This window comes from Trichosurus vulpecula, chromosome 5 (genome assembly GCF_011100635.1).
Source record: "Trichosurus vulpecula isolate mTriVul1 chromosome 5, mTriVul1.pri, whole genome shotgun sequence".
NCBI classification, from domain to species: Eukaryota; Metazoa; Chordata; class Mammalia; order Diprotodontia; family Phalangeridae; genus Trichosurus; species Trichosurus vulpecula.
In genome coordinates, this window is record NC_050577.1 from 234438013 (window position 1) to 234498570 (window position 60558).

The following is a 60558-nucleotide window of genomic DNA, read 5'->3' on the forward strand; positions in this document are numbered from 1 at the left end:
AACCCACTTTGGACTCTCAGGAGGATGCTTACAATAATGACAAAATAAGGAGCTAGGGAAGGCTTAGAAGAAGCTCAGGATAAAAATTCTCAGAATAAAAGGAAAATGCTTATTGCAAATGTAACTTCCAGTCTTTGGGGAATGAGGCAAACCTAACCTTTCCGAAATGAAGAAAAGATATTCTAACAACTTTACTTGGATGCCAAAGTTACTTTAGATAATAATGAATAACTTGGCTCACATATCTAATATCCCCCATTCCCCCAGATCTGTACATTTCTGTTCTTTGCTTAGCTCAGAGGTAGATGCATTTCTAATTAATCCTCCTTTCCATCACCATAAAAGGTAAATTGGCCAAATACCCTCTTTCTTTGAATTGTCCCAGGAAACCTCTGAGCCTCCACTCAAGCCTACAAATGCCTTCCCATCCTATTGAAACCATTACCCCGAAGACTCCTCTCCAGATTGCTGACTGCCTCATTTGGCCCACAGGAGAGGCTGCTACCATGCTCCAATTTCACATCCAACCCAACTGTGCTTCTTTTCCTGCTCCTCACTAGTCGTCCTGCCCTCCCCATTTTCCCACTCCCCTTTATGTGTTGTCTTCTCCATTAGAATGTAAATTCCTTGATAACAGGGACTATTGAGTTGGCTTATTTGTATTTCCACCACTTAGCAAGTACCTGGAACACAGTGAGTACTTAGTGAGTGCTCCATCCATTCATCTATTCATCTAGCTCCCCTTCATTAAAGAGTCAGTTACAGTATGTCCTCAAACTTTAAGTCTTTTGAATTTGTTGCTAAATAGAATCATGTATAAATAATCATTGCTTTTTCAGCATACCTATGTCTCTTAAGCTTTCTACTTCTCTGTTCTTGACTATCTTACAGAAGTGATAATAATATTTCAGTGTTATCTCCTGGACTTAATCTCATTCAGAGGTACAAAACAATGATTTTACACATTGACAATGAATGATTCTTGCCCAAGCTAGATATGTGAGTGACATAATCCCACTGCCTACTGCAAAGAGAGCTAAGGAGAGAGAATGGTGGAGGAGAATAGTAGGAGAGTAGCCTGCTATAACAGCAATGTTACTAGCAGCTGCTGTGGCTGTGTAAGGCCAATAACACCAGCACACAGGAGAGCTACTAGCACAGGTCCTTTGATCTGCTTTTCTAAGGAAAGCAACTTTAAGGAGTTAACAGTCTCAGTTAAATTAAACATACATATGTCATTCGCTTAGTTCAGGGGAAAAAGCCAGCACCCTGAACTTCAGAGCAAATACAAGCAGAAATTACAAGCATATATTATATAAATAGAGCAAACATACACAGAATCAACAGACAGGCCTCTATCTGTCTGACCAGGGAATTACATAGTTACCAGAGAGAGAGGCACTAACATCTGCGTTTTCAAAGCCAAGGATGCTCCAACAACTACCCAGAGTCTCCTCTGGCCAAACCACCAACATCCTTCCAATGAGTGTGCCCCCAAAGACAAAACACCATCCTCAGAGCTCTTACACCCTATTCAGGGCCCTGAGGACTCAGAGTCTGCTTAGCAAAAAGGTGTGGAGCCTGGGGCCTCACATCTAGTTATTGAAAGGGTGTGGGTCTGCCTCTTATCAGGCTTCCCTTTGTTGGCCCTGTGGGAGGCCTGTTCAATGGGCAGGGAAAGATCTTTCACTTACAGATTAGCTTTACACCTGCTCCACCTGAAGAATTTAAAGCATTTGACCAGAATGAAGAATTCTAAAAATATTGGCATATTCCATTGCCAAGGTACTGCTAGTGATCTTTGAAATATCATGGATAACAGGTAATAGTTGCAGTAGGAATGAAAAAGGACAAATCTTGTCTTGATACTGATAATGGCTAAGAATGGATTCTTCAAATTACAGCCCTGTAAGTTTTACTTTAATTTCTGCCAAAATTCTATAGAGCATCATCAAAAGGTTGGTTGCTACGCATCTAAAAGAGGAAGCAAAGAACTCAATGAGCCAACATAGCTCCCACATGAACAGGCCATGTTAGACCAACCTCATTTCCTTTCTTGACTGCATAGGGTGGGATGCTATAGAAATAGCTTGCCTACATTTTAACAAATTGACAAAACCTCTCATTCTATTTCTGTTGACAAGATGGAGAAGTGTGTGCTAGATAATAGAAGGATTTGAATTGCTCACGATTGGAAGTTACCTTTGAGAGAGGGCTCCAGCGGCATGACCCAGGTAGAACATCTGTTCTTGGGTCTGGGCATTTTTAATAATGATTTGAATATTATAAATGGCTGTGATTATCAGATCTACAAAAGACAAAATCCTGGGAGATGAGAGGTAACATATTGTGTGACAGATTCGAGATTCAGCTGGCCTCTAATTTCTCTTCTAACATTTCAAAACAGGGCTTGGCCATCTCTAGATGGGCAGTTACAACTACGATATAAAAGCTTGATTTTGAGGATTGTTGTTGTTCAGTCATTTCAGTCATGTCCTACTCTTCCTGACCCCATTTGGTGGAGTGGTTTTAGTTCATTTTATAGATGAGGAAGCTGAGGCAAAGAGGGTTCAGTGACTTGCCCAGACTCACACAGCTAGGAAGTATCTGAGGCCAGATTTAAACTCAGGGAGATAAATTTTCGTGACTCCAGGACCAGCACTCTTTCTACCTTAATGTTGTTTACATTTGCTATTTACTAGCCCTACTTTTTAAAATAAAGTTATTTTTCAAACACTCATTATGAATTCAAATTCAAGAAAGGAGTTCTTACATTGCCTTCATCTTTTTTTCTAGTTCTATATCTAGTTATTTTAATGCTTTTGGGTAAGGTACTATGTTAAGCAGTATATTGGAAAGGACACCATGGTGTGAGGCACAGTTAATCCATTGGATTATAGAGCCAGGATCCAAAAAGATGCTAATAGGCTAGAATACTGAACCAAACTAATTAAGATGTCATTCAATGGGGATAAGGATAAAATCCTATATCTGCATTTAAAAAAAATAACTCTACCAGTATAAAGTAAGGGAGGCCTGACAAAATAAAAGTTCTGGGGGAAAAATAAATCTGATTGTTTTAGTGAATTATAAGCTCAATATGAATAAAGGAGATATAACCTTATTTACAGTTTAATATGCAATCATCTTTTTTTATAGTACTGTGTTATGGAAATGCTTGTATTATTCCACAAATTAAAAATAAAATAAAAAGCCTAAAAGATACAAAGTAAAATAAAATACATTTTTAGCCAGGTGGAGTAAAAAGACAGCTTATATTCTATTTTTAATTCCATGCTGACTAGATCAAATCTGGATTATTGTGTTCAATTATGATTGCCACATTTTATTACAGACATTAATAAACTGGATTCTATCCATAGGTAGGCAACTAGAATGATGAGGGCCTGTAAAATCATGCCACAGATCAGATGAAGAACTGGGAATATTAAATTGGAAGAAAGGAAGAGTTGGGGGGTGGTAACCTGTCAGCTGGCTTTAAGTATTTGAAGGACTGGCCTATAAAAGAGAGATTAGATGTGTTGTACTTATTCTAAAAAGAAAAAAAAAACCTAAGATCAGTGAGAAAAAGTTGCAGAGAGGCAGATTTAAGTTTCATATATGGGAAATCCCCCAATAATCAAAACTACTTAAAAGAGGAATGTACTGCTTCAGGAGGAAATAAGGTCCCACTCACTGGAAATCTTCAAGCAAAGTCTGAATGACCATTTTTTTTCTGGTACATTGTAGAGAAAACTGCATATTTAATCCACATATCTCATCCAGATATGCATATATGAGTTTGCCTACTTGGACTCTGAGGACCCTTTCAACTCTGAGATTTTGTGATTTTGTGAAGGTCTATCAGATAACTTGGACCATATGCAAATAGACTTCTGTTTAAAGGCCTTGGCATATATCTTTTTTGATTTTGTCTATATCTATGGATAAGTGAAAACCAGTTTGATTTTTGTTTCTAAATAAATATATATTAATTACACTAGTCTTCTTCAAGATACTGTGATATTCAGTGTCAATAAGGAAGAAAAACTGCATAGTGTGAATATCAGATAGATTTTCATTTTAAATTAATTGACAATAATTTACACTTATGATTTGTATGATTTGACTTTCTATGATGGGTCAAAAATACCCTACAAAGTTTGTCAAGTACCTGAGTACTCTCTTACAAATCAATTTTGCAAATATTTTGTGGGATCATAGAATCATAAAATGTCAGCAATAGAAGGGATCCCATACCTGAAAAGGAATCCCAACTACAATATACTCTATAAGAGGTCATCCAGATTTTACTTAGAGATTTACAATAATGGGGAACCTATTATATTCCAAGTAAGTCCATTCAACTTATAGGTCTAATGATTGGTAAGTACTCCCTTCCCCAGAAACAAGTATAAATTTGCCTTTTTGCAACTCACAACCATTTTCCCCTGGCTCTTCTCTTGGAGCTAAACAAAAGAAGTTAAGTCCCTTTGTCACATAACAGTCCTTAAAATACTTGAAGATGACCATCATGTTCTCCTTGAGACCTCTGTTTTCCATGTTAAGCACCCCAAGTTCTTTCAACCATCCACCAAGTAAAATGGTCTCAAAACACTTTGTCATCCTGGTTGACCTGCTTTGGATGTCATCTACCTCACCAGTATGCTTCTTAGACTCTTGTTCTCAAAATTGAACACTAATCCAGTCGTGGTCTGACCAGGATAAACTACCATGAAGCTATCACCTCCTTTTTCCTGGAGGTTACACATCTCAAGCAGTCTGATTGCATTGGGTGGGTTTTTTTTTGGGGGGGATGCTATATCACATAATTGATTTATATAGGACTTAAAGTCCACTTAAATCCCAAGGTCTTTTTCATAAAATTGCTGTGCATACACATCTCCCTCCTATTTTACCAGTGAAATCAAATTCTTGAACCCAAGTATAAGACTTAACCTTTATCCCAATTAACTGTTATCTTATTATATTCAGCCCAAAGTTATAGCCTGTCAGCATTTTTTGAATACTGGCTTTCTCTTCCAACATGATAGCTATGCCATTTGGCTTTTTGTCATCTGAAAAAACAATAAGCATGTCTATATAGGCATTTTCTAACTGACTAAAAAAAGGTAAAGAGCAAAGAGCCAAGCAGATATCCCTGGGACATTCCACTGGAGATCTCCTTCCAAAGTGGTATTGAACCATTAATAATTACTCTTTGAGTACAACTATTCAACCAGTTTCAAATCCAATCAATTTCTATCCTTTCGTCAACACATCTCCATCTTTTCCAACAGAATAGAAGGGAACTTTATGAAGTTTTTTGCTAAAATCTAGGTAAGCTATATCTATAATATTAATATTATATTAATATTAATATTATAATATTAATACAAAATACCTGTTTAGTAGCCTGAAAAATAAATAGCATTTTTACAGCATCTATTATGTGCCAGGCACTGTACTAGGAGTTTTACAAATATTATCTCATTTGATCATCACAACAATCCTTGCAAATGGATGCTATTATTATCCACATTTGACGGTTGAAGAAACTGAGGCAAACAGAGATTAACTGACTTGCCCATGGTTTCATAGTTAGCACATGTCTGAGGCCAGATTTGAACTTCAGTCTTCCTGACTCTGAGTGTAGGACTGTACTACCTGGTTGCCTCATACTTTCTTTTTCTGATAATTACTGACTCTTTAACAATTAATTCCAGAACTTTTCCAGGAAGTCATCAAATTTTGTAGTCTAGAGTTTGTAGAGTTTTCCCTTTAAAAATAGGGGTTTCCATTTTCCAATCCTGGAGTACCTTTCCTTTTTTTACATTATCTTTCAAATGTCCCTGACAAACCTAGTTATCACATCTGCCAGTTCTTTCAGTATCTGGGAATGTAATTCATCTGCTCCACATAATTTGAATTCACCAAAGGCAATTAGATGTTCTCTTGATATCTCTTTACTTACTTGGCTATCAGCTCCCAATCAGCCACTTTAATTCTGTCTTTTTTGGTTCACAGATTCATCCATGTGCCAGAAAAAGAAGTAAAAATTAACCAGCTCTAATTTCTGTTGTCTGTTATTATTGTTCCAGTCACCCCAAATAAGAGTCCTATTCCTTCTTTGATCTTCCCTTTCCTCTTATATAACTTTTAAAGACACCAAACAAAAAAGGTGTAAACAAACACTTGTTATACTTGACTTTTCTCACTTGCCCAAGGCAGGTTTTAAACTTTCTCACTCCTGACCCTATCCTTGTAGACCATGCCACATGCTTCCATCTTATGTAAATGTTTTAAAATATCTAAGTTGGTTAGTGGGTTCTCTGTATATCTGCATCAGTCCCTTTAGGCAACTCCCATTGTTTTTATTCTCAAAAAAAGTATTCATTTGTGCCTTAAGAATTTTATTCTTGAAAATTTACCTTTCCTCCTATTCTAATTTCTCCTGTACAATTATAGTCTGTGTAAGGGTCTGATTTCCAAACTACGTAAGGATCTGATTTAAATGTATAAGAATGGGATCTATTCCCAAATTTATAAATGACAAAAGCATGCCAACAAGGTAAATTTTAAAGGAAGAAATTCAAGATATCCATAGCCATATGAAACAAATGCTTCAAATCCCTGATTATCAGAGAAATACAAATCAAGTGTACTCTAAGGTTCTTCTACTTCATACTCATCAGATTGGAAAAGTTGGTGAAAAAGGAAAATAACAAATGTTAGTGGGACTTTGAGAAATAGACACATTAATCCAACTTTGGTGAAGTTGTGAATTGGTCCAACCATTCTGAAAAGAAATTTGGAACTGTGTCCCAAAAATTGCTTACCTGAGGACATACTTGGATACAGTGATATCGTTATTAGAACTATATCCAAAAGAAGAAAAAGGAGGGAGCGCGTGTACAAAATGCATATATGTATGTGTGTGTAAGCTTTTTTGGGGGTGACAAAGAATTGGAAACAAACGAGGATGCCCATCAACTAGGGATTGGTTGAACAAAGTATGATATATGAATGAAATGAAATACTACTGAGCTATAAGAAATGATGAAAGGGATAGTATCAGAGTAATCTGGGAAGATATATGAACCAAAGCAGAGGGAAGTGAGCAGAACCAAAAAAATGATTTAATTAATAACATTGTGTAATTTGCATTTACATAAGGCTCTTCTCATTAATGAAGACTGATTAGTCACTGTTCCCTTCTTTTATGAGGGGCAGAGGTGTTGAGAGCTTGGCATAAGAGAGATTCTGCTCCTCTGGCTTCCCACTTCAAGAGGAGGGAATTTGACTTCCAGATTCTTTCAGAGAGCCATACCTGCAAGGAGACAAGACTCAGGAAGCATGCTGACACATAAAGGAAACAGCAATTTCATCATGATCCTATTCCCATCTTGCTACATTGGAGAGTTTCCTCTTGGGTGAGGTCTAGGACTTTCTCTCTCTCTCGGTTGCATTGATGCATCTCAGGCGAGCTTGTAAATCTGTGTATTGTCGAATACATTCTCTTGTCTTATAACTTCTCTGCTTTGTGTTTGCTATCAACTTTGATATATGAATTTATTTGCTATTCACTATATATGGCACAGAGGATGGAGTGCTGGACCTGGAGTCAAGAAGACTCATTTTCCTGAGTTCTAATCTGGCCTCAGACACTTAGTAACCACTTGATCCTGGGCAAGTCATTTAACCCTATTTGCCTCAGTTTCCTCATCTGTAAAATGAGCTGGAGAAGAAAATGGCAAACTATTCCCATATCTTTGCCAAAAAAACCCCAAATGAGGTTACAAAGAGTTGCACACAACTGAAATCACTGAACGATTTAAAAAATGTATAACTCACATTTGGTGGGAAGGGAGTTTAGCCTTGGATATATACCTCAAGTTACTCCTTACCCATTAAGGAATACAGATCAGGAGCTCTGCTTTTACCTAAACATTATTTTCTTGAGATTAACAATATTTAGGGAAATGAGTTTGTATGATTCTAGCATAGTAATCTCTCTCTAAAGAAAACAGAATGGCCAGCCTGGTGTCACAGTACCCTGCTCCCTTTTTTGCAAGGAATCAAAATCTATCTTGGGTTTTTTTTTTTTGGTTTTTTGGTTTTTTTTGGCAGGGCAATTGGGGTTAAGTGACTTGCCCAAAGTAACACACCTAGTACATGTGTCAAGTGTCTGAGGCTGCATTTGAACTCAGGTCCTCCTGACCCCACGGCCGGTACTCTCCTCACTGTACCACCTAACTGCCCCCAAAATCTTGGAATAAGGTGGCCACAGGAACTACTCATGCCTCTCTGTGAGTCATGTCTAGACAGATTCATGTAGACACACATAGCCTACATGGGCAACACACATACCTCCTAAAATTGTAATTAAAAAGTAATCTTTAAAGACTTAAGAATTCTGATACATGAAATGACTGAGCACAGAACCATTGAATGATGAAGCATAATGCCTCTTGACAAAGCTGATGGACCCAAAGTGCATACACACATATGTGTATATGCATGTATGCATATGTATGTGTGTATTTGTGTATGAACAGTATAGGAATTTATTTTTTTTCACTATGCATGTTTGTCACAAGAATTTTGTTTTCATTTGTGGGGGGGGAGGTTAGAGGGAGAGAAAATAGATTTTTGTTCATCAAAAATTAAAAAAAAATTACAATATCTGTCTATGGAGCCTATTTATCGCTTCTCTGAACCTTTTGAGATCTCTCTCAAAATCTAGGGGACATGCTTCAGGGGTGGGGCACCTATGGCCTCAAGGCCACATGTGGCCCTCTAGGTCCTCAAGTGTGTCCCTTTGACTGAATCCAAACTTCACAAAACAAATCCCCTTAATAAAAGGATTTGTTCTGTAAAACTTGGACTCAGACAAAAGGCCGCACCCAAAGACCTAGAGGGCCACATGTGGCCTTGAGGCCACAGGTTCCTCACCCCTGTAAGGTTTCCTTTCCTTTGCTATCTCAGCCTGTAAAGAGAGTGTTCTTCCTCCCGACCAGCAGCACCAGCAACCAGTTCTATCCTTTTTAGTTAGAATCAAATCCAGAATATAATTTCCCCTATTGGCTCTTCCTTCAAAAGTCTTATTGTGACAAAATATATCATCCTGTTGTTAACTTAGGATTGAACATAGAATTAAGCATTTAAAATTAATTTAGGATGTGTTGGTAACAATAATAATAAATAACTAGATAGTATAGGAAATGAATCATTATTTTCAGAACTCTCTTTTTGATGTCAGTTCAATTTTCTCTTTCTTTAGCAGAGACAAAGAATCTAGGAATCTGCTCTATTTCATCCCCCATTCCTGCAGACTAGAAGTGATTTCTAGCAATCCTTTTACCCAATTAAATACACACAGAGACATAGGATATATACACATACATAACTATATACATTCATATCTCGTTTATATTACACACTATATATGTACGTGTGTGTGTGTATGTGTGTGCGCGCACACACACACACATACACATACACAGAGTTCAATGTCTATAACATTGGACTTAGAGGCAGGAAGACCTGAGTTTGAATCTGGCCTCAAACACTTACTAGCCAAGTGACCTCAGTCAACTTAAATTCATACAGCCTCAATTTATTCATACGTAAAATGAGGAAAATAATATCACCTAAGGTCAGGGGAAGGGAGCAAGCATTTATACAGTGACAGCAAAATGCCAGCCTCTTTGTTCAGTGCTTTACAGATATTGTCTCACTTGATGATCAACTCAATCACAAAATTGTTGGGAAGCTCAATGAAATACATATAAAACACTTTGTATGCTTTAAAATTTTTTCAAACATTAAGACTATTATTGGTCCTATAGAATACACAGGACTTGACACAGTGCCTTGCACATAGTACGAGCTTAACAAATATTTGTTATACTATTGTATTTTTAGTGGAAAAAATTATTCTCTTCTTGTATTTAAACCAGGTGTCCTATGTAACCTTCAACAAATCATTTAAATCCTTTGCTCTCTATTTCTCTCTCTAAAAAATAGGCATCCCTACATCACAGAGACATAGCGAGGATAAATGAGATAATTACATGTGCAGTATTTTGAGAGCTTCAGAAGAAAGGCTATTCCATATCCTAATTCTAGGTGTTATTATATAGCTCAATTGCATATTTGAAAAAATTCAGGTAGTGCAAGAATGATAGCTGGAAACCAGAATTTTGTTATTAATTTTTTAAGAGACAAGGAAGTGATTACAGAAGGTTAAACCATCTTGGAAAGGAGAATAATCAAATTCATCTTATTTCTTTAATAAATTTTTTCATTAGGTGCTAATTATCACTCTACACAATTTATTTTAAAAGCCTTTAAACTGTGCTTTAACTACACTCTTGAATATTTAATTTTGTTTAAAATAGCCTTGTCTGAGTTTTATCTCCCTAAAGGTCTATATTAAAATTTTATTTTTGCTTTTCAGAAAATAATATTGAAATGATGTGACTAGTTAAGAAAAACTATACTACCCTTTTTTCTTGGTACTTCCTCATTCAACCTATGACCCTTAGAGCTGGAAAACAACTTAAAAGTCATTTAGTTCAGCTTTTTTGTTTTACAGTTGAGAAAACTGAGTCCCAGAGAGGTCTAGTGATACAACTGGTGATTAGTGGAGAGGTTGTTTATACCCTATTTGGTGGCTTCTAATCCTTTCTTATATCATGCCCTTCCCCCCGTACTCTTGTCAAGCTTTCTTTCTCATATTTGTTGTTGTGTAATTTGAAACATTTCTTAGAATGACAAAATATTTCCAGAGTGTCAATTTTGGTTTGCCATACTGTATGTGGTTTGGAGGTAGGAGCAGGGTAAATTGAAAGAACATAGAACTGTTTGTTATTATGAAAAGAAAAAAAAGAGTTAAATTGAGGAAGGACTAATGCTAAGACAATTAGTCAAATCTTTAGTTCCTTGCTGGATTCAAATGGAGGGACATGGGGTCATTAGATTATACATTTATACCTGTAAGGGATTTTCTAAATAATCCAGCATGATCCTCTTTTAATATACATGGGGGAAACTGAGGTCCAGGAAAGTTAAGCAACTAGCTCAAGGTGACAATCCTCTCTCCTAGTTCTCTTCCTGTCTGCATGATCACTTCTTCCCAGTTTCCTTTGTGTGATAGTAATCCAGGTTGCACTCACTAACCTTAGGTGTCCCTGCAGGAATCAATCCCTTGCCCTAAAGTCTTTTCCTTCTGTTCTGCTTGGTGATCTCACCAGCTCCCATGAATTGTTATCACATCTGTGAAGATGATTCTCAGATCTGTTTATCCAGCCCTAAACTCTCTCATGACCTCCAGTCTCACACCTCCAACTGTCTATTAGTCACCTCAAACTGGATGTCCTGTAGACATTTTAAACTCAACATGTCTCAAACTGAACTGGTACATGTTTTCTCCACAAACCCTTGTTTTCCTAACTTCCTAATTACTTTGTAGGTTACAACTCTCTTCTCAGACTCCCAGATTCACAACCTGGGTGCCATCTTCTACTCCTCATTTGCTCATAGTGCTATACCAAGTTTGTCACCATATCTTTTTTTTTATTTGCCAGGGGAAGGCAGGGCAATTGGGGTTAAGTGACTTGCCCAAGGTCACAGAGCTAGTAAGTGTGTCAAGTGTCTGAGGCTGGATTTGAACTCAGGTCCTCCTCACTCCAGGGCCAGTGCTCTACTCACTGCACCACCTAGCTGCCCCTACCACATCTTATCGATTCTATATTTACAACATCACTCACATACAACTCTGTCTCTGTTCTGACACTGGTCTCCCCTTATTTAGGCCCTTATCACACCTAATGGCCAGACTACTACAAAAGCTTTTCAGTTTGTCTCTGTGCTTAATGTCTCTCCCTATTCCTATGTATCCTCAACCAAGCTACCAAAGTGATCTCTCGGAGGCACAGGTCTGACCATATTAATCCCCCCTTACTCAGTAAATACCAGTGGTTTGCTACTAATTATAGGATCGAATATAACATCCTTTGTTTGCCTTTTAGAGTCTTTCACAACCTAGCCCCCTTCTCCCTCTCCAGTTTTCCCGTACTTTACTCCCTTCTATACACTCTATAATCTGGTGACAATGGCTTTCTTGCTGTAGCTTGCCCAACACACTCTATCTCCCGGCTGTGAATTACCCCTGCCTGCCATCCATACCTGGATTGTTCTCTCTCCTCATCTCTGCCTCCTGATTCCTCTGGTGCCCTTCAAGTCTCAGTAAAATCTTCTGCAGGAAGGCTTTCTTCATATCCCTTAGTGTTGGTGCTGTCATTCTGAGATTAGCTTCCTTCTACCCTGTATATATCTTCTATGTACATAGTTATTTTCATGTTGTCTCCCCCAATAGATTGTGAACTCCTCAAGGTCAGGGACACTTTTTTTTTACTTCTTTTGTCTCCTCAGGGCTTAGCACATAATATGTGTTCAATAAGTGTTTGCTTACTTCGTTGAATTACCAATTTAACTGGCAAAACTGGGATTTGAACTCAGGTACTCAGACACCAAAATAGCTTTTTTTTCCCCACAGCGCTATGCTGTCCCTATGTGCCCACACTGTTTCTGGAATGGGTAGGGCTTTACCTAAATGAATTGATATCTCTTGTCACAAACAGGTAATTATTTCCTGGTGATTAGATAAAACACAGGTAAGTCTCAGCCACTGGACTTTTTGCCTTTGTCCCAGATGGTTCAGGACCATTAACAAATTCTTTTGAAGATTGTCACACTGTATCCATCCTGACAGTTCTTTGTCATGAATAGAAAGATCTACATTTAATGCCTTTCTACTAACTTCAATTTTTACTAAAAATCATTGTCACTTTACTATTTGACTTTTGGTTTCAGAGAAGTACTCTTAAAGAAATCTTATCATGTTTCTCCTTAGAATTTAAAAATTGCTACAACATATAGAAGAGTACACAGAAAAGTAATTTCCTCAAAGGGAGAAGACTTCTTTTTTTCCATTTTGAAAATTGAATATTTATACTACGATACCAAATGTCAGTAGAAGGCTAGGATCACTCACTGAACTTTAAGCTTAGCCAGCACTCATCTAGAACTATGTTTTCTAACTTTATGTGCATATTTTGTGTTATAAATGTCATGAGGACAGGATTTTTTAAAAACTATAAGTTTTGCATCTCTTCCAATACCTAGAAAAGTATTCTGTACATTATGTCTTATCATTTGTTGAGGATATAATGAGACTAATGGAGGAAAAGTAAAGAAGAGAAAAGGAAAGGAGAGAAAAGAAGAGAACAGAGGAAAGAAGAGGAAAGGAAAGGAAGGAAAAAAGAAAGAAAAACAGAGGAGAAAGCATTCCAAACATAGGATACAATGAGCCAAAGAATTGTGTCGGGAGATGAAATGTTATGTACCAGGAACACGAACTAGGATAGTTTGATTGGAACTTATATGAAGGGCAGAAGAGAACTGTCAGCCTGGAAAAAAAAGACTGGAGATAAATTGCAAAAAGTTTTTAAATGTCAAATACACAATTTCATATTTTATCCTTGATTTAATATGATTATTACATTCAAAATATTTTTTCCTTTCACTGATTCAGATCACAAGTCTTCTTTGCCTTGATAGGTAGTTTTCTAAATTCTTGTGTTAAAAACAATCTAGCATATAGTGGTCAAGCACTCTGGTTATGAGCACAGTAATAGCATTTATAGAGAGCTTTAAATTTTATAAAGTGACTTACACACACTATCTCATTTGATCCTCCCAGCAACCCTCTAGGTAGTTACTATTATTAGACCCATTTTTTCATATAGGGAAACAGGCTGTGTGAGGTTAAATGATTTGCCCAGAGTCACACAGTGAGTAATTTTCTGAGGCAAGATTTGAAATTATTTCTTCCCATCTCCAAGTGTAACCCTCAGTCCAACTAACAATCTTTAGATTTAGCTGTATTAGCCCTTCAATGACAGACACACAGTCCAGCATGGAGACAAACTTCAAAGGATTTCTAGTTTGGATTTTACTCCCATTGGGATAACCTTTGAGAATGCAGCATTGTTGACATACCACAGGAGATGCTCAAGTACAGCCTTAGCATCATAACAACTTACGTATAATATCCTTGAAGTTATATGACTATGCTTCATACTTATACTTTAGCTGACTTTTTTAGCCAAAAAGTTTTCCCATGCTTAAACATTAAGAAGGGCACTTCCTAGCAAAGTGGATGAATGACATATTAATTAATCTTTCAGTATTACCTGTTCATAAAGATACGTTCATATGACTGACACCTTCATCTTATAAGCTTCAAACTATACCCACCATTCTATGCTTAGAGGTGATAAGAGGTGAAGCTAAAACAAAATTATACTTTTAAATTCATGTGTAACAACTGTGGAATAGTTTTCTTGCCCCCCTCTCCCAATATATACAAACATTTTCTTCTTTGCCCAAATTCTTCTAAATCTATCAGGTAAATAAAGTCTGTGAGTTCTAGGATTAAGAGCTTTTTTTCCTTTGATTCTTTACATTCAATAGCTATTTAATTCCTGCAACATTCCATATCAGGCCTTGACCTGACCTCATGCAGTCAACAAGCATTTTATTTTAATGGAATGCATGCTGGTTTGAAGTTGAAAGGCCTAGATTCAATTCATTGCTTGAATATTTCCTAGCTGTGTGTTTCTGGGAAAGTCACTCATTCTCTCTTTTTCTCAGATTCCTTGTCCTTAAAATCGTAATGATGGTAATAACGGTAGTTGATACTGATATACCACTGTAAAGTTCATGAAACATTTTGCATCGCAACAGTTTGCATTACAGCAACCATTTTATCAACCAGGAAGCTGAAGTTCAGAGAGATTAGGTTATTTGCTTATGAGAACAAAATAAGTATTACAGAAGAAATTCAAATTCAGATCTCTTCTGATATCAAATATCTTGCTCTCTTATTCATAAATACTCCTAACATGAAGGACTCAAATCCACTTTGGGATGTGTTACCACTTCTCTTGGCTGAGAGCTACCACCCAGGAAACTACATAAAAGATAAACATGATACCCAACACGATACTGAGAATGATTCCCTATCTGCCAACTTGAATTTCACAGTATTACAGAAGAAATTTTATTGAAAGGAAGAGAAAATAAAAGAGATGCTTGAATAAATATCCTTGACAACACTTTCTTATAAGAGGTAAAGGAGCCCTTGTAGTTAGCAGTCCTAGGATCCTTAAAGATACCACTACCAGTTCTATTTCCAAAGATGATTAGGGAAAAAGGAAAAAGAACCCATATGTTCTAAAATATTTAAAGAGACTCTTTGTGGTGGCAAAGAACTGAAAATCCTAGGGATCCCTTGTAGTGTATGGTTGTGATGGAATACTACTTACTGTGCTTTAAGAAATGATGAGCTCGATGATCTTAGAAAAAACATGGAAGACTTGCATGAAATAATGAAGAGCGAAATGAGCAGAACCAGGAAAACACTGTATACAGTAACAGCAATATTGTTTTCAGAACAACTTTGAACAACTAAGCAATTTTGACTATTATAAATACCCAAATTAACTACAAAGGACATGTGAAAGAAGATGCTGTCTGCATCTAGAGAAAGAACTGATAAATAGAAGTATGTATAGAAGTTTTACATATATATGTAAATATATGTGTGCATATATGTATATGTGTGTTTATACATGTATGTGTGTGTGTGTATATATATATATATATATATATATATATATAGTGTGTGTGTGTGTGTATACACACGTATTTGTGTCTAATAGTAGCCATCTCTAGGGTGGGGAGGAGGGAAGAAAAAAAGGAAAAAATATAGCTTTATTCTATATTTAAAAAGAATAGCAAGTTGTACGCAATAGATTTTCAGTTTCACATGCAATCATCTTTTTATTACGCTATATTATGCAAATGCTTGTTTTATTCCATACTAAAAATACAACACATAAAAATTTTAAAAGGTATATAATGAGTGTTATCATAATTAATATTTCCCAAAGATGTATACAAAAACACAAAGTCACAGTTTTCATCTAAGGCCTTCCCTGGCTAATGCTGCTCCACAAGTGTTAGCTTCCTCTCTGCTTTGTGTTTATTAAATGACAGGAGTGGAGCAGAGGGAAGGGAACTTGACTTTGGAATCTTTATCTCCAACTTCTTATCATTGCCCTTGGATGTGTATCCCATGCAGATTTTCAAGCAAGGTGAAGTTAAGTCGGAATGTATATAATTTTCCTAGTTTCTCAATGGGAGATAAAGATGGAAGATTACGATGTGCTTAACATTTGCACAGCATACCTCAAAAGCATTTAGTGAGGGAGGTTTTTTCTCAAGCTTAAAGTGTTAATATCACGAAAATCAGTCAGTCTGAAATGGGACATTTACTAACCATTTTCTGTGTGCTGCTACATCAGGTGCTAGGCTTAGAAAGGCAAAAACACCTCTTGCCCTCAGGGAGCGCATGTTCAAATTGAAGACACAGCATGTATATAAGTAATCAAGATATATAGAGATTATATGATAGGTGTTCTGAGAGGGGAAGGCATTAGCAATGGAGGGAACAAGAAAGGCCTCCTGAAAAAGGTAGGACTTGAGCTGTGTCTTCTTGAAGAAAACCATAGAAACCAAGAGACAAACATGATGGGACAGCCATGAGGGGCAGCCATTTCAAAGGGATAGAGGTGGGGGATAGAGTCTCCTGTTCTAAGAACTTCAGGTATGCCATTGTAAACAGATCATAGAGTACATGGAAGTAAAAGACTAGCTTATGAAGAATAGTAAATGCCAAATAGAGAAGTTTATATTTGATTCTAGAGGAAGGAAGGAAGACTTGGTACCCTATTGAGTGGGGATAGGTGGGATGTGATATAGTCAGGTCTGATTTAGAAAAATCTCTTTTGGCAGCTGAGTGGACAGTAATTTGGAGTGGGGAGAATTTGTGGATTTGAGGTTGGAAATCCAGTTAGAAGGCTGTTGCAAAAGTCCAGGCAAAAGGTGATTAGAACTTCAGCCAGGGTTGTGGCTGGATAAGTGGAAAGAAGAAGATGCATATGAGAAATGCTATGAAGCAAGAAACAGCTGGAGTCCATAATGGATTAGATATGTGGAATGAATGAGAGTGAAGAGTTGGCAATGACACTGAGGTTGTGAGTAGGAGGATAATGGTAAATTTGAGGGTAACAGGAAATTTGGAAAGGGGAGGATTTGTGAAGAGATAATGAATTTTGTTTCAGTTATGTTGAGTTTGAGATGCTTACTGGACATTCAGTTCAAGATGTCTAAAAGACAGTTGGTGATGCATGACTACAGCTCAGGAAGAGGCTAGAGCAAGACACATAGATCTGAGAAGCCTGTGCATAGAGACAATAATTAACCCCATAGGAGTGAATGATGTCACCAAGTGAGATAATTAATGTAGGCTGAAAAGAGAAGAGGGCCCTTGGGTAAGGAGAGGAGAGATCAGAGAGGGGAGAGGGAGATTAACAGTGTAAAATGCTGCAGAAACCCAAAGAGAGAGGAATGAGAAAAGGCAGAACCATGGAACTGGGAGACTGATAAGGGAGCAGGTGCAGTCAACAGTTTGGTGATTGTTACAGTGGTATTTACTTATAGAAGATTTGGTGTCTAGGCAGTGTAGAGTACTTTTCTTTCCCCTACCATTTTCATGGGCTGGGCTTCTCCTCTTCAGGGGGTTGACTTTCTCTTTAGCTTCTCTCTTGGTGTGTGCTGGTGGCAGAGCTATAACAGTTCCTGGGATAAATTCATTTAATGAATGAGAATGGGGTGGAGAAGACAGTGGCACATCAGAAAGGGTAGGCTCATCCTTCAGAGATCCTGGCCTTCATTCCCTTAGGATTGGGAGGAGAATATAGCAACAGGAAGCTGAGGGGAACAGTAGATATAAGGGGTATTGCATCACATATCACTGGAAGACTTCCAGGTGAATTTCAAGGACTTTGGTTTCTAAAGGAAAGAAAACCCATATTAGTGTGCAAATCAAGTCTCATATACTCTGTGTTACTAATGGCAAAAGCTAGGTGAGCCCGCTGTTGCAAGATATATATCTGAGTAGTCTGGTGGAGACAATATGGTACAGAAGAAATAATATGAGGACTGAAAGCATAGAATCATGGTTTTATTTCTCAAAAAGGACATCAAATAATTTTTAATTGAATGCTTTCATTTTATATGAAAAAGAAAATAATTCCTAAAAGATTGAATGACTTGTGCAAGGTCATACAGATAGATAACAGGCAGCAGAGTTTGGATTTAAACCTAGGTCCTCTGATATCCAAATTCAGTGCTCTTTCTACTATACCTAGGCTTGAATCTTACAGCCATAACAAAGAGAGGGTGTTGCCAGCTGGGCTGTTCATCTGATAAACCAAAGCCCAGAGCCCTAATCGAGTTGGGGCACTTCCTGTCAGGGGTCGTAGAATCTTAGATCCAGAGCTCAAAGGGCCTTCAGGGATCCAGGGCTTGTTAAATTTCTTCCACTTTCGATCCCTTTTTGATCCTCAGCAGCAGTTGTTGGCATTGTATGGCCTGAGGGAATGTGCAGTAAGCAGTTCAAAGTGTGCATGCTTTGTGTTCAGAACCAATGCTGCAGTGAAGTTGTGTGATGCAACATGGGCAAGTGCTGCCAGAAACACCTCAGATTCATTACATTTGATTTTTAATTAATTTTGGTCATTGCATGTTCAGAAACCTTTTAAAGTTGCCAAATTTGGGGGGAGTCTCGGCTCACAGTTTAAGAAACACTGATCTAGTCCATCCCCCTCGTATTATAGATGAGCAAATTGAGGCTCTGTTAAATTAGGTGATTTGCCCAAAGTAACAAAGGTAGGAAGCATCAGAGGCAGAGTATGAATCGATGACCTCGAATTCTAGCATCTATTCCATTGGACCAGGCTGCATCTTCCAACAACTGACAAAATTGGGTAGGTAGGCCTTCCCTTCCAGTGACTCATGAGGCAACAAGGAGGAAGAAACATAGTTTAGTGGAAAGAAGGATGGATCTGGAGTGAGGGATCCAGGATTTACTCATGTGACCTTGAGCAAAGTACTCAATTTTCTGGGACTTGTTTCCTCATCTATATAATCATCTCAACTACACAAGATGTAAGATCCTCTCCAGCTTCAAATCCATGATCTGAAGGAATATTGCTTCTTCTTTTCTTTGTAGCTCATAATTTACTCTATGGTTTTTATAACACACTGAAATTGACCTCAATCAAGCCTCATTTGTATGGTGCTAAATAACAACTCATTTTATTAAACATAAATTAAGTTTATTATCTTAAAGTCATAGCATTTTAAACTAAAAGATTCTATAATTCTTAAAAAAAATCCTGCAAAAACAAATAAAATCAGTCATAAAATAGGGTGAGAAATGTATTTGTACTGCTTTAAAAGGAGTAATTAATGCATAATTATTAAAATATATTCAAACTAGAGTACTAAGTTTCCTTATAACCCTTTGGAAGAGAATACACACATCTGGCTAACAAGCAGAAGCTATGCCAAATGATACCATGGTGAGTTGTGTCAAGCTTATTTCTGGGGTCAGGAGCTGGTTCCCACTGCTTTAGAGGTGACTTCTATGCTGGTTTTTTCAAGCAACCTCACCAAAATATGGAGACAGAGTGGGAGTGAAATGCTTTTTCTTTTATGTAACATGTTTGGTACTACCCAGGAAAAAGAACGTATTAAGCATATAAAGGCAGTGCTCTCAGAATTCTTGCTTAAAAGCAAATGCTAACAGTCCATCAAGGCTCACTGGGGAGGAAAGAGTCATGGTTGGTGGCCGGTGCCATCCGAAAATTGAAATAACTTCTTTTGCACTTTAGCAGTATTTTCTAATTTTTTTTTCCTTTTCCTCTCTTCATAACCCTGTTTTAAATCTTCACTTTGCTACTGCTTACAAGGAGACTCTGCTTGATCATGTATTTCCTTCTTGGGTTTTCAGTTATAACCTTCTGTCTTTTAGTTGGTGGAGAAGCTGAATTTCTTGGTTCTCCCTTAACTTGCTGTTAAAGCTTTTCCAATTGTTTACAGAGCCAATCATATACAGTTTTCTTTATAGAGATGTGGCTACCATTTTGTCTTTATCTCCTTTTTACTTTAGGACTCCGGATGCACTCCGGATGTGAAACGTTGCTTGGGCAAATCTAGATCTACTTTCTCTATGCCAGGAAGACTGACCTCATGCCTCTGTAGTATCTTTGAAGCTATATTTCTGCCTCCATACAGTTAAGCTATACAGCTAAATTTTTTATTCTAGGATTTGAATTCAAGCCCAGCAAATACTTGAAAGACTTAATACACTTTTAATACATCTTATACAAACTAGAAAGTTTAACTAATAAGTTCTGTCTAAAGGCCACCACCTAATGGTGGCATCACAATCTAGAAACATGACTGTATTACTTGTTTTTGCATACATACAGATAAACCAGTGAACTTCACTTGGGATAGTCACAGGTACTCTTCAGCTTTTATCGGGACAGCTGGTTCTGTGATCCCTATTCAAGGTCCTAAGTGCTCAATGGGCCCATGCACAGATAATGGGGATCCCCAAGTAACTATTTCAAAGAGTTATGGAGGGTAGGAAATACAGGGGAACTAAGAGATCATCTCATCCAACTCCGCCATTTTATAGATGCAGAAACTGGTCTAGAGATATGATCAAGGTCACAAGATGGTAAATAAGAATAAAAGTGCTTAATTCTAGAGCTTCTTATTCCTAATCTAGGGCTCTCTCCACTACTCCATGTTACTTGGTCATTCCTAAATTTCCTCTGAATTACTTGTGCATAGACAAGGCCTTAAGTTCTTTATTAAAGATAGAATGCAGGCATAGAGGGCAGAAGAGGAGCCTTCAAAATAATCTGACTAGACAGTACTGTAAATAACTTCTGCTTTATTTGTGTTTTAATTGAAAGGTGACAATAATAGACCTATGAAAATAAAATATAAGTCTTTCATAAGCTTTGGTGTAGAAGCTAATGTATCCATGGGCAGCTGTTTTACTTTAGCTTGGCCAGATGTATTTTCATGTATAGTGAATATAGGCATTTTACTGGCAACACTGTGTCTTTTCTTTCCCCCTCTCCACTGTCATGCAATCCTTCCAGCTGCTATATTATCAGAGAATCCATTTGAAAATAAAGAGAACTTGATCAATGAATATGCTTTAGAGAATGTTGGAGATCTATGGTCTGTGATCATGGGATGTTACTTTCTAGTGAAGACTACTAGGTCAAATGCCCAGAGAAATGAGGCAAGAAATTGTCAGAGCCAGGCTCCTCAATTTAAAAAAACTGTAATGTATTGTTCTCCCATCAAATGGAAGAGAATTGAGTGTACTTGCTCCTTATGTATCAGTTAACTCCTTGGCCTATTAAATGCAACAATAACCAACAAACTTAAAATAGAATTGATATAGTTCCTTAAAACATAATTGATTAAAAAAAGAAATATGATGAAGAATTCCCCTCAACGTCAACACATGGTTGAGATTTTGCTTTGGGCTTAGATATATAAAAAGCTTCAGGAATACATTAGTCTCATTTCTGCTTGTGTGAGTCTAGATTTCCATTTGTGTACAATATTGTTTGTAAAGGGAGCTACATCCTTCAAAAATGCAGAAGTATGTACATGGATTTTTAACTAGCTACAACTCATATTTGGAAAAAGTATCTAATGCTTTGCCTATGACCTGGAGGAAATTAAACCTTTTTAGTAAAGAGGTTTTTTTTTTAACCTGATGGGGTTACTAGACTGGCAGATCAGAGAAATATAGACATGGTTTGCTTGGATTTCTGTAAAATATTTGACAAAAACTCAAATGCTGTCTTAGTGGGCAATATGGATATCTGCAGACTAGATGACAGTACTAGAAAATGGGTCCCTAATTATTTGACTAGCTAAATACGAATATTATTGAATAATATATTTATATCAATCTAAATGGAGGCAGGCCTCTGGTAAAGTGCTCTAAGTCCCTGTCCTTGGTAATGAGGGCTCTAGGTCTCTGTCTTTTGTACTGTTGTACCTGTTTATATAAATAACTTTGATGAAGATATAGATGAAATGCTTATCAAATTTGCAAATGAAATTAAGCTGGGAGGAAGAACTAATAGTTTGAAAAATAGAATAAAGACCCAAAAAGATCTTGAAAAGATTGAATGCCTGGCTGAAACTTTGTTCTTGTTGTTCAGTCATTTCAGCTGGGTTTGATTCTTTGTGACCCCATCTAGGTTTTTATATTTTTTGGCAGAGGGTGGTTTGGCACCATTTCCTTCTTCAGGTCATTTTACAGATGAGAAAACTGAGAGAAATAGGGTTAAGGGAATTGTATAGGGTCATATAACTGGGAAGGGTCCGAGGCCAGATTTAATCTCAGCTCTTTCTGACTCCAGGCCTGAGCACTTTATTCACTGTTCCACCTAGCTGCTCTGGGCTGAAAACAGAAATATGAAATTTAATTTCAACAAAGCATAGAATCACAAAATATTAGTACCAGAAGGTACCCTAGTGGCCAACTGTATTGTAACATACCCATTAAGCTTGAGGATCTCCAATAGCCTCCATTCCAAAGCAAACTACTTCACTTTTGGACTTCACTTTTAATCGTTAGGAATTTTTTCCTCACATCAAGCTTTAAATTTTACTCTATGACTTACAGTCATTGTTCCTGATTCTGCCTTTTGGGGTCAAGTGGAACAAGTATAATGACTATTCCACATGGCAGCCCTTCAAATAGGTGAAAGCAGCTATTTTTCCTCTCTTTGAATCTTATCTTTTTAAGAAAAAACAGGCTCAATTCCTTCCTTGCTTATAACACGCAAGGCCTTCATCCTCCTAGTTGTTTCCTCTGGATGTTCTCCAGGTTAGCAATAGTCTTCTAAGTCTATGCCACCTCAAATTTAATGTAATATGTACAAATCAGAGTCCTACCTTTAAGCCTCATAATGATATGAATTTCTTCTTCTTTTTTTGACAGTGGTGCCAGGAGATGATAAAGACTGCGTAGTTGATTATACCAACCTGGAAAGTCTTGAAGTGTGGGTCTGACAATAGACTATCCTGTTTCAACCCAGGTAGCTATAGACAACTGTAAAATGTATGTATGTATGAATGTGTATATATATATTATTATATATATAGTGTGTATTTATGTACATATATATGTATACATATATAAACACAGCAGGTTATGAATATTTGTGCTGATAATGACCCATGAAATGGACAAAAACGTAAAATAAGCCTCTGTCCTATGTAACTTTCCTTCACTTCTGCACTGCAGTGTTGGAATGGTGAATGGGTTGGCTGTTGTTTTTGTCCTTCATTCTCAAAGGGAACCATAACATCAGGAAGGTGATGCCATGACTTGCAAGTGAATTGGATTTAAGTGAGAGAGGGCTGTGCCAGGTCACCAGCCTCACTTTCTCCTCCAGAGGCATCTGGGCCAGGATGACTGGAGATGGACCCCTGGAAAGGTTGGCAGAGGTGCTAAGGATCACACAGTTTTTAAAGCACCTGCAAACACAAGTGTCACTAATGGGATTCAAAGTAAAGTCTTTAGCTAATGAGCAATTCACCCATCATTAGAGGAACTAAGTTATATGCAAACTGGCATTCTGGTGACAAAGGAAACCAGAAGATTTAATGACTATTTTTAGTTAAATGGAAGGATAGCTTGCAGGTTCTCCTAGGGAAATGAATAAAGGAATTGAGAGAAGCTATTTCATTGTTAACCCAAAGGCAATGATAAAAGTCATTTCATGGGATACTTGGCAATCAGGCATTGCAATACATATCATGACTATAATAAGAAAACAAACTACCAAGAAGATAATTGTAGCTTATGTGCCAGTATCTGCTACATACATTGAAGAAGAGAAATTTTATAAAACTAAAAGTGAAAAAATCCTCCAAGCTAAGTCAAATGAGCATCTTGATACTCAATGACTTCAAAATAAAAGTAAACACATGGGAAGCTAGCCAAAACTGTATTGAAAATCATAGTTTGGGATCAAGAAGCGAATGAGGTGATGCTCTTGTAGATAAAGTTTCCAATGGTTCCAAACTTACTACCTTTCAACATCTTTTTTAATATTGTTGAAAGCAAATTCAGTACTCTGAATTTGGGGTAAAAGCCTGCCAGAGCCAGATTTATTAATGAAATTATTCTAATGCTAAGCATCTTCACTTAAAGAAAGAAAAAAATTCCCAAATGGCAGTTTTCCTATGTTTTCAAATTTTTCTGATTTAAAACATTTTTCAGTTATAGTATTACTCCCAACCAAATACAAAATTATAAAATAAGATAAAATATGGTTACAGAGCTCAGGAGGAAATCCATTTAACAGCTTTGATTTATTAAGTAGAACAATAAGTTACTTAAATTGGTGCATCCTGGCTAATCATTCAATGCAGTCAAGGGTAGAGATAGTTAATGAACTTAATTAGATTAAGATGTTTCTGCCTGAAATCTTGTTAACACCTTAATCCATTTTCTGAGAGCATAGAGTTCCTCCTTAAACTTTAACCCAATTTCCTCTTTGAAAGTGGTTAGGCCTTTGATAAGAACGATGTTGAAATAATTTCAAGAGACTGTTTCAGAATTGATAATTAAAGAAATTTGGGAAATGTTTCCTGTTCAGATTGGTACAAGAACTGTAAACTATGGTACCAACCCAATTTTTTTTTATTATGTAACCTAAAGAGAGAACAGGAAGGGTAGGTCCTAGTATGTTTCCACAATGCCAATACTTTGGTGATACTGTGCTTGTGTATCATTGAACGCTAAGGTCATATAAGGATCACAGCTTTAGGAGACTCAAACAAAAATGAAAGACTATATGGTAGGTGTAAGTAGGGTGAAACATATTACTAATAACAACTTTTGCATCAGAAATGACATAAAATACATCTCCAAGACATGTATGACTGTGACCCTGTACAAATCACAATATCTGTGAGCCTCAATTTCCTCTTCAGTAAAATGAGGGAGTCAGACTAGATGGGAGGGAAGGAAAAAGAAAGAGAGAGAGGGAGAGAGAGAGAGAGAGAGAGAGAGAGAGAGAGAGAGAGAGAGCGAGAGCGCACATTTGGCCCAAATAATCACAAAAATAATTAGCTAGCTTGAATATTTTGACACTCTCAAGATATCAAAAGAATCAGAGGAAGACTTTCAGTGACTTGCGGATCTTTCAGTGCAGATCTCCTATGGAAAATTTATATAAGGATCTAGACAAGATGAAATGGGACAGGGAGGTTGTGATCTACACCAGTGGAGGGAATACTTATGTTGATGAGACCACATGTGATGTCTTGCACTTGGGCTGAAAAATCAACTGCAGAAATTTTTTTTTAAAAAAATTGAGAAATGTGGCTAGAAAAAAGTTTATTCAAACAACAGCAACAACAGTAACCCAGAGGATTAGTTATAGACTCCAAGATCCAGTAGTGTGATGGTCCAACCCAAAGACCTAATTTGACATTAATTTTTATTAATAGAATTAGTTTCCTGACTTTAGTAGTTGGTAGTCACACTCATCTCTTACTCTATCATTTTACATCTAAAGTATTATATGCAATTCTGAGTAGCACATTTTAAAAGGAGTAACTCCAGTACAACCTGGAAATATGGCAAGAATAATGATATGGCTCCAAATAATTCTATATGAATAGCAGTTAAAATAATTGGGGCTGTTTAGTTTGGACAAGAGAACATTAAAGGGTAATAGGTTATAATTGGACAGACTGTAGCATGATTAGGGTGGGACTTTTTTTTAATGTTTTCTCTTTTAGAATGCTAAAGTAATCAAGTGCCTTTGATTAAGTCTTGCTAGGTGCTAAGCCCCAGGCCCACACCCTTTTGTTGATTAGATGTGAAGCCTTCTGCCCTAAGAAGGCTATATAAACTCTGAAGTTAGCATTTTGTTTGCGGCTCTTACTCACTGGAAGAGTATAGTGTGATTTGACTAGAGGAGACTCTGGCAAGCCATTGTTAAGATCCCCCTAGCTTGAAAACCCAGATGTTGGTGCTTTCCTGGTAACTATGTACTGAGATGTTGGACTGAAAGCTAGAAGCCTGTCTACTGGTTTGTGTTATTTGATCTGTTGATATTTTCTGTTTGTAATTTCTGTTTATATTTGCTCTGAAGTTCGGGGTGCTGGATTTTCCCCCTAAACTAAGTGAATAATGAATGTATGTTTGATTAAAATGAGATTGTTAACCCCTTAAGGTTGCTTTCCTTAGAAAAGCGGAACAAAGAACTTGTGCTGGAAGCTCTTCTGTGTGCTAGAGTTGTTAGTCTTTCACCCCCACAACAGATGTTAGCAACATTGTTGTTATACAGACTCAACTCCAAAACTCTAACAAAAAGAAAATCTAGCAACTAGAGGTGTACAACTAATCAATCAATAAACATCTATTAAGCACCCACTCTGTGCCATGAATTGTTCTAAACATCAGGGAATACAAAAAAGCAAATGACAATCCTTGTCCTCAAGAAGCTTACTCTCTAATGAAGAGCCTTGGAACATAATGGATATGATATTGTAATGTGAAGCCTCCTTCAGGAGGTAGTGAATTCCTTGTCAATGAAGGCTATCAAATAGAATGGATCACCACTTCTTAGGAAAATGACAGGCAGGATTCATATGTTCTGGGAGTAGACTAGGTGACCTCTGAGATCCCTTCCAAATCATACAATTCTCTAGATTAATCAGTTGATTGACCAAATATGATAGAAGTTCTGTTAGGTACTAGAATATCGAGACAAAAATGAGAAAACTAAACATGAACGCCAAATATGTATGGGTGAAATAGATTTCCTATACCTTATCAGTGGAAATTCTTCCCATTAAGGTCCACCTCATGGACCATCTTATCCATTAAATATATCCCTTACATATGACTATGTTTCCCCCATTCCCAACCCCACCTTACAATGAAGTTTTAGCATTTATCTTGGTTTTTCTTGTTTCAGAATGATCTGTAGATTTCAACCATGGTATAATAGAAAGAGTGTGCAATCTGGAGTTTGAGCCCCTGGTTTAAATTCCTGGCTCTGCCACTTATGACCTATGTGGCTTTAAATAAGTCACTGAATTTCCCTGAACCTCAGTTCCCTCCTATATAAACTAGTGAGTCTGGATTGAGTGGCATTCAAAGTCCATTCTAAACCCCTCAGCCTCCACCTCCATCATGATACTGTGATTTCTTTCTCCACTAATAGCTCATAGGTTCATTGAGACTGGGGTTGTATCATCTGTCTCAGCATTCCAAGTGCCTAATACATTGCAGTTGCTTTTTTTCTTTTATTTAAATTTTCTTCCTTTATTTTTTTCAATTAAGAAGTATTTATTTCCTCTTCTTTCCATCTCCCCCCATTGGGGAAAAGGAGAAAATAAAAACCTTTGTTGCAAATATCCAGTTTACTTAATTGTATTGAATTCCCTGATTATTAGGACTTTCAGTTTCATTTCATAGGTTATTTTAGGATATATAGAAATATACCCAAAGAAGGAAACTAATTTGTTTTCCATAAACTTTATGTAACAAAATCAATGAGAATCAAAGGCTTCTTTATATATAAAAATCTTAGTAGTTCAGAGAAATACCTTGGTGTCCTTTTCCACAATATCTCTCTCTCTCTCTCTCTCTCAATAGAGAAAGAGATAGATATAGAAAGAGACATGAATATTATATATGTAATTTAGTATGTGTATGCATATAATAAATTATATATTTTTATATTATATATTCATTTCTTCATTGTAAAATTATTATACTGTACTGCTGAATTCTTGGCAAATATATGAAAAAGGAAATGACAAAAATTCATTGTTCAAACTTAGCATGGTCGATAGGTTCTAATTTCACAGAACATGTAACAAATATTATGCAAGCTATAAAGATTGAATAAAATATATTTCCTGCTCTCAAAGAGCTCACAATCTTTTAGTGAGAGTATGACACATAGAGGAATAGATATGCTACAGAATAATTAGTGGCAAGCTCACAGTAGGGGAAGGAAGGTCATTACTAACCAAGGTGATTAGAGAATCTTCATGTAGGAGGTGTCATTTGACCTGAGACAAAGTCAAAGCAGGATTTTAGCAAACTATTACTTGCCTGAAACAACATTTTCCAGGTAATGAGAAACAAGCTCAAAGGTAAAACTTAAACAAAAAGCAATGAACTTGATCTATAAAGATTCAGAAATCCTATGTTTCCACTTTAGTACATATTTTAGTACTCACAAATGCTATGCTTCCATTTTAGTACTGGGCCCAGTGGCTCACACAAAGTATGTACTAAATATAAAATAAAAACCTAGGTATGCCTTCCTATGTACCACAATAATAGAATAAGGAGTAGAAAGGTGGAGAGCCCAAGGGAGGGCAACATGCTAAAGGGTATTAGGCCCATGCAATATGACTGTCAGTTGAAGAAACTGAAAATATTTAGACCAGAAAAAGTAAGACTGGGAAGGAGTCATGATCCTTGTCTCCAGATATTTAAAGGACTGGCATGGGGCAGAGGGATCAAACTTGTTTATTTTGGTCATGTAGAGCAGAATCAGGAACAATGCTTTGTACGATATACATAGACAAATTCAGTTATGATGTCAGGAAAAAAAAACAACAACTCATAACCATTGTAGGAATTTTTAAGTAAAGCAGACTGCTTTGGGAGATAATGGATTCACCCTCATTAGTGATCCTCAATCAGAGGCTGGATGACTACTTTATAGCCACTTAGATGGATACTAAGGTGCTTTCCAAATCTAATTCTGTGATTCAGTGATTCTGTGTGCCTCTAAAGAGCAGCCTTGCTGGAGTAAACAGAAACACTTCTATCTGAAGGACTACATAGCCCTATACCCCTCCCCCTCCCAAATTTTCTCAACTGTACTAATACAAGTAAAATTAAGAGAATACGGTGTTTCAGGCATACATATTAGCATAAACAGAATGACACATGAGTAGGAAAACCTGGGATATGTAGAGATATGCCGTGTTTATATTGAGCATATAGTATGTTCTTACAACAATGTGGCTAGCAGCTGTTGTGGGGGTGAAAGACCAACACAGGACCAACAACAAGAAGGCTGCTAGCACAGGCACTTTGATTGGCTTTACTAAGGAAAGTAACTTTAAGGAGTTAACAGTTAACAATCTCACTTTAATTAAACATATATATATGTGTATATATATATATATATATATATATATATATATATATATATATATCATTCACTTAGTTCAGGGGGAAAAGATCAGCCCCCTGAACTTCAGGGCAAATACCAACAGAAACTACAAACATCAACAGACAGACCTTGTCTGATCAAGTCACAATACATAAATACCAGAGAAGAACCAATGGGTCTGGGTTAGCAAAGCCAGAAGGCGGTTACAATGGCTTGCCCAGAGTCTCAGCATTCTTTCCATGAGTGAGCCCCTAAAAGTCAAACACCAACCTCAGATCAATCTTACATACCTGTCTCAGGGTCCTGGGGCACTTGAGGCTCACCATTTAGAGTGTGAGAAATCAGCGTGGGAAAGCTCCAACCACCAGCGCCACAGCATATACAATTCAACGACTCTCCATTGTCTTAGTGCTGAGAAACACTCCAAGACAAAAGAGATCCCACTGTACCTACCCCATTCAAACAAAGAACAGTGAAAAGTCTCATTTCGCTTGCACATATGTGGATGGAAGTCGAATGAGATATGGCTAGAAAGATAACTTGGGAGTAAATTATAGAGAGCTTTGAATAGCTAAGGAGTTTGTATTTAATCAGGTATGTAGCATGGAGCCATTGGCAGGGGGGTGTTGAGGAAAGAAGTGACATAAACGCATCTACACATGAGGAAGATCATTTGGATACATGGTAATGAGGCTTCTGTACTAGGGTGGTGGTAGTGGAAATTAAGATGAGAGGACAAATATGAGAGATAATGTAGATATAGACAGCCATGTTTATATCTCTTATTTATCAGGAAATAATTTGTACCTGCCACTTCAGTGTGTTAAGGCAGCATGATGTCATAAAAAGAGGACTGCTTTTGGAGCCAGAGGACCCAAGTCCAGTTCCCAGCCCTGTCATTTAATTAGTTGGATGACTTTGGGAAATTCATTTTTACCATTCGGAGCCTCTGCTTCCTTATTTGTAAAATACAGATAATATTTTTACACTATCTACTTCCCAAAATAGTTGTAAGGAAAACACTGTGTAAACCTTCAAAAATTAGTTATAAAATATAGTTATTAATATTTTTATTTAAAATAATATTTAGGAAATAGTGTGAAGTAGTATCTAGAGAGTTAGCCTCAGAGTCAGAAAGACCTGGGTTCAAGTTTTGACTCTGATGCATACTAGCCATGAGAACCAGGACAAGTCAATTCTCAGTCACTCAGCTTTCTAAGACCATAAGTTTCATAGCAGGTCAAAGAATTTCCTCGCTGGGATCTCTCTAAAGTAATGAAATAAAAGGTGTAGTTTAAAAAAAGACCATAGTTACATAGCATTTTATACTTAACTTTTTCATTGACATAGTTGCTATGTGCACATGCTCGATATTAGTTAAGATATCATGTTGTGCTGGGAAATTTGTATATTCTTTAATACTCTCATTCAAGAGATGTCTCAAGTCTTTTAGCTCTCACTTCTCTAACAGTTTGTTGAGTTCTATAATTTTCTTCTTGTTTATCTTTCAATCAGATTTCTCCAGCTGTGAGAGAGGATCATTGAAATATCCTTCAAATATTGCATTACTAAATATTCTTTTACAATTCAGTTAACTTTTCATTTGTGAATGTAGATGCTCTTTCATTTGGCACACATACATCTAGTATAGTTTAGTTTTATTGTGCATGATTTCTTTAAACATGATTTAGTTTTCCTTATCTCCTTTGATATTCTTACACTGGCTTTTTTCCGATAGCATGATTGCTACTCCTTTTTTTCTTCTGAATTCCCCTGACACATGGTATATTTTATTCAGCTTCTCATCTTTTATCTTTATTTTTAGTTTTTGTTCATATTTAGAAGATTTGTAAGTTTTGTTTTCTCATTTATTCTGCCATTTTATTTCATTTTACCAAATAGTGTAATACATTCACATTTAAAATTGTCATTGTTTGGATTGTATTTTCCTACATTTCTTATCAGGTGATTTTTATACTCTTCCACAGTAGTCAGAATATAGTCCCTATAACTAATGTTGCATATACTACTTTGAGTCTCATCACTTCCCACAGGGTTCCCCTCTCCTTCCATTTATCAGCTTTATCTGAATTCCTTTAAATTTACTCCTTCCTTTTTTTTCTTCCTTTCTTCTTTCCTTCCTTCCTTCCTTCCTTCCTTCCTTCCTTCCTTCCATCCTTCTTTCCTTCCTTCCACTCATGCAGTTTTTCTCATTTTGTCTGTTGGCTGATAACCTAATTTATTTATTTCTCCCTTTTTTATTCTTTTTCTTCCTGGTCAATTAATACAGTGGTTCAGTCTTCTCTCCCTTCCAACATCTTACTTCAGGTAACAATCCTTTGTTGTCAGCTTTCCAAGAAGTGTTTCTTTGCATTGTTCTCACCATCATTTCTCTTCCTTTCTTGTCTAACCTGAACTTTACTTCCTGTTCCATAGACTTTACCCTTACTTTTTTCTTCCTTATTCTCTAGTCCCTTATGAGTGCAAAGTCTTTGAAGTATAAGTTTGAGCCCCCTCTTCGATCCCATTTTTATATTATTTATAGATTTTACTCCATCCCTCTCTTTTTTTGGTGTGCCTCACCTTAGAAATATCAGTTCATGAGAAAAATACTGTCGGATGGAAACAATATTGTGTTCTAGGAATTACTCTCCTCAGCCGATGGGGCCTCACCCTATTCTTTAGTCTTTACATGTTTGATCTCCGTGTGATATTATCTGTGTGTCACCACTGCCACTCTGGGTGATGGCTAACCTTGGTGACCGATATATCCCATTTCATGTGGTGGAATGATATCCAGAAAGGCACGACACTTTCTCAGAGAAGGGATGTTACCCCCTCTCTCCCACTGATGCTCATTATATAACCTCAGCTCTTCCTGAAATAATAAATCTGCTCTACTGTGGGAATATTCTTTAGTCAAACCTTTTCCTGTTCCCTTCCAGTGTTAGACTCCTCTTTCATGTTCAAACCCACCACTATGTCTTTTTTCTCCATTGTTATAACTGTTCTCCCATAGCTTCCTCTCCCTTGCCCCCAACTCAGACTTAGGTTGAGAGACCAAAGGATTTATTTTTCCATTACTGTTCACCTATGCACTTGGTAGTAGTATATCATTCACTCCCCTATGTCACCTCTCCATTTAGGAAGCTTCCGTCTCTGTTATTTCCTCCTACAGAAGAAATTAATTCACTTTATAAGGGGTCAGGGGATTTATTCCACAGAGTAATAATTCAACTTTTCTTCCTTCCATTTTCCTGATTCTTAAGTTTCCCCTAAAGCATCCTCTTAAGTCCCTTTATGATCTATATTTTTTATCTTTTTTACCTCAGAGATCAATAATTTTTAATAACCTTATTTATTTACTTAGTCTTTTTCACTAATCGAACTTATTTACCTATATGTGTTTCTATATTTGGAGGGGTTTGCAAGCTGAATAATCTGTTGAACTTGGTTTACCTCTTGTTATGTTTCAGAGGAATGCCTTAAATACCTTTCTTTGTTGAAAGTCTACATTGATGCTTCTTCCTTCGCTGAGTCTCAAGTTGATGAATTATATATGAATCTCCACCAAGATTTTTTTCCAAGACTCCAAGTTTCACAATAAAAACAAGTATTTGGCATCCATGATAATAATAGCACAAGGATGGGGATAGACTGGACCTGTGATCTCAGTGGAAGAGAACTTCCATTAACAATGAAACTAATTTAAGAGTCTTAAAGAGTTACCAACTACATTGAGAAATACAGTGACTTGCCTAAGGTGATAACTAATAATCACATTTACATAGTATTTGATAGTTTACAAAGCACTTTCCTCACAATAACCCTATGAGATAGCTTTTCAAAATATTAACCTCATTTTGCAGATGATGAAACTGAAGATCAAAGAAATTAAGGGACTTATCCAAGATTGTATGGCTAGTGGATGGGACACAGAAGTGCGATTTGAACCCAAGTCTTTCTAAATTCAGATCCAGCACTCTTTAAACTACAGAATATTTGTGTGAATAAATATAACATGGGCAGAAATATATTTTGTTTGTATATATGCATGTATAGACATGTATATAATGCACATGGGTATCCACACATACACACACATACTTTTACATGTGTATATCCCTATATTTCTGCACAGGCATGTGCATGTATGCACTTGCCTGAGTGTTTATATGTGTGGATGAATGTATATGTGTGTACACAAGTATAGTGATTTTGTTGTTCGGTCGTTTCAGCCATGTCCGACTCTTAGTGGCCCCATTTGGGATTTCTTGGCAAAGCTAGAGTGGCTTGCTATTTCCTTCTCCATCTCATTTTAGAGACGAGGAAACCAAGGTAAATAAGGATAAGTAACTTTCCCAGGGTCACACAGCTAGTAAGTATTGGAGGCTAGATTTGAACTCAGGTCTTCTTGGCTCTAGGCCTGATGCTACATCCACTATGCCACCTAGCTGCTCTTATATATACTGATAGACTCTATATCTAACTGAGTGGCAGAATCTGAGCAATATACATTTTTTTGAGTTGTTTACAGACTTTCTCTACTTCTTTATATTCAACAGATGTTGGTCCATAAGATGCAGTTGTTCTCTTGTAGGTCTTTTTTTGCAAACATTTACATGAACATTAAAATATATAATGACCAAATACACATGGAATAAGTTTTCTTGCCACCTTTAGGGGTATGACAAAATGAACTCCATCAACTCTTTTTCTTTGCTTTTCCAATAAATCTCTGTGAAATAGCTTTCCATTTAGTTGCAAATTCTTTATTTTGCGGGATCATAGATTTACAGTTAGCTAGGAACTTAGGCACCATTGAGCCCACCCATTTATTTTTATAGGTCAAGAAATACAGAGCTAGTAAATATCTGAGGCAAAATTGGAACCCAGGTCTTCCTGACACTATTCATTATTTTATGCTACCTCTCTTTCCTCTGGCTACATTTATAAAGACAATGCCAAGATTGATATAAATTGGTTCCTCTAATATAGGGTGTACTCCTTGGTAATTAGATAAGGATCCTAAACTTAAAAAGTTAATAGGTAGAATAGAAACTATGATTCTTTGCACTCTCTGCCCCCTTTCATGCCACTTTACCATGAATCCTGCAGAGACAAACAGAGGCTGAATAAGACTTAGGGCCATTTGTATTTTTCTTGGCTCCATTGACTGCCATGTTTGAATACTTCATCACCTTATGGCCTCCTACAGATGATGAAACTCTCTCTCCTTAACTAGGCTAGTTTTCAGAAAGCAGAAGCAATCTGTTGCTGAAACTATTCCCAAAGGCTTTCTAGCATGGTAGAACTATCTAGGACTATATTCTACTATTAGAGCCTTCAAGGACTGAGGGTGACCTCAGTGTCACAATGAGGTTCCCAGAATTGACTTTTAAAGGTCATGATTCTTTGCTATAATACCATTCATTTGGCCAGTCATCTCTTTATAACATTTTTAGTAGAACTGCCCACTAAAACTTTGTTTCATCAAAAGATTGTTTTCATTTTTTTTGTGTGTGAAGCTATTAATATCCTTAGGAACAGAATATCTATGCAGAGAATACTAGTACTGAAAGGAGTACAATCCTCTTATTTTATGAAAGAGAATAACACAGACTACAATGGTGAAATGAAAAGCTCACAGTATTAGGACTAGCCAGCCACAAATAAGGTCAATAGTCCACTCCCCAACAATCAGCACGTGGTCACAGCCACATGGATTGATTTTGCAATTTATAACTCCTGAAATATACATTTTGTATTTGTTATAAATCACATTTTGCTGTCTCTCTCCTATGCCCGAAACGTTCTCCCTCCTCATCTCTACCTCCCAACTTCCCTGGCTTCCTCCAAGTCCCAGGTAAAACTCTACCTTCTACAGGAAGCCTTTACAATCTACCTTAATTTTGATGTCTTCTCTCTGTTAATTATTTCTGATTTTTCCTGTAAACAGTTTGAACATAGCTATTTGCATGTTGTCTCCTCATTTAGACTGTGAGCTCCTTGAAAGCAGTGACTATCTTCTGCCTTCCTTTAAATCCCTAGCATTTAGCATAATGCCTGACAAATAGTAAGTGACTAATAAATGTTTATTAATTGACCGACTTTGAATTTAACAGTATTAGGAAACCTGACATCATTCTACTATACTATTTTTCAATACAAAATTACATTAAGAATTTGTTGTCAATCTTCCTAAAATTATTATATTTGCTTTAGTGGGAAATAAAATGGCCCAATAACTATGTGACTTGAGTCCAGACTTTTAACTTCTCTGTGCTTCAGCAAAACAAACAATAATGTGGTTCCTAACTTAAATGGTTATTATGAAGATGACAAATTGGATAATAAAAGCATGAAGTTCTTCAAGACTCTTTGAAGAATGGTGTTCTAAGTATGCAATGTGTTATAATCACTGTGATTTTGTGTGTTAATTTTAATTTTTATGGAAATTAATGGCATAAGTTCAATATACTTTCCCAATTTTAGAACAAATAGAATTATTAAAGTAAGTTATATAGGACTGGTCAACAGCTTTTTTTTGTAGCAAGAGTTGCTACTAAAATAATGCATCTTTTGTTTGGAAATAAAATACATTATTTAAGCTATCATAATTCCTTCTGTGATCTCATTCATGGAAGTAAGTGAATATTTTAGAGAAAAAATTAATGCCATGATTTTTGCATGTTCATCTTTTTAAATAGATAGGCAGTGTGGTGTAGTGAATAGAGAAGAGAGCCACCTTCCAAACCAGTAAAACCTGGGTTCAAGTCCTCTGATACAGGCTGACTGTATGGCCCTGGTTAGTAAGTCACTTAACCTCCAAAACTCTAAGAGAAGGTGCCAGCCTACATTGGTACAGAGCGTTCTCTCACTTGAGAGTTCCCAGTACCAAAGAACTCACCAACCCATGTTTGAGAGTCTCTATTGCACTAATTCCTCATTAGATTAGGATTGCTTCTTGGCAGCGAAGATTGTTTTGGCCTTTCTTTTTGTATGCCCAGCATTTAGTATAATACTTGGCATGTAGTAAGCCCATAATAAATGATTTTTGAATGGAGGCAACTAAGTGGCACCGTAGAAAGAATGCTGGGCCTGGAGTCAAGAAGACTTGAGTTCAAATGTGAAATCAAATGTAGACATTTACTAGCTGGTGACAATAAGGAAATCATTTAATCTTGGTTTGTTTCAATTTCCTCAACTGTAAAAAGAAGACAAAACATCCCTTACTTCTCAGGGTTGTTGCCAGGATCGAATAAGAAAATGCTTGTAAAATGCTTAGCATAGTACAGGGTGCATAGTAGGTGGGATAGAAATGCTTATTCTCTTCTCTCTTCCCCTGAGATGACTTGACTTCATTATAGATCTACCAGAATTGTAACTAGTTTAGGTCAAATAGCCCTTTCTCTAGACTGACATACAACTAGGCATGAGTCTTCCCCAGACTGGTACATTTCAATGTTTCTTCTCTACAACAGCCATCATCCCCATACCTCACTTCATGGTCATATGGAGGAGAGTGGTATAACTACTGATCTGTTTGTATCTCTTTTCCTCAAACCCCAATATTAACAAGGACCTTTTTATGAACTAGACTGCGTTGGAATTTGAACCCTTCTCTACTTTGCCTGTTCCCTACCCATCTCTCCCACCCAGTGGACTTTACAGTTCAGTGCAGGCTCTTAACCTCAATACCCATTCAGTTTATTTCTTCTGTCCATAGACATGATTCTGACATCTTCTTCACTTAGTTCTTCTCTATCAGATGGAAGTGTTGACATTGGAATTTCCTTTGATAACATTTCTATTACATCACTTTTACTGAAAAATTGGAAGCCTATTTTTTTTTCATTTCTTTTTGCTTCTAAACTGTAGGTGGCTTCTTGTTATCCTTTGTATTCTGTTGAATGAAAAAAAAATGATGGCTTTACTTTGAATCTTCTTCAAGTTGTTAAGTGACCTTCAGTGGATGCTCTTTTAAGTTATTCGGTGTTCAGATTTAGGTAAAGAGGAAAGGGGATGGGCAAGGAGATTTTCGTGTTACCTTTAATTTCATTTGGCTTCTGCACTTTAACCACAAACATATGTTACCTTCCATAACCATACTCGAGGCAACGCTTAGGGACATGAATTCTTTAATATCCTTGGGTGAAGACAGGGAAAGGGATTAGGAATACAATTTTTTTTACTAACTTACAATATGGGGATAAAAGAACAATTTTCTATTTCTGTTCCCAGATCTACCCAGTTCAAGCAAAAAAGCAATAGTCCACATGGGCCATGTGAATTAGACATTTAAAAAAATGGGACTGTTTTTATTTTTTGCATCACCTGATCAGACAGAGAAGTAGAAGACTGCATTTATTTAAAAAAAAGGAGAATCAATATGAGTCTGCCAAAACCTTACCTCTTTTGGAAAATGCTTTCAGCACTCTGAAAGAAAAAAAAATTAAGGATTACATATTATTCACAAGAATTCCCATCCTCACAGGAGCCTAACATCTGTTAAGGGCTAGCTATGCACTTTCAGACTCATATAAGTGTGTGTTGTGTATAAATTTAATGATATGTAGGTACCTTACTTTCTCTCATCCCAAAGACACCCTGAGGTGTGTATAGGTCACTGTGGACAGTTAACATGTTTCTGTAATGTCTAAGCAAAGCATCATTCAGTCCATATAACAAGGAAAAAAAATTTCTGGGGAAAAACTATCCTGAAAGCACAAACAAAATAACTCTTTGTTCCTTCAGAAACTCCTGCAAGATGACTACACATGTATAACCTATGTCTAACTGCTTGCCTTCTTAATGAGTGGAGGTTGGAAGGGAGAAAAGGGGAGAATTTGGAACTCATAGTTTTAAAAGTGAATGTTAGAATTGTTTTTACATGTAACTGGGGAAAATAAAATACCAAATAAATTTTTTAAAATAACAAAAAAAGGGAAAAATAGTCTTGCAATATTGATAAAGGAATCAGGGTAAGAAAAAGCAAATGTGTTTTTACCTGTCATCAAAAAGCTATATCCTGTAAAATAGCAGTTCTCAAAGTATGGTCTGTATACCTCTGGGAGTTTCCAAACCCTTTCACAGGGGTTCATAAAATTAAAGCTATCTTTATAATATTACTAAGTTATTATATGCCTATAAAATATTCTTCCATTTTCCTACTATATGCCTGTATGAGATTAACCTTTTTTCATATACATCAACCAAAATTAATTGACACAACACATATGATGCAGAAGTAGATTAGAGAGTCTAGCTGTCTTCTATTAAGCTAAAAATTAAGGAGATTTGCAAAATATGCAAAATAATATCACTTCTCACTATTTTTTTGTTTTGGAAAATATAATTATATTTCATTTGTTTTTACATGTATTAGATTTATTATTGTTATTTTGGTGAAGGAATAAGTAAATATTTTAAAAGTATATTATCTATTTTAATTTTCTTACAGTAAATAACAATGGGCATGACCCACATATGCAAAAGCTATTCGGAGTCCTCGATAACTTTAAGAATATAAAGGTGTCCTGAGACAAAAAGTTTGGGAACTCCTGATATAGAAGGCTCAACTTGAAGTCAGGAAGAAATGGGTTTAGGTTTAGCCTCTTGGTGCCTCATAGTGGCACCAAGCAAATCATTAACACCTCTAAGTCTGACACAACTCTCTGACTCTAAATTATAGATCAGTTCCTATATCTGAGAAAATAATGCGTTCTTGATATATTGATAAGATATGAAAGATCTATGGGCAAGGAGGAGTGGGGTTTACCAGACCTTTCTCTGTGTAGTATTATGATTCTGAAAAGAAGTCAAGAGGCATCTGGAGAACATGGCTAGGAAAAGGCACAGGTCAGGGTATGTTAGTAACTGTAGCCATAGGACTATAGTCTCAGAGCTAGAAGTCACCTCAGAGGCCATTTTGTCCAAAATTTTAATTTTACAGGTGGGGAAACTGAGGCCAAGGAAAGCTAAGTGACTTGCCCAATGATATCTAAATCATAAATTGTTAAAGGGAAGATTTGAACCCAGATCCTCAGATGCCAGAACCAATTCTCTTTACATCTTATGGCTATTGCTCTAGGGATTGTATAGAATTCTGCTGAAAGTGAAAAATCTAATTTGATTTTGTCATCGTTATCTTAAATTTACTTAGCATGCAGTTGGAAGCAAGTCCCTGTGCTCCAAGGACATGGAACAAATAATGTCCAACACAGCCCTGTTCCCAAGAAACTTAGAGCCTAATTGAAGAGACAGAGCATATTCAATGTACATCATACATTGAGCACATTCTATATAACCTGGGCTATACTAGATGCTCGAGCTTTAGGGTTGTCCCTGCCATCAAGGAGCTATCAGTAAGGCAAGATTCACGACCATGAGGATGACCACGAACATGCCTGAGTGGTTTGGAATCGCAAAGTATGAGAAACTCTCTATGTAGAAAACAGAGGAAGTATAACATTTATTTAGACTCCAGAGGATCAAATCCAAAAACTAATACCCCCAATTTGATATAGTAGCAATTATATTCCAAAACCAGTAAGCCCACCTCAGTGTAGTAACAAGGAAATTATAACAGAGTATTATAGCAGGGAACCAAGTCATCCTGTAACCTTGCCCCCTGCTAGGGCCTTCCTGTAAAGAATCACTCATGAATCCTAACTCTCCTCTCAGTGCTCTCTCTACAGCTCTGTCAACTCCGAGTTCCTGCTCCTTCTCTTTGGCCTGAATTCTGATTCCTGTAGCTCTCTGCAGATTCTGCTCTTTGATCTCTGCAACTCTCTCTTGTTCTGCACGCTCCACTCTGCAGTCTCTCCCGATGATGGCTCTCCCTCAGTGTCTGCTGCCTCAGTGTCTTCTTGATGGCTGCTTCTGAATTCTGCTGCTCCCGGTTTTGAGCTCTCATTATATACAGTCCTAGTTGGCACCTGATTGGCTAGAACTCAGGTCTCTGATTGTTTGAATTCATGATTGACTAGAACTCAGAGCCCATAACATTGGTCTTAGCCACTCCCCTTAGGGCCCTGACGGCTTCATGCCCACAACAGCTTAGCGCCTAGTAAGTAGGGGCTTTAGGCCTACTTACAAACAAAGACATAATCAAGCTTTCCCACCTAGGCCCACCTGAGGCCTATTGAATGGGTGGGGAAGATCTTTGATCACAGTAATACTACAGGAGCTTACAGCCTGATAGAGGGATAGGTAGTACACAGATAAGTATAATGAATGGATCAAAGATCTAGAACAGCAAGGAACCTCAAACATCATCCGGACCCAAAAATTATCTATTCTAACCTATTTCATTTTACAGATAAAGTAAATAAGATGCAAGGAGGTTATAAGTGACTTACTCAGGGCCAGCCAGGTAATAAGCATTAGAAGCTGAGTATGAACCCAGGTCCTTTACTGGACTCCAGAACCATGTTCTTTCCATTGTGGTATACTACCTTTCATAGGAGAGTTAAAATGAAGAGAGGAAAGCTTTGTCAAGGAAAGAGCACAGGAATTAAAAGAGATTAAAGTACAAAATAGCTAGCATTTGCTAAATGCGGTTCGCGTTGCAGGACTTCAGAGAAAGTATTGCTCACTTTGCCTGGTACATCCTGGAAAGGCTTCATAGAAGAAGTGGGACTAGATTGCAAGTTTTGAATGAGGCAACATGGTGCATGTGGAAGATAGTTAGATTTGAAATCAGGAGAACTGAGTTCAATTCCTGGCTTGTCACTTACTACCTCTATAGGGTTGGGTCTCTCTGGAAGTCAATATCCTCATCACTGAATAAGGCTTGTTTGTGTACTAATATTCCTTCAAGTTGTAAGGCTATGTTTCCAAAGTCTTATGACTTTGATAAATAGAAAATATGGGGAAGGAGAGTCCAGGCAGATCACATTCTGTACAGGAAAGAACAGAGTGTTCTTAGGGACCAGTGAACAGGACCAACCTTCTAACAATGTTAACTTCAGGAAGGGATTAGCAGGGACAGGGTGGACACCGCAGACTTCCTCCATCTGTTGGAAATAACTCAGGATCTTTGAGCAGTGAACAAGGGGATAATAGTAAGTAACTTTACTAAATGAATAAATGAAAACTATTTTTCTTAAGGGGGCAGCTAGGTGGCACAGTGGATAAAGTGCTGGATCTGGAGTCAGAGTCTTGAATTCAAATGTGACCGTAAACAGTAGCTGTGCGACCCTAGGCAAGTCACTTAACCATGTTTGCCTCAGGGTTACATATCTGTAAAATGAGCTGGAGAAGGAAATTGCAAACCCTTCCTGTATCTTTGCCAAGAAATCCCCAAATGGGACCATGAAGAGTCGGACATGACTGGAAAGTACTGAGCAATAAATTTTCCTTAAGAGAGCAAGAGAAATGTTCATTGATATTTCACACGCCAATGAATTTGTGGGGAAATTTCAGTGCGAGCATGCAATCTATCAAAACTTATACTCCACAATGTCCATAGAGCTGTGAACTTATCGTTTTGCTACTCTTAACACTACCACCACCACCAGAACAAACATTAATATAACACTTTAAGGTTTTCAAAGAGCTTTACAAGTATCTCATTCTATGCTCACAACAACCCTGGGAGTCATATGCTATTATTATCTTTATGTTACAGATGAGAAAAATGAGGCAGATAGGATAAGTGACTTGCCCATGGTCACACAATTAATTAGTGCCTGAGGTTGAATTCGAACCCAAGTCTTCCTGACTCCATGTCCTAGAGTAAATAAATTGTAGGCCATCTCTTCAACACCCTAGAGTTCTTCCTCTAGAATTCCATTTGCAACTATGTTTGCAACTTTAAGAAGTGCTGAAGGGCTCACAGGTGGAAAAAAGTTTAAGAATCCCTGCTCTAGATCGTGCAAAAAAATTAAACACAACTGAAAATTACTTCTTCAAATTAGAATTCAGGAATTTGTCTTGATCAGCTCTCACATGTTTTTTATACACATTTTGACATTTTTTAATTGGGAGAGGTGGGAGAAAGTAAAAATAAATGCTTGTCAATTTAAAACAGTTAAAAAGAATACTCTTTTAAAATGATTTTTTAAATTAAGCATTTAGCTTCTCTCCCACCCACTCATCATCAATTGAATAAGGAAAAAGAAAAATATAACCATTATGAGAAATGTGAATAGTCAATAAAAAAAATCTCATGTTCGCCCTACTCCCAAATATATGTCTCATTCTATATCTTGAACCTGTCAACTCTCTATGAGGTCAGTGACATGCTTCCTCACCAAGCTTCTGGCACCATGGCTGACATAACATTGATCCAAATAAAGAATATACTTCTTAATAGAAACCTTAAAACACCAACACACAAGCATTTCTGGAAATAGGGTGGGATTAGATTATCGCCTGATGATATCTACCCTAGACTCAGTAAAGTGTCCCACAAGGCTAGCTTGGAGGAGGGAGAAGAGAGCAATACAAAGTAGCATCCTATAGGGCATTGCTCCTGGTTGTTGCTTTAACTATTCAGAAATGAGAGAAGCCAAAGAGGAAGAGGACTGGAGATTAAAAAAAATAAAAACAAAAACACTGAGCTACCGCTTATCTTACTTGCTGGCAAGGTAATGAACACTATCGGTTCCACGTGAAAGATGCATCCTTGAAACCTTCCTACTACTACTCGTATTAATAGCAGAATATCTGGAGCATGTATTCGTAACCTTTTTTTGTCATGGATCCCTTTGGTAGTATGATGAAGCCTTTTATTCCCTTCTCAGAATAATATTTTTTTCTTTTTTTAAATTCATAATCAAAAGAAATGCTAAACTTCAGTTAAAGGTTAATGAAGAAAAAGATGTAATTTTTCACATCTCCAGAATCACAGGTCCCCTGAATCTATCCACAGACCTCTCCCCTAAGCCCCAATTTAAGAACTCCTGCTTTAATGTACATCACCCCCTGAAGGATAAAAGTAAAAATCATATTTTTTGTGTTCCAAGTTCAATACCATATCTGAAGTTCCATTTTTAGAAGGCTGTCCATTTATAAGCTAATTTTTAATTAGGGAGGTCCATCTGTTTTAACTGCAGAAAACTGCCTTCTTAATCTAGTCATTTAATTCATGCATACTTGCCCCTCTTTCACACATATATCATTCTGGCTGGAGCAGATTTAGAAGTAGGGAAGTTATGCATTAATTTCAAGTAGCTAGAAGGTAGCAAGGTGTCTATTGATAATTACTATCTTGGGCAAAGGAGGGGAGAGGAGAGAGAGAGAGAGAGAGAGAGAGAGAGAGAGAGAGAGAGAGAGAGAAGGAAGGAACTATGGAAAAAAGGAAGGAAGGAAGGAAGAAAGAAAAAGAAAGGAAGTGGGAGAGAGGGTTGGAGAAAGGGAGGGAGAGAGATCCAGAGTGCTAACAAATTTGGCTGGAGTTGAAGGTTTGTGTAATGGATGACTAATACTTTAGTGTATCATGATCTCTTCTGTGTAGGAATTCCCAGTTTTTCTTATGCTATACTTTTATTCTCCATGGTATCAAGGTTTTCTGATCAGTGTGGGCAATTTTCTCCCTCCTCCTCTCTTTTCAGTTTAAATAAATCTCTCTTGATTAGAATTGCAAGAATCCAGGAACATATGTTTTTCCCAGCCTTTATTAAGGTTTGCTCCTTCCTACATAGTGCTAATTATTCCTATTTCAGCTGTGCTCCTGAGATCCAAATTATGCTTTTAGTTCCTATCTTCTTAGCCAGTGGTTTCCTTTTTCTTTTGTTTGCTGTCAAGTCTCCCATGCTTAGCACAATCTCTGGTATATAAAGATACATAATAAATGCCACTTGTATGTATTGTATGGCAGCTAGGTGACACAGTAGATAGAGCACTGGGCCTAGAATCGGGAAGACCTGAGTTCAAATCCAGACTGAGATGCTTGCTAGCCATGTGATCCTGGGCAAATCACTTTACTTCTCTTTGCTTCAATGTCCTCATTTGTGCAATGGGGATAATGATAGGACTCTCAGGGTTGTCATGCGGATCAAATGAGATACTTATTCTAAAGCACTTAGTACAGTGCTTAGCACACAGTAGGCCCTATAAAAATGTTAGCTGTGATTATGATTATTTCTTGATTTATTCCTCTTTCTGTTTTTCTTTTCTAAAAACACTATCTTTAGTTGGGAGTACTGATGAAAGCACCACCATGCTTTCTCAATTCGAATCTCAATTCGAAGTTTTTGCCGAAGACTTCATCATCCTTATCATTATCTTCTAGGTTCATTCTGGTGGTATTATTTTTTTCCTACATAGATGCATAGTGGAGATCAGATTTGACAGCTCTTGGAAGACTTTCCGTCATATGCTGGCTCTGTGCCCTAGGAAGATGGCAGACCTTCTGTTGTTTATGCCCAGTCAGTAAATAGGTACCTGAATATCCCTCATCAAGAAGTAATTACTATTTGTCTCTTATTTCTCTGGGTGACGGATCCTCAGCATTTCTCTCAGTTCTTTCAAGGAATTCATCCTTTCTCCTTCCTAATAGGAGAATATAAGCATGTTCTACTATCCCTTTCATTCTCCTCTCTAAGATATAGACTGATCTGTACTTGGTACATAGTGATACATGATGGTAATAGAATCTTAAATCCCTATCTACAGTCAATTCACCTTTCCTCATCTACTTGCTTGAAGTAAGATCCTTTCTCTCCTTTGAGGAATCTCTCTCGGCTAACACTTGTGGTGACTGCTCCAACAAATAACCTTATTTGCCAGATGCATGATGTGAGAAAGGAAATCTTATGGGATTAGGCCACCTTATTTTACCTCGTCACATATTTCTAGAGACATCTGCAAATCTAGGGAATCCCCCTTCTAGGGGTGAAGCTAAAGGTATTTAGCAGACAAAGAAGCAGATGAAATGCATGCAAACAACACATAAAGACACAAGAAAATTTCAACTATTTATTGAAAGCAAACCTATTTTCTTTTCTTTTTAAAATATTTTATTTTTTAAATTATATGTAAAGAAAATTTAACATTCATTTTCTAAAATTTTGAGTTTTAAATTCTCTCCCTCCCTTCACTCCTCCCTTATTGAGAAGGCAAACTATTTGATATAGGTTGTATATGTGCAGTCACGCAAAATGTATTTCCATATTAGTGATGTTGTGAAAGGAAACAAAAAAAAACAAGAAAAATACAGTTTTTAAAAAGTATGCTTTGATCTGCATTTAGACTTTATCAGTTCTTTGGAGGTGGATAGCATTTTTTATCATATGTCCTTTGGAATTGTCTTGGATCATTGTATTGTTGAGGAAAGCTGAGTCATTCACAGTTGATCATAATACCATATTGCTGTTACTGTGTACAATGTTTGCCTGGTTCTGGTTGTGATCATTTCACTTTGTATCAGTTCATGTTAGTCTTTCCAGATTTTTCAGAGAGCATCTTGCTCATCATGTTTTTTGCAGTTTTTTTCAGCTTTTTAACAAATTAATTTATTTTTAGTTTTCAGCATTCACTTTCGTAAGTTTTAAATTTTATCCTCCTCCCTCCCCTCACTTCTCCCCAAGATGCCATGCAATCTGATATAGGCTCTACATATACACTCTTATTAAACATATTTTCATATTAGTCATGTTGTACAGAAGAATTAGAATGAATGGGAGGAGCCATGAGAAAGAAAAAACAAAACAAAACAAAACAAAGAGAGCAAATAGTATGGTTCTATCTGCATACAGACTCCCTAGTTTTTCTCTGGATATGAATGGCATTTTCCATCATGAGTCCTTTGGAATTGTTTTAGGTCCTTGCATTGCTGAGAAGAGCCAAGTCTATGAAAGTCAGTCATCGCCCAATGTGGCTTTTACTGTGTACAATGTTGTCCTGGTTCTGCTCACTTCACTCAGCATCAGTTCATATAAGTCTTTCCAGGTTTTTCTGAAATCCTCCTGTTCATCATTTCTTATAGCACAATGGTATTCCATCATAATCATATATAGCAACTTATTCAGCCACTTCCTAATTGATGGACATCCCCCTTAATTTCCAATTCTTTGCTACCATTAAAAAAGCTGCTATAAATATTTTTGTACATATAGGTCCTTTTCGTTTTTTAAAATCTCTTTGGGATACAGACATAGTAGTGGTATTACTTGGTCAAAGGGTATGCATGATTTTATAGCCCTTCGGGTAGAGTTCCTAATTGCTCTACAGGATGGTTGAATCAGTATACAACAGCAGTGCATTAGTGTCTCAATTTTTCTATATCCACTCCAACATTTGTTATTTGTGAAGTGGTAACTGAGAATCATTTTAATTTGCATTTCTCTCATCAATAGTGATTTAGAACATTTTTTCATATGACTGTAGATAGGTTTGATTCCTTTATTTGAAAACTTCCTGTTTGTGGCCTTTGATAATTTATCAATTGGAGAATGACTTGTATTCTCATAAATTTGACTCAGTCCTCTATATATTTGAGAAATGAGGCCTTTATCAGCAAAACTTGCTGTAACATTTTTCACAGTTATGATTACTATTTATTTCCATCTATCCTGTTTCCCTTGTTTATGCTTCTTTCTCCTTTTGCATTGTCCTTACTCAAAAATGTTTTGCTTTTGACCATCTCCTCCAATTTGCCCTCCCATCTATCAGCCTCTGCCGCATCCCCCCCGCCAATTCTCTTATCCTCTTCTCCTTCTACTTCCCTGTATGTTAAGATAGATTTCTATATTCAATTGAATGTGTATTTTATTCCTTCTTTGAGCTAATTCTGATGAGAATAAGATTCTGTCGTTGTCTGCCATTCCCCTATCTTCCCTTTCACTGTAAAAGTTCTTTTGTGCCTCTTTTACATAAAATAATTTATCTCATTCTACCTCTTCCTTCCTCCTTCTCCCAGTGTATCTCTATTTCCCACCTCTTCATTTATTTTTTAGATATAATCCCATCATAGTCATCTCTCTGTCTCACCCCCTAATTTTATTTTTTAGATATCATCCCATCATATTCAATGCATAGTCATGCTTTCTGTCTATGTATATTCCTTCTAACTGCCATAATAATGATAAAGTTCTTAGTAGTTACACATATCCTCTTCCCATGTAGAAATGTAAACAGTTTGGGCTCATTGAATCCCTTCTGACTTTTTTTTCCTCTTTGCCTTTTTATGCTTCCCTTGATTCTTGAAAGTCAGATTTTCTATTCCACTTGGGTCTTTTTATGAAGAATGCTTGAAAGTCCTGTATTTCATTAAATATCCATTTTCCCATCCTTGTCCCCTCCTGAAGCATTATACTCAGTTTTTCTGGGTAGGTTAATTCTTGGTTGCCATCCTAGATCCTTTTCCCTCTGTAATATCATATTCCAAGCTCTCCAATCTTTAATGTAGAAGGAGCTAAATCTTGTGTTATCCTGACTGTGACTCCACAATATTTGAATTGTTTGTTTCTGGTTCCTTGTAATATTTTCTCCTTATCTTGGGAGCCCTGGAATTTAGTTGTAATATTCCCAAGAGTTTTCATTTTGGTATACTTTTTGGGGAGTGATCAGTGCTTTCAATTTCTATTTTGCCCTCTGGTTCTAGGTTATCAGGGCAGTTTTCCATGATAATTTCTTGAAATATGTTTAAGTTCTTTTTTTGATCATGGATTTGAGGTAGTCCAATATTTCTCAAATTATCTGCCTTTGATCTTTTTTCCAGGTTGGGTGCTTTTCCAGAGAGAGATTTCATATTTTCTTCTATTTTTTCATTCTTTCAATTTTATTGTTTCTTGATATATCTTATGGAGTCATTAGCTTCCACTTATGCAATTCCAATTATTAAAGAATTATTGTCTTCATTAAGATTTCTACTTTTTAAGTTCTCTTCAGTGGATTTTTTGCCTCTTTTACCCTTTGGCCTATTGGCCAAAGTTGTTTTTTGATTCACTATTTTTGAAGGTGTTATTTTATTAACTTTTTTGTGCCCCCTTTATTGAGCTTTGGAATTTTTTCATTACTTTCTTGCATTACTCTCATTTCTATTTCCAATTTTTCCTTTACTTTTCTTACTTGATTTTAAAAATCCCTTTTGAGCTCTTCCAGGAGTTCTTTTAGGGCCTGAGACCAATTTACATTTTTCTTTGAGGTTTTGGTTATAGCACTTTTGCCTTTGTTGTCTTCTTCTCAGTTTGTGTTTTGATCTTCCCTGTCACCATAGAAACTTTCTATTGTCAGGTTCATTCTCTCTCTCTCTCTCTCTCTCTCTCTCTCTCTCTCTCTCTCTCTCTCTCTCTCTCTCTCTCTCTCTGTCTCTCTCTTGCCTTCTTTCTGTTATTGTTTTTTCATTTTTTCCAGCCTATTTCTTGACTTTTAACTTTATATTAAAGTTGTGGTCTCTTCCTGGGATTGTGAGAGCACTGTTCCAAGCTTTAGGTTTTTTTTCTGCTGTTTTTAAACCTAGAGTTGGGTGTTCTGTAAGTTTTTGGTTCTTCCAAAGTGATAGGATCTAAGGAGAGGTTTATTTTTTATACTGCTCTCCTGGCCTGTGCTCTGGTCTGTGAATGACCACAAGCACACTTTTCTGTCCTGCAACTTTGATCAGAGTCCCTGTTCCCCTGATCCTGCATGTTTTAATGAGCTAGTGCTCCTCCTCACCCTGGGACTCTGACTTGGAACCAAGTAGGGGCAATGTAACAAAGTCCTACATCCAGTGCCCCGGAAACAATCCCCTGTAATCTCCTTCTGACCAGTTGTCTGATCCCCTTACTATTGGTGAGCTCAGAGCTTCAGAAGTCACTACTGCTGATCCAGTCAACCCTCAAGGCCTTCTGCTGATTTGCTGGGGCACTGTCTATGCTTGGCTAAGCTCTACTTTTGCCCCAATGAGACATAACTCTCCTGCTGACCTTCTAAGTTGTCTTGGGCTGAAAAATTATTTCATCCTACCTTTTTTGTTTGTTTTGCCTCTCTAGAATTTGTTTTGAGACATTATTATGAAGCTGTTTACAAGGAATTTTGGAGGGTGTAGGGGAGCCCCTGCCATTACTCTGCCATCCTAGCTCAACTCAAGCTAACTTCTTTTCACCTAGTAGCTGTTTTCCACCAACTTAATTCTACTTCCCTGGATGCTGGCTCTCTGACAGAAAACATATAGATGTTTTTTACTCATTTTTCTCTTGCTCCAATACATAATGTCTTATTTTGAAGTTCTGTTACATTAATTTTTGCTTCAAATATTTTTTGGTGACTTGTGTCAGGAATCTTAGAGCCTTAAATCATAAATTTTATTATATAGCTATACATCATTTTGTGTATATTGCATCATAGGAAACACTGTCTCAGATGCTAAAATTCCTCTCCCTTTCCGTCCCCTCCTCTTCTTTGTGCTCTTCTCCTTTGTGCTCCTTTCCTCTCTTCTCTATTCCCCTTCCATCCCATTCTTTCCTTCTCAGACCTTTATATTGCATCTGTATGTAGAAAAACATCCAATATAAAAATTCTCCACTAGTGATGATCAACCATTCATTGTAAGTTCTTATTTTAGGTAGTTGCCTGCGGGTATTAAGAGGTTAGGTGACTTGCTTTTGGTCACATGGCCAGTATATGTCATAAGAAAGACTTAAACTCAGTCCCTTCTGTACCCAAGGCCCATGTTCCTTGCACTAAGACAAAGTTTTTTTCTTAGCAAATCACAAGTTTGACATTACCAGCTGCCTTTTTGGTCACACAAAAAAGAGGTGAAAACCAAGAATGTTTTATATTTCCAGAAATGTAATTCTATGACTATTTTCATTTTTAATTCCTTGTCATTTTTTAAAAGCTAACTTTCTTTAAAACATAATCGTTTGCTGTTTGGTATAGATGTTGAATGAGGTACTATTGCCTTATTGAAAGTGTCCTTCTCTAGTGATATGCTGAACTATAATGAGACATACAAAGATGCCCAGAAATGATTAACAATAAGCCATTTCTATTGTGTCTGCCAAATCTTTGCTGGAATGCTAGCAAGGTCAGTGAAAGGGATCATCAGGCAATCATTTTAGAATGTTTGAATAAATTAAAAGACTTTTATTTCTATATTTTAAAAGAGATGTTTTCTAAAGCTAGAAGCCATATAGATTTAAAAAAAGTAGTAATTGACTTTCCAAACTATGGATGAGTCGTTTTGTCAATTTGACATGCATGGTTTGCCACCATTCAATCACTGAACAGCACCCAGCACCAATGCTATAGCAGAAGTTCTGTTAGAATTTTCTTCTCATTATAATGGAAAGGCTTATCATTTAAGCAAGCTAATATTCTCCAGATAATTAGAATCTTCATTGTTTTTACAGTCTGGTATTATATACTATAAGAACTATACTATATACTACAACTATATACTGTAAGAACTATAATTTCTTCTTGCATCTGTATGAGTTCTACATTTGGAGCAAAAAGGTCTAGGTTTGAATCTTGGCTCTGTCACTTAGTACCTGTGTGTCCATGGCAATTCATTTAACCTTTCTGGGCCTCAGTTTCCTTATCTTCAAAATTAGGGGTTTTCACAACAGGACTTCCATGGTCCTGATCAGCTGTAAATTGATGATCATAATCAGAACTTTTCAATTATTTCCTCCTCCCACCCCAACTGGGTCTCTCTATCCCATGTAGGCTGGCAGCACAGTGATTACTCATTAGCTCAGTCCCACTGTTGACCAGTGCAGAAGTTTTGAATTGCTCTGTTTCTGACCTGGACTTCTTTGCTCTTTTTTTCACATTTTATTATTTAATATTTTGGTTTTCAACATTGATTTCCACAAGATTTTGAGTTACAAATTTTCTCCCCATTTCTACCCCTCCACTCCAAGCTGGCATATATTCTGATTGCCCCATTCCCCAGTCACCCCTCCCTTCTGTCACCCCACTCCCCCCCATCCACTTTCCCCTTACTTTCTTGTAGGGTAGGATAGATTTCTATGCCCCATTGCCTGTATATCTTATTTCCCAATTGCATGCAAAAACAATTTTTTTGAGCATCTGCTTGTAAAACTTTGAGTTCCAAATTCTCTCCCCTCTTCCCTTCCCACCCACCCTCCCTAAGAAGGCAAGCAATTCAACATAGGCCACACATGTACCATTGTGCAAATCACTTCCACAATAATCATGTTGTGAATGCCTAACTATATTTCCCTCCATCCTATCCTGTCCCCCTTTATTCCATTTTCTCCCTTGACCCTGTCCCTTTTCAAAAGTGTTGGCTTTTGATTACTTCCTCCCCCTATCTGCACTCCCTTCTATCATCCTCCTTTTTTATCTCCTTCCCCTTACTTTCCTGTGGGGTAAGATACCCAATTGAGTGTGTATGTTATTCTCTCCTCAGGTCAAATCTGATGAGAGCAAGATTCACACATTCCCCCTCATCTGCCCCTTCTTCCCTTCCAACAGAACTGCTTTTTCTTGCCACTTTTATGTGATATAACTCACCCCATTCTATCTCTCCCTTTCTCCTTGTCTCATCCCTTAATTTAATTTATTTTTTTAGATATCATCCCTTCATATTCAACTCACCCTGTACCCTCTGTCTATATTTTTGTATATTCCCTTCAACTACCCTAATACTGAGAAAGGTCTCATGAATTACACACACCATCTTTCCATGTAGTAATGTAAACAAAACAATTCAACTTTAGTAAGACCCTTATGATTTCTCTTTCTTGTTTACCTTTTCATGCTTCTGTTGATTCTTGTGTTTGAAAGTTAAATTTTCTATTCAGCTCTGGTTTTTTCATTGAGAAAGTTTGAAAGTCCTCTATTTTATTGAAAATCTATATTTTGCCTTGGAACATGATACTCAGTTTTTCTGGGTAGGTGATTCTTGGTTTTAATTCTAGCTCCTTTGACCTCCAGAATATCATATTCCAAGCCCTTTGATCCCTTAATGTAGAAGCTGCTAGATCTTGTGTTATCCTGATTGTGTTTTTACAATACTCAAATGGTTTCTTTCTGGCTGCTTGGAGTATTTTCTCCTTGACCTGGAAACTCTGGAATTTAGGGACAATATTCCTAGGAGTTTTCTTTTTGGGATCTTTTTCAAGAAGCGATCAGTGGATTCTTTCAATTTCTATTTTACCCTCTGGCTCTAGAATATCAGGGCAATTTTCGTTGATAATTTCTTGAAAAATGATGTCTAGGCTCTTTTTTTGATCATGGCTTTCAGGTAGTCTAATCATTTTTAAATTATCTCTTCTGGATCTATTCTCCAGGTCAGTGGTTTTTCCAATGAGATATTTCACATTGTCTTCCATTTTCTCATTCCTTTGGTTCTGTTTTATAATGTCGTGGTTTCTCATAAAGTCACTAGCTTCCACTTGCTCCAATCTAATTTTTAAGGTGGCATTTTCTTCAGTGGTCTTTTGGACCTCCTTTTCCATTTGGCTAATTCTGTCTTTCAAGGCATTCTTCTCCTCATGGGCTTTTTGGAGCTCTTTTGAAATTTGGGTTAGTCTATTTTTTAAGGTGTTGTTTTCTTCAGTATTTTTTTTGGGTCTCCTTTAGCAAGTCGTTGACTTGTTTTTCATGGTTTTCTTGCATCACTCTCATTTCTCTTCCCAATTTTTCCTCTACTTCTCTAACTTGCTTTTCCAAATCCTTTTTGAGCTCTTCCATGGCCTGAGACCAATTCATGTTTTTCTTGGAGGCTTTTGATGTAGGCTGTTTGATTTTGTCGACTTCTTCTGGCTGTATGTTTTGATCTTCTTTGTCACCAAATAATGATTCTAAAGTCTGAGTCTGAGTCTGCATCCTTTTTCATTGCCTGTTCATGTTCCCAGCCAGCTACTTGACCCTTAAGCTTCTTGTCGGGGTATGACTGCTTGTAGAGCATAGAGTACTTTGTCCCAATCTTTAGGGGCCAAGTGTTGCTGTTTCAGTGCTACTTCTACTCCACTGTCCCTCCAAGGTCTGCCACACCAGCCCTCCTCCTCCCCCAAGAACAGTCCACCAGGATCATGACCCAGATCCAAGCAGGGCAAAGCAAGAGAACCTGCCTCTATTGCCAGAGAAGTGCTCTTTGCACTCCTGCTCTGTTCTGCTGCTTGATTCCTCCTACGGTGTGAGCCTGTGACTCCGGAAGCAGCTGATGCTGCAGCTCTGGAAGCAGCCACAGGACCTTCCTGCTGCTTCCACCACCACCTCCGTGCCACCTCTGCCACCCCCAGGGCTAGGGCCAGACTGCTCTCACCCCATTCCAGCAGTTTTACCACTAATCTGCTCTATGGTTTTTGGAGTTTGTGGATTGAGAAGTCTGATAACTGCCACAGCTCAATGATTCATGGCCCTCAGGCCTGCTCTGCCTGACTCCTAGTCTGGTTGGTCCTTGCCCAGCCCATGCTGGGCTGCACTCTGCTCCCAGCACCATGCAATAAACCCTTACCAGTGACCATCCAGGCCATCCTGGGCTGGAGACCTGCTTCCCTCTGCCATTTCATGGGTTCTGCCACTCTAGTATTTGTTCAGAGCCATTTTTTACAGATGTTTGGTGGGATTTGGGGGAGACCTTAAGCAAGTCCCTGCTTCCCACCTGCCACCTTGGCTCCACCCCTCTTTGCTCCTTTTTAGTCAGCCTAGGGCTTTGCTTACTAAATTGCTGCTGTATTGAGTGTGGACACTCGGTTGACTCCCACTGACTGATACTTTGAACTCAAACTTTGAGCCATCCACTACCTTCCAACTCCCTGTGTAACAGGAATCACCTCTGTGTGCCACCACATTGGGCTCAAATGTTTCCTTTTTGAGGGAAATTGAATCTGAAAGAACTTTGGTTTCAATACAAATTATGTTCCATTCATTTGAGAAAGTTTCCATAACTTTCATAACATAAGATGAGTTAACTTTAGCCACCTGGCTTATAATAGGAACATGATATTCAAAACATAATTAAAGGCTCCTTTGTCAGGAGTGTTTGTTTTGTTTTGTTTTTCATTTTAAAAAGCTTGGATATTACCTTCCTGCTGAGGAACTGCACAATCCATTTATTTAGCTATGTTTGTATTTTGTTCATTTGTGAGGCTAGGGACCATGCCTTAGCTAAACCCTTAAAAAAATTTTCCTCCCCAAACCCAGAACAACTTAATATCTGTTGACTGAGTGAATTAATGAATTCTCTTTGCTATCTCCTCAACTACAGCCTTCCCACTCAGGAGATACTACATCAGAAGACCCCATTCTGAAGACTGGCAAGTTCCTAGTATGGACCACCATTTCCTGAGGGGTCCTGAGACATGCTTACTTCATTCTGTACTTGGCTCATTCTCTGGACTTCTTCCCTGTCCCCTCCCTTCCAACTTTGATTCATGTGCTGTATTTCTCTGTTAGAATATAAACTCTCCTAGCTAAGCTGGCATGGGTTTAATACTCTGTAGTATCATGTAAGTCCTCAGTCCTTACCCTTGTAACTTCACCCTTCACCCACATTAAAGAATAAACTTGCCTAAAGGGCAAGCTCTTATTTTGTAATTACCTCTACTCTTTACTCAAGTATCCTCTAGTCATTTGAATTTCAATTTTGTTATTTTACATTATATCTCCACCCCGGTATTGTCTACCTTTGTCACCTCATCTACTAACTGTTTAACTCAAATTCAAGTTGATTCAATCGAAGCCATGGCAGACTATACTTGTATCCTATTACCTGAGGATTACTCCCATCTTCCAAGGAGAAAGTAATGGGGAGGAGCTGAGATGACTCTAAACTTGCCTTCTCATTAAAATGTCTGTTAATCAGGATTGTTTTTCAGAAAGGGGTGGTCCAAAAGATGTACAGTTAGTACAATCAGAAGGAAAACATACCTAGGTTTAAAAGACCCTGTCAGCTCTCACTCAGGGTCTTTGGTCATTGAGAGAAGCCATTGACCCAATTTATTGATTACTACTAGCCTAACTAACAAATTGATCATTTTCAGATGCACCAATGTCTCTCAGTTTGCCTTAGTTTTAAATGTAAAAAAGGGCTCGGCCCTTTCCAGCCCTGAATCAGCAGTCCTATGATTCCTACTTTGTAGAACTCCAAAAACTCCAAGGTTTCTGGGCTCTCCAGTGGAGAGAGGAAGAAACAATAACTAGCAACCTTCCTCACCTAAAGGTGAGGGACCTCTGGTATATAGTCCTGACTTTACTTGGAGGATTTGTACCTGAAGGTAACTTGGTAACCAATGCTTTTGTTTTTGCTTGAGTTTGAATGCTGGTAAAACAGTGAGAGTTCATCTCCCAAGAGAGATGCCAAAGTTTTAGTGCAGATCTCAAGATATGATCTAGTCCATCTCCTAGCTTCAGGCCATTCTGTAAATAAAACCTGTAAAACAAAAGATGGCCTATTTTAAGTCTTAAAAAATAACCATCACCAGCTAGCCGTACGGGTCAAACATAAGTACACACCCTTCCTCAGTCATGATCCAGTTTCTGTTTCCTTCCCTGATGGGAACATCAATCCAGCTCATTTCTCTCTCTTTTCCCCTTTCTCTTCTACTGGAAGCTGAAGGAGGGAATATATAAGTATCAATGTCCGGGTGTCAGCGCAAACCATTTCACATTTTTCAGATTGGAAAAGAGAAGACTTAGGAGGGACGTACTGGGTGTCTTAAGGTATTTGTAGGTCTGCCATAGGGATATGAGATTATACTTGCTATGCTTGGACCCAGAGAGTAAAACTAGCACCATTGGGTGGAAGTTGCAGGGAGACAGGTTTTAGCTTGATACTATGAAAAACTAACAATTCAAGGTGTACAAAAGCAAAGCGGGTTCCTTCCCCTTTCCAGTTAGCTGCTGGAAGACAGCTTGTTCAGGATGTTGTAGAGATCTGATATGTCCTCAAACTGTGAAAACATATGCTCTTTGAGGACAGTGACAGTTTTACTATAACCCCAGCTCATATAAGAGTGTTTGGCCAATAGTAGGCACTTAACAAATGATTTTATTTTCAATCCTCATTCATTCATCATTGATTATTTCTATGACTACAATCTTTCCTCTTGGGATAATAGGATCTTACAGAATTCTTGTAAAACTAATAAGATAAAGCAATCTAAATTGATGTATTCTGGACCTTATTTCAATCATATTTCGAAACATCAAGGGTCATTATACCGTGTATTCTTTCAGTGACAGGAGAACCTGAAATACAGTGATATTATTTCACCCCTTTAAATCAGCATTGTTACTTTAAGGACTTGTGCTTGTACTCGCAATTCAGGGAACTGACACTAGGTGGGATGATGCAGTCAAACTATGTAACTGGCTCATCTAGTTTTCTTTCCAGATCTCTGTAATAGGGCTTATGATCACATGTGATTCAGTCATTTTCATGAGAGCAAACTTTCTAAATAAGGCTTTTTTCATCTACTGCATGCAAGGCACCATGCTAGGTTCTAAGGGAACATAGGTGTGTACCCTACCCTCAAAAGACATACAATTTAGTGAAATAGCTCAGACATAAATACACAGGAAATTAAATAACAAAAGAGTTAAATGAGATGTCAAAATAGCAGTAGAAGATATATATTAATGATATAATAGATGATATGATACATATTGTGTATAATATATATTACATGTAATTATGACTAATTATATATAATAATCTATACGATCAGGGTTTTTTCAATTTTGTGTGTGTGTGTGTGTATGTGTGTGTGTGTGTGTGTGTGTGTGTGTATCATGAACCCCTTAGAAAATCTGGTGATGTCCATGGACTGTATCTCAAAATAAATGTTTTTAAATATACAAAATAAAATAGATTAAAAAGGAAGCTATATTGAAATACACTGATCAAAATTTTAAAAATGAAGGTTATGCATAACAAGTTAACTCCTAGACCTAAAAGAAAGTTTCATGGGGGTGGGGAACCTGCAGCCTTAAGGCTACATGTGGCCCTCGAGGTTCTGAAGTGAGGCCCTTTAACTGAACCCAAACTTCACAGAATAAATCCCTTGTTCTGTAAAACTTAGACTCAGTCAAAAGGCCACACCCAAGGACCACATGTAGCCTCCAGGTCACAGGTTCCTAACCCCTGGAGAGGCTACCTAATTCAGGCCCTCACTTTACAGATAAGGAAATAGGGGTACCCCCAGAAAAGGAAGTGATTTGTCCATCAGATAGTAAGTAGCAGAAGTACGGGAAATGATGAATACAGTCACTCTTGTTCCCTACCCAGTACTCTTGCTTTCTTTTGGTCTCTGGACCAATTGATCTCTCAGGTCTCTTCCAGTAGTCAAGGCTATGAACATGATCTATGTCTTTAGGCTTGTGAAGACTGGGTAAAATTTGGACAGATGGCAAATATTATAGATAAATGGCTAAATATTATAGATAAATGGCAAAAGTGAAAACGAATAACTTATAATTTTACAGAGTTTCTTGTGGGCATTGAGAGACTATGAACCTTACTTGTGGTCACACAGTCTCTTTCAGAGATCATACTGTAACCAAGGTCTTTCTGACTCAAAAGTCTACCTTAGGGCTTCTGGTGCCAAGATGGTGGAGTAGGGAAGGAACCCACTAAAGCCCTCCCAAATTCCCCTCAAAACAACTAGAAAACTGACTCAGATTTTACCTAGGAGGAGGGGAGCAGCTTACTAGCCAGGCAGGAAAGTTCTATCTCACTGGGTTGGGAGGAGAAGGAGGTCCAAGAGCAGTAACACCAGCTGGCCTCATGGCAGGGAGCCTGCAGCAAGATTCCAAGCCTGGGGCAGTTGACAAGTAAGGCCCTGCCCTCCTGAAAGCCAGCAGTTTCCTAGGCAAGTGAACAGTCTGTGCAGCACAGCAAGACCCCACCCCAGAGACTCCACTCCCAGCACAAGCCACCATCTAGGCCTTGATGCCATTGCTGACTAGTACTGAAGGCCTACCCTGAGGCTGGCCAACAGGTAAACCCTATACCTGCCACTTATCAGCAAAGAGACTCTGTTTCCATAGCAACCCAGCAGCAGGGCCCTACCCCTGGAGCAGACCAACAACAAGATCTCTCCTTTAGGGCCAGCCACTAGAAAGACTCTGTTACCATAGTAACCCAGCGGCAAGACGCCATCCCTGGAGCAGGCCAGCAGCTAAACCCCACACCCAGGGGAAGCCAATAGGGAGGCCTCATCCCCCAGCATAAGCCAGAATGGAGGCCTACCCTCCACAGAAAGCAAGCATAAGCCCTGAAGCCCAGTGAAAACCAGCAGTAAGAGCACCAGCAGAAAAAGATTGGGACAATAAAGGACCAGAGCCCAATTCTCACATAAAAACACAAAGTCACAAAAAAGACAGAAAAAAATGAGCCAAAAAAAAAAGAAACAAAAAGAACTTTAGTATAGAAACTTACTGTGGTGATCAAGGCATAAACTTACAAGAAGACAATAGTGTCAACATGGCTACATGTGAAGCCTCAAAGAAAAATGTAATTTGGTCTCAGACCCAGAAAGAATTGCTGAAAAACTTAAAAAGGATTTTAGAAAGCAAATTAGAAAAGTAGAAGAAAAATTGGGGGAAAAAACTAATAATAATGCAAACGAATCATGAGAAAACAGTCAATAGCATGGGGAAAGATGCACAAAAATTTACCAAAGAAAATAACTCCCTAAAATGTAGAATTGGCCAAAATAGAAAAGGAAGTACAAAGGCTCACTGAAGAAAATAATTCCTTAAAAATTAGAATTGAATAAGTGGAATTGAATGGCTCTATAGATATCAAGACATGATAAAAAAACAAAATCAAAAAAGTAAAATGATAAAAGAAAATGTGAAATTTCTCATTGGAAAAACAACTGACCAGGGGAGATAACAGACTTATTGGGCTACCTGAATGCCATGGTTAAAAAAACAAGACTGGACAACATCTTTCAAGAAATTATCAAATTAAACTGCCCTGATATATTGAAACCAAGAGAGCAAAACAAAAATGGAAAGAGTACACTGATCACTGCCTGAAAGAGATCCCAAAATGAAAACTCCTGTAAACATCATAGCCAAATTCCAGAGCTCACAGATCAAGCAGAAAGTACTGCAAGTAGCCAAAGAGAAACATTTGAAATATCATGGTGCTACAGTCAGGATTACACAGGATTTGGCAGCTTCCACGTTAATGAACTGGAGGGCTTGGAATATGATATACCAGAAGGCAAAGGAGTTATGATTACAACTAAGAATCACTTACCCAGAAAAACTGAATATAATCTTGTAATAACAATGTTGTGGGCGTATAAGACCAATAAAACCAGCATACAGGAGGACTGCTAGCATGGGTTCTTTGATCTGCTTTTCTAAGGAAAGCAACTTTAAGAAGTTAACAATCTCACTTTAATTAAACATACATATATCATTCACTTAGTGCAGGCAGCAAAGTCAGCACCCTGAACTTCAGAAAAAACACAAACAGAAATTACAAGAAGAAATTATATAAACAGAGCAAATAAACACAAATCAACAGACAGGATTCTAGCTGTCTGGCTAAGACATTACATACATAGTTATCAGAGAGAAAAGCACCAACATCTGGTTTTTCAAAGCTGGGGGGCTCCTTAACAACTACCCAGATTTTCATCTGGTCAAATCACATGACTCTCTCCCAGTGAGTGAGTCCCCAAACAAAATGCTAACCTCAGAGCATATATACCCTGTTTAGGGCCCTGGGGCTTACAGCTTACTTAGCAAAAGGGTGTGAGAAAGATCTCTAATCATTAGCACCACATCATATATATATATATATATATACACATACATACATACATATATACACACACACATATATGTATATACATATACATACATACATATATACACATACATATATATACATATCTTTATATATACATACATACATATATACACATACATATACACACACATATATGTATAAACATATATACACACATACATACATATATACGTATATATGTATATACATACATATATACGTATATATGTATATACATGCATATATACGTATATACATACATGCACACATATATATACACATACATATATATATATATATACATATATACATGCATACATACATATATATATATGTATATGGTTTACAATCAATGACTCTTGATTCAAACAAAGGCCAGACTCAAAGGTTTGCCTTCGTGCTGAGAAGCACTCCCAAACAAAAGACAACAAAAAATCCCACCCTGCTTGCCATTTTGATGGGGGAGGGGGATAGATATTTAACAAAATGAAGGACTTTCAAGCATTTGTAATTAAAAGACCAGATTTGAAAAAATAAAATTGACCTCCAAATACCAGACTTAAGGGAAACATAAAAAGGTACAAAAAAAAACAAGAAGGAGAAAACATAAGAAATTCAATAAGGTTAAACTGTTTATATTTC

The 60558-nt window shown here is 37.3% G+C and overlaps 1 pseudogene; it reads right to left on the reverse strand.

The window, feature by feature from the left end:
• Positions 1-19815: 19815 nt before the first annotated feature.
• Positions 19816-40173, reverse strand: LOC118851218 (annotated as a pseudogene).
• Positions 40174-60558: the final 20385 nt, after the last annotated feature.